The sequence below is a fragment of the Panthera uncia genome, chromosome E1 (assembly GCF_023721935.1).
Source record: "Panthera uncia isolate 11264 chromosome E1, Puncia_PCG_1.0, whole genome shotgun sequence".
In the NCBI taxonomy this organism is placed as follows: Eukaryota; Metazoa; Chordata; class Mammalia; order Carnivora; family Felidae; genus Panthera; species Panthera uncia.
In genome coordinates, this window is record NC_064814.1 from 25899607 (window position 1) to 25971695 (window position 72089).

General features: G+C 42.8%; 1 pseudogene; it reads left to right on the top strand.

Annotated features, from left to right (window-relative positions):
* The first annotated feature begins 1789 nt into the window (after positions 1 to 1789).
* On the top strand, positions 1790 to 1887 carry LOC125927718 (uncharacterized; annotated as a pseudogene).
* The last annotated feature ends 70202 nt before the right edge of the window (positions 1888 to 72089 follow it).

Genomic DNA, 72089 nt, shown 5'->3' on the forward strand with positions numbered 1-72089 from the left:
CTCTCGTTGTAAGAGTTCTTTTTTTAATTTTTTTAAATGTTTACTTATTTTTGAGAGAGAGACAGAGAGTGAGTGGGGGAGGAGCAAAGAGAGAGGGAGACACAGAATCCGAAGCAGGCTCCAGGCTCTGAGCTGTCAGCACAGGGCCCGAGGAGGGTCTCAAACTCACAAACCATGAGATCATGATCTGAGCTGAAGTCGGACGCTTACCGGCTGAGCCACCCATGTGCCCCTGTAAGAGTTCTTTACACATTTTGGATGTTAAGCTCTTATCTGATATATGATTTGCAAATATTTCCTCCCATTTGATACGTTGCTTTTTCGTTTTATTGATAATTTCCTTTGCTATGCAGAAGCTTTGTAGTTTGATGTAGTCCCACTTTTTGATTTTCCTTTTGTTGACTTTGCTTTTGTGAAGTCCAGAAAATCATTGCCAAGACCAATGTCAAGAAGTTTATCACCTATGTTTTCTTCTAGGAATGTTATGGTTTCAGGTCTTACATTCAAATCTTTAACCCTTTTAGAATTAATTTTGTATGTGGTAGGAGACGGTGGTCCAGTTTCATTGTTTTGCATGTGGCTGTCCAGTTCTCCTAGTATCATTTATTGAAGGGACTGTTTATTCTCCATTGTCTATTCTTGGATTCTTTGTTATAGATTAATTGACCATATTTGTGTGGGTTTATTTCTGGGCTCTCAATCCTGTTCTATTGATCTGTGTGTCTAATTTTATGCCAATACCATACTGTTTCGATTACTGCAGCTCTGCAGTGTAGCTTGAACTCAGGAAACGTGATGCCTCCAGTTTTGTTCTTTCTCAAGATTACTTTGACTATTTGGGATATTCTATGGTTCCATACACATTTTTTTAAAATTTTTTTTAACGTTTTACTTATTTTTGAGACAGGGAGAGACAGAGCATGAACAGGGGAGGGTCAGAGAGAGGGAGACACAGAATCTGAAACAGGCTCCAGGCTCTGTGCTGTCAGCACAGAGCCTGACGCGGGGCTCGAACCCACGGTTTGCGAGATCATGACCTGAGCCGAAGTCGGCCACTTAACTGACTGAGCCACCCAGGCGCCCCATGGTTCCATACACATTTTAAGATTATTTATACTATTTCTAGGAAAAATGACATTGGAATTTTGATAGAGACTGCCTTGAATCCATAGATTGCTTTAGGTAGTATGGACATCTGAACAATATCAATTCTTCTATTCCAGAAAACAGAATATATTTCTTTTTATTTGTGTCTTCTCCACATTGCCTTATAGTTTTCAGCACACAGGTCTTTCACCTCCTTAGTTAAATTTACTCTTGTGTATTTTATTCTTTTTGATGCAATTGTAAGTGAGATTGTTTTTTAATTTCTCTTTAAGTCCCCTTCACTAATTGTTTTCTGTGTGATCTTTAGCAAATTTGCTCATATGTTCAGAACCTGAATTTCATTTTTAAAAATGTGATAATAGTACCCACCTTACAGTGCTATTGTGAGAACTCATTAATGATATATGTTCATGCAACAACTTCTGTGCCTGCTACATAGTAGTCATTGAGCAAGGACAATCATGCCTCATAGACGCACCTAGTCAGATCCACAAAATATTGGTATTGTTTGCATGTGAGAGTATGACATCCCCAAAGGGGGAGGCTGTTAAGTCTGTGCTGCCTTCCAGGGGAGTGGGAATAAAACATTTCCACAAATGGTTCTGTACAGTGGTTGTTCTATGGGAAGAGTCTTGTGTGCAGAGTAGTGGATGTGTTTGTGAAAATGAATAAAGGAAACCTTGTTTAAAAGAGAGTAAAATGGCTGCAAACAGCAGCCTCCTTGGTAGTGTATGCGCCTGTTGATTGTACGGACTGCCCTCAGGGACCTTGGAGACAGCTTTTTCTGGTGGACATTGAAGTTTGGCCTCATGCCTTCTCCAATCTAGGCTCCAGACAGGTGTGTGCGGTGCCTTTGGAAAGACCTGGGGCACAGTGGCCAGGGTCCACATTGACCAAGTCATCATGTCCATCTGAACCAAGTTGCAGAACAAGTAGCATGTGATTGAGGTCCTACATATGGCCAAGTTCAAGTTTCCTGGCTGCCAGAAGATCCAAATTTCCAAGAAGGGGGGCTTTAATAAGTTTTTGTTTGTTTGTTTCTTTTGATTTTTTAAATGTTATTTACTTATTTATAAGTAATGTCTACACCCAACGTGGGGCTCAAACTCACGACTCTGTGACCCCAAGATCAAGAGTCACGTGCTGTTCCAACTTTACTTTTTTTAAAATTTAATTTAATTTTTTAAATTTACATCCAAGTTAGTTAGCATATAGTGCAACAATGATTTCAGGAGTAGATTCCTTAATGTCTCCTACCCATCCCCCCTCCCCCAACCCCTCCAATAACCTTCTGTTTGTTCTCCATATTTATGAGTCTCTTCTGTTTTGTCCCCCTCCCTGTTTTTATATTATTTTTCTTCCCTTCCCTTATGTTCACTCATATGAGTGAGGTCATATGATATTTGTCTTTCTATGACTGACTAATTTCGCTTAGCATAATACCTTCTAGTTCCATCCACATAGTTGCAAATGGCAAGATTTCATTCTTTTTGATTGCCAAGTAATTCTCCATTGGATGGATATATATATATATATATATATATATATATCACATCTTCTTTATCCATTAATCCATCGATGGACATTTGGGCTCTTTCCATATTTTGGCTATTGTTGATAGTGCTGCTATAAACATGGGGGTGCATGTGCCCCTTAGAAACAGCATACCTGTATCCCTTGGATAAATACCTAGTAATGCAATTGCTGGGTCGTAGGTAGTTCTATTTTTAATTTTTTGAGTAGCCTCCATACTGTTTTCCAGAGTGGCTGCATCAGCCTGCATTCCCACCAGCAGTGCAAAAGAGATCCTCTTTCTCTGCATCCTCGCCAACATCTGTTGTTGCCTACGTTGTTAATATTAGCCATTCTGACAGGTGTGAGGGGGTATCTCATTGTGGTTTTGATTTGTATTTCCCTGATCATGAGTGATGTTGAACATTTTTTCATGTGTCGGTTGACCATCTGGATGTCTTCTTTGGAGAAGTGTCTATTCATGTCTTCTGCCCATTTCTTTACTGCAATATTTGTTTTTTGGGTGTTGGGTTTGATAAGTTCTTTCTTGATTTTGGATACTAACCCTTTATCTGATATGTCATTTGCAAATATCTTCTCCCATTCTGTTGGTTGCCTTTTAGTTTTGCTGATTGTTTCCTTTGCTGTGCAGAAGTTTTTTATCCTGATGAGGTCCCAATAGTTCATTTTTGCTTTTGTTTCCCTTGCCTCTGGAGATGTGTTGAGTAAGAAGTTGCTGTTGCCAAGGTCAAAGAGGTTTCTGCCTGCTGTCTCCTTGAGGATTTTGATGTTTTCCTGTCTTACATTTAGGTCTTTTATCCATTTAGAGTTTATTTTTGTGTATGGTGTAAGAAAGTGGTCCAGGTTCATTCTTCTGCATGTTGCTGTCCACTTTTCCCAGCACCACTTGCTGAAGAGACTGTCTTTATTCCATTGGATATTCTTTCTTGCTTTGTCAAAGATTAGTTGGCCATATGTTTGTGGGTCCATTTCTGGGTTCTCTATTCTGTTCCATTGATCTGAGTGTCTGTTCTTGTGCCAGGGGCTTTACTAAGTGTAATGTGGACGAATTTGAAGATATGGTGGCTGAAAAGCGACTCATCCCAGATGACTGTGGGGTCAAATACATCCCTAATCATGGCCCCTTGGACAAATGGCGGACTCTGCATTCATGAGAACCTCGTCACTGCCTCTCCCTATTCATGCCCACCAAGAAATCCTGCTTCCTGTCAAAAAAAAACAAAACAAAAAAAACCCACAAAGAACAAAAAAACCAAAAACAAAACCCTCCCAAACAAACAAACAAGCAAACAAACAAACAAAATCAGAGTCGAGAAGTCCTGAAGGGGGAGCTCTCATGCACATCCCACTCATGGCAGCCTGTGTGAGCAGCAGAAGGAAGATAAGATTATTTTGACAAGAGAGGACATTTTTCACATAGAAATTTCAAATCCTGCTTTTAGAAAAAGAAGGAAGACCCTTCCTGCTCCAGCAACAATGCACTGACCACCACTGGCAGCCAATCAGAAAACCTCCTCTACCTCAAACGTTTGTCCTTCTCCAATGGACTTTTATTCAGAACAATCAATTTCCTCCTAAAACCTAATAAAAGCTGGCCTTCCATTGGTCTCTTCAGACTTGCCTGTGGGTTCTCCATAGTTTGCTTGTCCCAAATTGCAATTCCTGTGTTATTCCTGAATAAACTCATTTTGCTAGTAAAAGAACTGGCTAATTTAAGGTTGACATGTTTTACCAGCAATGATATAGCTAATAAAATGAATCCCAATTCACAGCACGGTGGGGACCTCCCACATCAAGATGTTTTTCATTTTTCTCTTAGTTAAATTCCACGACATTAGAGAGAGTGTCTTTTTTTTTTTTTTTTTTTTTTTTTTTTTTTTTTTTTTTTTTTTTTAGTGTTTATTTTTGAGAGAGACAGAGCATGAGTAGGGGAGGGGAAGAGAGAGAGGGAATCACAGAATCCGAAGCAGGCTCCAGGCTCCGAGCTGTCAGCACAGAGCCTGATGTGGGGCTTGAACTCACAAACTTGGAGATCGTGATCTGAGCCAAAGTCAGATGCTTAACCGACTGAGCCACCCAGGCGCCCCATGTGTCTTATTTTTTGATTGCCATTGATCCCTATTATTCTAGCACAGTTCCTGGAACATAGAAAGTGCTCAATCAATAAAATTTGTAGAGTTACATAATGGAATAAAGAGGATGGGGCTGTGAAAAGGGAGAAGTTGACTTGGAGACCTTCTTAGGAGCAAGAGTATACTGTCCAGCTCATATGGATAGGGAAGGAAAATCTCTCTTTTCTTGACCTTTCTCCCATCATTTGGAAGCTCAGGATTGTTGTTGGTGGTGTCATTGGTGGTGGTCAGAGGAGGAAGTGGACTGCTGAGAAGTGTTTTCTCACTTTCATCTCCAGAGTGGAGCCAGATGTCACTGGTGACATCTAAGGGCACAGAAGGTTGTGTAGGGACCTTCTCACTCTAGACATGGTTGCAAGAGGCCCTCGCAATCCACAGGTCCCCAAGCAGTGCATCAGCAGGCTTTAGGTCATCACATGATTTGAGTAATTTCAGTTCCAGTAGAGTAGCTTTAGGATTTCCAGAGGATTGCGTGAACTATTTCTCGAAGAAATGAGTATTTTTATTTTTTGTCTTTCCTTTTCTGCCCTTAGTTAACTAAGCACTTTACTTGTTTCCAAGCAGTTATGGCAAAAGGACTCATATAAGGCTGCAGCTCAGCTATTTGAGAGCCATCTGGGTTTCCAAGTGCCTTTAAAAAAAATGTTGTGTTACTGGAAATTGATGGACCAACTATTGTGTTCTTTCATTTGCTGGACATGTGCACCCAGGTGGAACAGACAGTGTTTTTCTTTGAGATAATTGTCCACCTATTCCTTTGTTTTCCATTTATTCTAAGTTGCCAGCGGTTAGAGTGGAACAAACTTTTCAAGAGACATAATCTGTCAATAGTGTCTTTGAAGGGAAAGAAAACAATATTTTATCATGGGTTTATAATGTCAAGGCATTTTACATGTAACGCAGTCAGCTGACTCTTCCAGCTCTTTTAAGATCTAGATACAATTGATTCAAAATGCTATTCCATGAAGTATGGAACATCCTAAGCCCTCCCCCAAACTTATGAAAATTTCCTGAAGGCTTAAGTTCTCATAGTCTGCTCTGGCTCTGAGCTCATTTTTCTGCTGAAAGTAAGTGTTGGTTGGATCATTCTTGTTGACTGTTAAGCACCATACCAACCTGGATGTGGGACAGTTCCCTCCACAGACTCCTCCCCACCCTCCAGTTACAAAGGGCCTTTCTGGGGCAAGAAAGGCAGAAGACTTTACTGAAAGTTGAGGAGAGGAGTTATATCACATCAATGTCAGTCATTTCAAATTTACTATTAAAATTCCCTATTTTTTATCTCTGTTGGCCACTACTATGAGGTTGCTGGCTAAGCCAGGCCACTCTGCACTTAGATTCCTGCCAGCTCAAGATTCTTATCTCCAGGTAAGACTCCATTTATTTAAATGGTTTTAAACTTGCTGTTCTCCCCCATTTAATTACACACATGTTATCCCATTTAGCACATGACAACTGCATGAAATATGTACCATTAGTTTATTCTTGTAGATGATATCTTGGAACTCAGGTAAATAATTTAACTGAGGTCACATGGCTCATTGTTGAGAAATTGGATTTCAGAATGAGGTTTATCTCACTCCAAAGTCCATGCTTTTCTGTTTTTCTCTCTGTATTTATAAATGTGATTGCTTTTAAAAGCAACCACAAGAATTCTAAGACCCTACAGCATTTTATCATAAGGAACCCCTATCTTTAAAGTCACTGTTTGAACAACACTACTTTTTTTTGTGTGTGTGAGCTCATTTACCCTTTCATGCACTCATTCAACACAGTTCCTGAGTGCCTCTACCGAGTGATAAGTTTTGTGTTGGATGTTAGATGGACCAAACAGTCCAGAAATGGGACTGTGGAGAAAGGGCTCATGAGTTGGAGAAGATAATGTAAAGTTGGCTTCTTTTGGTCAGCAAAAGATCAACTCATCCTGCACCCTGCCTCTACACAAGACAGTGCATAATCAGAACAAGACCAATGGGAGAGGATCTCAGTTCTTTAGGATTTTTAGTCATGCATTATCAGAAGAGGGTATAGTGGGCCAGTGGAGAGGATAATTCAGGGTATAATATGAAAGCTATGGTTGTAAAGGGACCCACCTTTTTTGGTCAACCTAAGAAAGAGGAACCTTAACACTAAGTCCCATCCCCATCCTCTCACTGTGCACCATGACTCTACCTGTTGGACATTGCCGACAGGGTTCTCTGAATAATGTGATGCTTTATGCACCAGTCCATAAGGCCTATAGCACAGTGGAAGTAAAAGCTGGATAAACTGTTGGGTACCTGGGCCTTGGAAGGCTTAAAGAAAGTTGAAAGTAGAGTCCTCCAGACAACTATAGGGTAGGAAAGAGGGAGGCCGATAAGAAGTGAGATTGTTTTGCCCGAGAAAAGTAGTGGTGTAACATGATTGACTGGATTCTAGTCCCTTCTTCATTCATTTCTTCAAGATCTTGGGTCAGCTGCTTTGTCCCTCTAAGCTTCAGTTTTATTTTCAAACCAAGAGTCTCTTGAACCCTTCCAGAGCTGACATTTTCTAATTTTCCCACAAGCTTTGGAGACAGGGTTCCTTGCTCACCATTGACTGGGAGCACTTGGCACTCTATTGTTCTCTGGACACATTTGTCTTGCTCTCTGGTTGGCTCTTACTTATGCTCTCTTTTCCTTGCTGTCACTGGGTTGGATGTCTTATCTCTCTGCTGGAATTGCTTTCCATCTATTCCCCCCTTCGGTTCTTCCTTCTTTGTCCTCTGATTGACAAATGATGGAGAAACAGGCCCATGGTGGGAATTGGAGCAGCCTGTGGCTGAAGGGGGCTCTGCTCAAATCACCGCAAAAAATTTTAAACTGTGTGCCTGTGGCAGTATTGATTCTGATTTTATTTTCTCCTTTTGGTGAGGAATCTTAAATGAACTGTGGGTAGTCACGATTACCACAGGCTCACCCCTATTAAGCCCCCAAACACACTCTCTTGAAATTTCTGCTCAATCAATACCACCTAGTTTCAATGAGAAGAGAAAGGTTACAAATTTTATATATAAAAGTGGGTATTGAAAAATTCCTTTGGTTGGCTCCAGGTCAGCATCCAATTCACAGCACTTTATGAGAGTAATTCTTTCAGAGAGAGATTTTTCAGCCCATGGAAGTGACTCTCATGAGATATGGGGGCCAGCTGGGATGTCAGCATAAAACTCTTCTTTGTATAAAGAGCTGATGGAAGTGGGAAGAATCAGCCAGGCCTGTCTGTGTCTGGCTGGGTTTGGAGACAGGAAGAAGCTGATAGCTGTGTGGTCCCATGGACACTTAGATGGGAACTGCCAGATGCCTGGAGGAAATCTGCTTTTTGTTCCCTCATCTGTTTTCTTTAACAACCAGAAGGAAATAAGCCTTTACTAAGTACCTCCTAGCTTAATGGTCATACAGGCTCCATTTCATTTCATTCATCCAGTAACTATTGAGTATCCACTATAAGTCAGGTGAGGGACGTCTGGTGGTGTTTCATCTGTGACAGGAAGCTTAATCCTAAGGACAACCCTATACCTTAGGTATTATCATCTCAAAGACTCAGACTGCTCTTTTGTTGCAAAGCTTGTAAGAACTTTGCTTCCGGAGTAAGATGTGTTAGTTTGGGTCCTTCAAGAAGCAGATGCCGAGTAAGAGGTTCATTGGGGGAAATGAGAAGGGAGCCAGAGAAGGCTGGGAGAGCCATCTGACTGCTGCCGGTCTGGCCTCTATGAAGGAGAGAGGGAAGGATGGGAGGGAGGGAGGGAGGGGAGGAGGAAGACTGTAACAGTTCTCAAAGCCAGGTTGATGGGGAATCTTGCGAGTCACTCATGAGAGGAATGCCCATCTCCCAGGAATAAGCCTGTCTTTAGTACCCCTGCCATGCTCAGTCATTGACAAAGAGCAGCCCATGACATGCGTCGCCTTGTATGAAAGCACTGATAAATTCTAGAGTACAGCACTGGGGTTGCTGGCCAACCTCACTCCCAGCAACAGGGGATCTAAGAGGTACTGCCATAGTCCAACCCCCTGCTTTGGAACTCACTATCTGGGTGACTGTGGCCAAGTTAAGTAATCTCTCTAAGCCTCATCTTTCCTCTTCTCTAAAATAAGAGAATTCACATCTTATGGGATTATATGTATGGAGGACTAAATGAGATGATGCATATAAAAAAGCATTTTGCACAGTGCTGGGCACAGAGTAAACTCTTGAATGTTAAATAATCATTAGGTTTTATTATAGTAAGCTTTTTTTTTTCTTCTCCAAGTAAGTGTTCTTTAAAAATAAACACACACACAAAAAGTCAGAGTGGAAGATTCTACTTGAAAGGGGATGGGAAGCCAGTCTGCTGGGCCTCCTCCCATATTTGTACTGTAGTCTTTGGGGCATCTGTGAGGAGTCTTGGGATTGAAGAAACATCAGGTGGAATCACATCATATAGATATTTTGTGTGTGTCAATGCATTTTTTATTTTTTATGTTGAGGAATTAAAAAGTGTTTTTATGATTAATATGCAGTTAATATTGACCTTTTAAGGGTGTACAGTCCTATGAGGTTTTATTGGGAGGGGGAAGAGAGAGAGAGCAAGTGAGTGAGAGAGAGAGAGAGAGAGAGAGAGTGGGGGAGGGAGCAGGGGGAGAGAGAGAGAAGCAGGCTCCACACTCAGCACTGAGCCTGATGCAGGGCTTGATCCCATGACCCTGGGATCATGACCTGAACCTGATCAAGAGTTAGATGCTCAACCAACTGAACCACCCAGGTGCCCCAGTCCTGTGAGTTTTAATATGGGTACAGATTTGTAGAACCACTGCTATGATAGTAATATATAGATCAGTTTTATATTTATCAGTATCATCACAACCTCCCCCACTCTGAATCCCTGGCAACCACTGGTTTGTTGTCCATCACTACGCTTTTGTCTTTCTGAGAATGTCAAATAAATAGAATCAAGTAGCATTTGATCTTTTGGGACTGGCTTGTTTCATTCAACAATAATGCCTTTGCACTTCATCCAAGTCATTGTGTGTATCAAAGGTTGCTTCTTGTTGTTGTTGTTGTTTTTTTTTTTTTTTGCTGAGTAATGTTTCGATGTGTGGGTGCACCATAGTCTGTTTATTCATTGTGTTTGGTTGTTTCCAGTTAGAACAATGCCTGGCATGTGGTTGGGGGTCACAAGCAGGACTAAACCGTAACCCTGGCTGTAGCTGAATGCATACCGAGGACTGTAGGGCTGTAGCGTGTAGCACTTAACTTTCTCTCCCAGATGCTTCTAGTTTATATTCTTAAGCCACTCATCAACAGTATGTGCTTTTATCCATCCCAGCTGACATTTTTTTCAAGCATTTTAGTGACTCTGACCTCATTCTTTATTTAGCAACTTCATCACTTCAGTCCCATGCTGTTAAAAATGTACCCTCACTAATATCAACAATCATTAGGTTTATTTGAATAATGAAGACACAAATACTATTTAAAACTGCAACTGGCATCTAAGGAAAGTGGAGCTGTTTAAATTGAAGTCCTTCCATATTTTAAAAAAACGTTTATTTTTGAGAAAGAGACAGAGAGAGAAAGAGAGAGAGTGCAAGCAAGGAGGGACAGAGAGAGAGGGAGACACAGAATCTGAAGCAGGCTCCAGGCTTCAGGCTGTCAGCACAGAGCCCGACATGGGGTTTGAACCCATGAACTGTGAGATCATGACCTGAGCTGAAGCAAGACACTTAACTGACTGAGCTGCCCAGGAGCCCGAGAAAGTCTTCCCTCTTACTGAACTCCCAAGGAGTTTGGTCTGGTTATTCAAAGTCAGTCTGGAGCAGAGGTTGTTGTTAGGAGCTATGGAGAGTCAAAGACTCTACCTAATGGGATGAGAAGAATTTGGGGGTTCCAGTGGCAATTCTAGAGGTTGAGGACCAGAAGGAATAAAGGAAGGCTGAGCAAGAGAGAAGAACCCATGCTGTGCACTAGGCTTGGGACCACATAGGATGAAGTAGCCAGTGAAAAATTCCCAGAGGTGAAATTTCACTACTTCTCCTGTTTACTCTGTGATACAGAACACACTTTACTACAGTGTTGGAGATATAAACAATCAATTAACCACCCCTCCTGCCCTCTGGGCTCTAACTGGTTGAGAACAGATATCAGGAGTCAGATGTAGTAAGCATGCTCTCCTAAGGACAAGGCTGTCTGGAGTCCTATTTGAAATTGTTCATATAGACTCCGTTGCTCCCCCTTCTCTTCTTGGACTTCTTAGTAACATCTAACACACACCCACATGGCTTCTGAGAATAATCTTACCCTGGAAAATAGAAGAGCTGGCTCTCATTTCTATGTCAACAGGAAGTAGGGTGGAAAGAGTAGATGTTGGACGGACACAAGATTAATACGCTGGTTTGATCTGGTAACAGCAGGAGTTTGGAACCAGAGAGGTGCAGTTCCCCTCCTTGCTCCCCACTTATTTTCCACCACCAAGAACCGGTGTCATGTTGAGGAGTGCTTTACATTCCCGTAGGATGTGGAATGAGGGATATAATGGACTGAATTGTACCCTCCCCCCGAATTCCTATGTTGAGGTCCTAACCCCCAGTCCTTTAGAACGTATATTTGGAGACACAGTAATTAGGTTAGATAAACCCATAAGAGTGGTACCCTAATCCAACAGGACTGATGTCCTTATAAGAAGAGGAAGAAATACCAGGGACGATGTACACAGAGAAAAGGCCATGTGCAAGAAGGTGACCATCCACAAGTCAACAAGAGAGGCCTCTGGAGAAAACAACCTGCTGGCACCTTGATCTTGGACTTCCAGGCTCCAGAACTGTAAGGAATCAATTTCTACTGTTTAAGCCACTCAGTCTGTGGAATTTTTTTAATGGCAGCCCTAGCAAACTAATACAAGGAATTAGACCATCTTGCCTAGATCTCAAGAGCCAGGGAGCTCTCAGCTGACACCTGAAATAATTTTGGTAAGCAATGATGTATCCATCCCATTTATATAGTGCATGACAAAGGAGAGGCAGCAGAGGTGAAGGGGGCGAGGCACCAAGATACAGAACCAGGAGGCCCGGCTACTCTCTAGGCTTGGACACTCACCAGTGTTTGACCTCGGATAGCAATTACTCTGAGCCCCATTTCCCTCCAGCAGTGGCATGAGGCTAGTAAACCTTGCCATGACTGCTCTATGGAGCTTTGTGGCTTCAGGGGGAGTACACAAAAGCTTGTTATTCCTTGGGAAGAGTGACAACTTTTACCCAGGCTCTAGTGGAATCACTTGGAGGTTCGACCAGGAGTAGAGAAGCAAATGACTGTCACTGTAAGGATAACCAACTTGAACCTCTGTTATTTCTTATGGAATGAAGACACCCCCTGAATGAAGGATAAAAGCAGAATCCTTTTTGCTGCTAAAGTATGTGAGGACAACCCTCTGAGTTGTCACTAGTAAAGAAGACTCCCGTGCTTTGGCTGTTTCCATAAATTATTATGGCTTCTGTTGGTAAAACCTTTTTCAAACAGCAATATGGAAAAACATATCAAGGCCCTTAAAAATCTTTGTATTCCTTGACATAGGAATCCCATTTCTAATAACTTATTCTTTTTAAAAAAGTTTTTAATGTTTTTTTCAAATTTATTTTTAAGAGAGAGAGTGAGAAAGAGAGAGAGAGAATGAGCAGGGAAGGGGCAGAGAGAGAGAGAAGGAGACACAGAATCCCAAGCAGGCTCTGAGCTGTCAGCACAGAACCCAACATGGGGCTTGAACTCAAAACCCCAAGATCAAGAGTTGCACACTTTACTGAGCGAGTCAGTCAGGTGCCCCATTTTAATTTAAATTTAAATTTAATTTAATTTAATTTAATTTTATATCTTGTTTAAAACATTTTTTATTTTATTTTATATTTTATTAAAAACATTTTTTAATGTTTTATTTATTCTTGAGAGAGGGAGAGAGACAGACTGTGAGTGGAGGAGGGGAGAGAGAGAGGGAGATACAGAATCAGAAGCAGGCTCCAGGCTCTGAGCTGTCAGCACAGAGCCCAACACGGGGCTCAAACCCACGAACGTGAGATCATGACCTGAGCTGAAGTTGACACTTAACCGACTGAACCACTCAGGCGCACCTCTAATAACTTATTCTATGGAAAAAAATGTGAAATGCAGAAAGCTGTATACTTAAGATGAGATGTTACTTGCAACTTTATTTACTCTGGTGTAAATTAGGAAATATTTTAGATACCTAACATTGGGTGAATAGCTCAGAAGTTGTGGTATATTCATATGGTAGAAGATTATGTTGTCATTAAAAGTATGTATACAAAAGTATATATAGTGAAAGGAAAGAGGCAGAATATAAATGAAATTGGAAGGAAATACAACAAAATAATAGCAGTGGCTGGTGCTAGAATTATGTGTTTTTATGTTCTGCTTTCTGCTTTGTTTTTGTTAAATTACCCAGAATTACCACGTATATCTTTTATAATCAGATAAAAAGAAGCAAAGATCAAAGAGGAAGATAAGAATGATAATGTATAAATAATTTCCCTTCCCTGTGACACGGAGACCATTCTGCCTACCTGTATACCTCACAGGAAGTATTGTGAAATTCAAATGAAATAATGGGCAGCAACATTTATTCTCTTCCCACATATCTTCCTCAGCCCATAAGAGGATAAACAGAACACTGTTGCCTAGCTAGCAGGGAAGAGCTGAAAAGAAACCCTCTACTCATTCATTATTCACCTCTTTCCAAGGGGTGAGCAGTGTTAACCTGACTAATGAAGCAGGTGAAGCCACTGACATTCGTTAGCCTAGTTTATCAATTGGGTTAAGTTCACGTTTCCTTCTGCCATCTTGGACTAACTGGGAGATTCTCAGCCCTGGTGGCACATTAAAATCACATGGAGGAGCTTTTAAAAACTATTGACACTAGGCCCCACCTCCAGCGATTCAAACTCCACTGGTCTTGGGTGAGGTTTGGGTAGCAACGTTTCCAAAGCTCCTAGGTGATTCTAACATGCAGTCGTGGCCAAGAACCACTGGATATATGGAATCAGGCTCTTTGACAGTCCAGCCTCTAGAGGGTACACAGACCAGGTAGGACCTGCCTCTTGCTCAGCCTGCAGGTCTTGGCTCTTTTGGTTCCAGCTTCTCAGCCTGTGAATGGTGGAAGAAGATCATGTCAGGTCTTTACCAGAGACCGATTGTCTTCCATTTGTGAGGCAGGGAGAAGAAGGCTTCATGTAGGGCTCCATTCAAGCTATGTTCTCCAGCCTAGTTTTATCATTAATGAGGTTTATTTGACTGTGAACCCCATTTGACTCCTGGTATCTGTTCTCAATCAGTTAGAGCCAAGAGGGGAGGAAAGGGAGGTACTTGACAGTTTATATCTCTAACACCGTAATAAAGTCTGACTACTATATCACCGAGAAAACAGGGAAATTAATGAAAAACTTTGCAAGGGAAACAAAAGAAGCATTCACCAGGCTGGAGCATACAAACCTGCTAGGCCAAGGAGGTAAAAGAGGAAGGATATTTCAGAGAGAAAGCATGAGGGAGATGTGAAAATCCTTTCAGGGTCCTGGATCAGCAGTGAGTCTTGTGATTGGAGCACAGAGTAAACATTTGGGGAATGTCACACAAGAATAGAAATATATTTTTGGAGTCTTGAGTGCCATGCTAATGAATCTAAATCCTGTCAAGAAGAAACTTTATAGCCATTAGAAAATCTTATGCAAGAGTCACGTCTGTATTCACAAAGTCACAGGCAGTGGCGAAGGGGGACATGGATGCCTGGGTTTTATGTGGGTTTAAAACCGGGTTGCTGTGTGTTGCCAGGCAGTCCTGGGGTTGGTATTTTGCATGTATAGTGTCTCACTTTTGCCTACCTGAAAATTCACTTTCATCTCTCACCCTCCGTCTTCCTGTTCTTTCTGCAGAAGTTTGAGAAGTAGATGAGCCATCACAAGCAGGGTGCCTTGCAAGGCTGACTCCAGGCAAATCTTTCAAGTGGGCCATTCTGGTGGCACCTTCAGGCTCCTCCAGGCTTTTCACACCTGGTGGGCTCCTTCTCTCTCTTCAGATGGACAATGTACTATCACTCTCTATCAGCACCTTCTTTTTGTATGCATCCACCTGTATGTAAATTAAATTAACCGAGTTCATACTGATTTCTCTGACTTTGAAGTAGAATTACATGGATCATTCTAGCCACTTCCTTGCTTATCTGTAACCACTCACTCCAACAGTGAGAAACCCAGCCCCCACCATCTGCTATCTGTTCTCTTAATTGTTCAGTTCCAGTATTCATGTATAATGGCTTCAAGTTAGCTCACAGTTACATGGGAAACAACTTTATCAGCTGTCGTATACTGCTAATGTACAATTCCTTTTGTCTTTAGTTCTGCAGACAGTATTCATTTCCAGTGATTTAGTTCAACATCCTGTTCTCCCATCGCTTTCAGTGAGATTAATTCATACGTTTGTACAACAATACAACAGATCCATTCTGGGATCTCCCAACCTCCAAAATGAATTTTTAGAAATTTGATATATTAAGATTTATTCTGTGTTGTAAAGCTCTGTGTGTTTTGACAAATGTATAGTGTCATGTATCCACCATTAGAATACCATGAAATAGTTTCATTGCCCTAAAAAAAAATCCCTTCCTCTTCCTGAACCTGTGATCTGTTTACCAACTTTTGCTTATATGACGTTCTAGGATGTCATAATAATGGAATTGCATAGTATGTAGTATTTTTAGACTGGCTTCTTTCACTTACCATGTGCATAAAGATTCATTCATGACTTTGGATGGCTTGATAGCTCATTATTTTTATTTTTTTTTATCACTGAATAGTACTCCATTGGATAGATGTATCACAGTTTGGGCAGCTCAGTCTGTTAAGTGTCCAACTTCGGCTCAGGTCATGATCTCATGGTTCCTGGGTTCGAGCCCCACATCGGTCTCTGTGCTGACAGCTCAGAGCCTGCAGCCTGCTTCAGATTCTGTGTCTCCTTCTCTCTCTGTTCCTCCCCTGCTCACGCTCTGTCTCTCTCTCTCGCTCTCTCTCAAAAATAAATAAAGATTAAAAAAAAAATAAAAGTAAAAGTAAGGAGAATTGTTATAAAAAAATAAAAAATAAAAAAAGGACTATTGCAACTGGGGAGAGAGGTCGACCTCAATTCCAATAAAACACAAGGAGGGAGGATTTTTACATGCTGGGGTTCATTAGTGGAAAAGGAGGGGTTTGTTGGGGGAGATTTTTGGAGGGAGGCTGCTCAGTGTGACTAAGACTTCTGAATTTGCTGGTTTATTGATGTTAGACCTACCCTCCCACAGAGACTGGGAGATAGGGGACCTATCTGTCTTGATGATTACATCTCAATGGCATGGCTCCCACATCCTTGAGAAAGACATTCCTGGGTTGTAAAACTGGCAAAAGGCTGAGAGAAGATTTACATCTCAAAGGAGCAGAGAAAGAATTTACAATTGCAAGTTTTCTAAAGTAAATGCTCTAAGAAAAGTGGGGTCAGATGCTTGAGATCAGGAAGAAATCTGTCTAAAGCCTAGTTGAACTGAGGGGAATACCAAACTATTCTTGGTCAGTGTTTGTATGGACTTAAGTTTTCAAGTTATTTGAGTGGATACCTATGAGTGCAATTGTTGGGTTGTGTGATAAGGCTCTGGATTGTATAAGGCTCCGTCTAGCTTTGTAAGAAACTGCCAAAGTACCTTCCACAGCAGCTGTGACATTTTGCATTCTCACTAGCAACGATTAAGAGTTCCCATGGCTTCACATCCAGCCATTGGCATTGCCAGTTTTTTGGATTTTAGCCATTTAAATAGGTGTGAGATAGATATTCTTTTAAACAGGACACCAGCCTCCAATGCCTTGTGGATTCCCCTCTACCAGCCTCCCCTCTCCACACAGCCTCCTTTCTTCCAGGTGTCTGGTCTTCCCAGGCTCACTTTGTGAACTGCTTCTCCAACACTCTGCTGCTCTTAACATTGAGCCCCCAGACGCATCCCTACCTACTCCAAGCCTAAGGCTAGATTTCTGAATGTATCATTTATATGCAGGCCAATGCACACCTCCTGCTGAAGTGAAGCAAAAGACCGTGAGCTGGTGCCTCTGTCTTCATGGAATGAGGGGACGTGACTAAGAGGTTTCTGAATGGTCAGATGAGTGAGGTTGAGGATGGCTGAGCCAAATGGCATGAGCTTTGGGGCAAAATGAGAAGGACAAAGTCTAGAAAGTGGCAGGGGATCCAGTGAAAGTCTGACTTCAATTTGATGTGAAGTGGGCTATCTGGGATTCTTAGGTGAGGGTCAGATTCTCATGAAGGTGCAATCGAGAAGGTTCTGCAAAGAGGCTGAGGATACGGGTGTGTTTGTTAACATTTATGATGGAGTGAGCTTTGCAGGGGGCATAGTTATGAGATTAGTTTGTTTGTATTTCATTTTTAGTAAGCAGGCTCAGGCTCTCCTTTTCTTTGGGTGATGGAGGATGAGATGTCTAGTGGCAGTGACTTGCCTCCAACTACCTAATTTTGGCAAAAGCCAAAACATCTCACCAGGAGATTTGGTCCCAGGAAGGTCTGAGGATCCCACAGAGTATCTAGCCTGGTCTTGGGAAAGTAGTGAAGGCTGCCGCAGGGCTTGTGGAGAGAGACAGAAAGAGCCTAGTTCTGGGCCAACGTTGTCTCATAGTTTGAGATGTGATAGCAAAGGCCCAGGCTGGGGAAAGGCTCCTACAGGATGGAGCTGCATGTCTCCAGAAAGCTCGCGGGCAGCTGTGGCTGTGGTAGAGGATGTACCTCAAGAGGGTAAACTACAGGGAGAAGTGTTAACTGACAGCTTCCAGCTATAAGTCCGTGAATGTGGAGGCTGCCCGTCCCCCAGGCTGCTTCCAACCAATGATGAGCACAGCAGGCTTACTATTTTAGCCCAGTGCCGGATTCCTCCAATGGGCGGCTTTTGCTTGAGGATGCGCCATTGGGATGGTCAAGATTGTCCCAGAAATGCACCGCAGTCTGTGGCTCTTCCTATGCAATTCTTCATTCTCTCTTTCCTTTCACAGATGTTGGCTTTGCACGGTGGACTTGTGTGCACTGCGTTGTTTACGGCTGCATTGCCCCTCATCCTGCACAGCCATTCACCTTGCACATTTACTCCTGGGTCGGTGGCTGCTTCTCAGGGGACCTGAACAGGCAAGGTAGGGGAGGGCCAGGAGGACTTTGTTCTAGGCAGAGCCTGCCTCAGAGGGTTCAGAGGGGCTTATTTCTGTTCATCCATTTGACTTTGTCATCCCCTAACCCTTCACATTTGACACTTGGCATTGTTCCTACAGCTACGACCATGACTTCTGTGCCCTGCATAATTTGTCCTGGGCAGCCTTTACTTGTGCAACCTGGCTGTGGAAAAGTCCTCCTACTTTGGCATCTTATTTGTGGGAGGCATTCTTTCCAACTCACAGGAACCCATGAGCAGGAATCAAGTGCTTTTATTGAATGTGTGTAAGTCTTGCAGATCAAGGATTAAAGTGTTCACACCATATCAGCTAGAAGGCAAGCTGGTCCTACCACAGACCTCCAGCAGTCCTACTGCCTAGGCCTTAGGAGGTGGCACACCTTGGAAGGTGATGGGAAACTCTCAGGGGGATGCTGGGACATGTTGTGGTTCTCGAACCCAGTCATCATATTGGCACACAAGTAGGTCCCCAGAATGCTCAGGGGGTCCAGGAGAGACAAAACCCTACAATAGGGGCAGAAAGAGCTTCTCAAAGGACCTCATGGGATGGTTATCCCTCTGTTCTCATCCCCTCCACCCAGGGCCTGTGGTCTGACACCCTCCCAGCAAAAGCAATCGCCGGGGTGACATCTGAGGAATAATAGGGCCACTGATGGGAAATGGGCCACTAATTCAGAAACCACGGTTATTAGGGACAGAGGCAAATGGGCTGGTTCAGGAGCAGTTTCACCAGTTGTGACCCCCATGAAAGCACCAAGTTCTGGTGTACTGGTGTCTGGCTGCAAGCTGTGGGGATGGGTTTGCGGGCTGGAGGACTTGGGGAGGGGCAGAGGAGACAACGTATGCTAAGGCAGCCTGTAAACTGGAAGGGCCGTACAGAGTTAGCATCAAAAGTCCTGGGCCAGGCAGTCACCGGGGGGGGGGGGCACCTCTCATGAGCCATGGCACCTCTCTGCTTTGTTCCCCAGTCTGAAATTCTAGCTGCGACCCCTTCCTTCCTTGGAGCGAGGTTGAGAGGAGTCAGTGAGGTAGCAGGCAGAACAGAACATGGTTTTTCCCCTGCTCTTTTCCACAAACAGAAGCTCTGTGCAGACCAGGCATCCGTTACAGAAATGGTTAAAGGCTCTTGAAACAAATTAGACTCCACAGTGTGGGGCCTTTCTTCCTGCCAAGTGTGCAGGTGCAGTGTTGGCCACGTCTGGCCTCTGTGGTCTCCCAGAGGGAATCCCAGGGTCTGCAGAGAGGCCAGGGCAGTGTGAGCAGATGAGGCCATACCGGGCTTTGGGGAAGAGTGAAGGAAAAGATGCTCATATCTGGTGTTTGTTCCTTTCTACCACTTTCTGCCCCTTCATTCCTCTCTGCCAAGTTACTTTTCTTTTCCCCAAAATTATGTATTCTAAGAGTTGTTATTGAGAAATAATCATAGTTGATATTTATTCAGTGCTTACTCTGTGCCAGAACTGGGCTAAGCACTTTACATGCACAAGGAACATTGGAAGGGAAAATTATTATTATGCCCATTTTACAGATGGGAAAAGTGTAACTTAGAAAACCCAGATAATTTGCTGATGACATAAGCTAGCATTGTAGAGGATGGAAATGACACTTTGCTTCAAAGGCCCTTCTTTTATCAAAATGCCTTAATGCCTTTTCCATGGATAGAAATCTAGGCTGTTATAAAGAGAGAAAGAGGGGCGCCCGGGTGGCTCAGTTGGTTAGGCGTCCCAACTTCAGCTCGGGTCATGATCTCATGGTTTGTGAGTTCGAGCTCCACGACAGGCTCTGTGCTGATGGCTCGGAGCCTGGAGCCTGCTTTGGATTCTGTGTATCCCTCTCTCTCCCCACCCTGCTCGTGCTCTCTCTCTCTCTCAAAAATAAAAAAAAACGTTAAAAAATTTTTTTAATGAAAAAAAAAGAGAAAGAAAAGCATTCACAATTCCATCCATCAAAGGAAACTGTTAACATTTTGGCACATCGCCTTCCAGACATTTTCTATGCTGTTTTACAGTTTTTGAAGTTTTCTTTCATAATACTTTATGGACATGTTTTCATATCAATATATGTCATCTCAAATGAGGATTTTTTTAAAAAACCAACTGCATAGTGTTCCACGATATGAGTGCACCCTATTTTTTTTTTTTTTAGCCAATCCTCACTTCCTGGGTGCTGCCAATATTTTGCTCTTATTAACAATGCTGTGGGGTGCCTGGGTGGCTCAGTGGGTTAAGCGGCCGACTTGTCCGTGAGTTCGAGCCCCGCATCGGGCTCTGTGCTGACAGCTCGGAGCCTGGAGCCTGTTTCAGATTCTGTGTCTCCCTCTCTCTGACCCTCCCCTGTTCATGCTCTGTCTCTGTCTCAAAAGTAAATAAATGTTAAAAAAAAAATTAAAAAAAAAAAAACAATGCTGTGATGTACATTCTTGTTCATGTATCTTTGAACATCTGGGCAGCATTTTCCCAGAGCATATTTTGCTAGAAGTGGAATTGGGAGCAAAGTAGCAGTGCACTTCTTTTTTTTAAGTTCATTTATTTATTTTGAGAGAGAGAGAACCTGCTGTGAGCACGTGGTGGGTGGGGGGAGGGGCAGAGAGTGAGAATCCCAATTGGACTCTGCACTATCAGCTTGGAGCTTGATGCGGGGCTGGGACTCACCAACTGTGAGGTCATGACCTGAGCTGAAATCAAGAGTCGGACGCTCAACCGACTGAGCCACCCAGGCACCCATAGCGGTATACATTTTAAGAGAGACCTGTGGACAGATGACCTTCCGGAGGGGACTTGTGGGTCACATTCCCACCAGCAGAGGGATTCTTTCTGAGAAAAGTTTGAGGAACACCTTTTAGAATGATCTCTCTTCTCTTCCACTTTCGTTGGACTCACTTGTCCTCACTTTGGTATTTTACTTTTCAACTTTGCAATTTTATCTTTGCCCCTTCTGGTTTTGAATCCACCTGAATGTTTTCCTAATGCTGTTTTTGTTTAAAAATGACTTCATTGGGGCTCCTGGGTGGCTCAGTCGGTTGAGTGTCCCACTTCAGCTCAGGTCATGATCTCATGGCTTGTGGGTTCAAGCCCTGCGTGGGGCTCTGTGCTGACAGCTCAGAGCCTGGAGCCTGCCTCAAATTCTTTGTCTCCCTCTATCTCTGCCCCTCCCCTGATCGTGCTCTGTCTCTCTCTCTCTCTCTCAAAAATAAACATTAAAAAATATTTAAAACTGACTTCATTGACGCATATTTTACTTATCACATAATTCATTCTTTTAAAGTACACAGTTCCATCATTTTTTGGTTAAATTTACTAAGTTGTGCCGCCATCACCATAAATCAGAATATTCTCATCACTTCAATAGGATCCCTTATGCATTTTTACTGTTAATTCTCCTTTCCCCTCCTTCTCCGTCCTTGCCCCCAGGCAACCACTAATCTACTTTCTGTCTTTATAATGTTGCCTTTTCTGGACATTTCATATAAATGGAATCATACAATATGTAGTCTCTTGTCTCTGGCTTTTTTTATTGAGCATAATGTTTTAAAGGTCCTTCCATGCTGTAGCATATATCAGCGGCCCATTTGTTTTTATCACTGGATAGTTTGTCATTGTACGTTTACACCGCATTTTGTGTATCCATTTGCCAGTTCCTGGACATTTGAGTTGTTTCCAATTTTTTATTGTTATGAATAGTGCAGCAAAGAACATTCATGTGCAGATCTGTGCGCACATATGTTTTTATTTCTCTCGGGTAGATACTTAAGAGGGGAATTGCTAGATCGTATGGCAAATTTGTGTTTAACTTTTTAAGAAATTACAAACTATTTTCCAAAGTGGTTGTGCCATTTTATATTCCCACCAGTAATGAATTAGGGGTTTCCTGTTTCCCACATCCTTACCAACGTTTGTTATTGCCTGTCTTTTCCATGATAGCCATCAGTAAGTATGAAGTGGTATCTTGCTGTGCCTTTAATTTGCGCTTCCTTAATGACTAATGATATTGAGCATTTTTATGCCCTTTAAATCATTTATTAATTTTTTTTCAACGTTTTTTATTTATTTTTGGGACAGAGAGAGACAGAGCATGAACGGGGGAGGAGCAGAGAGAGAGGGAGACACAGAATCGGAAACAGGCTCCAGGCTCCGAGCCATCAGCCCAGAGCCTGACGCGGGGCTCGAACTCACGGACCGACCCTTTAAATCATTTAAAATGAAAGATACCCATCGCAGAAAATTTAAAAAAAATACAGAAAAATCAAAGAAAAAATACCCCTTTGTATTTCCACAATCTAGATAGAACCATTAACCATTTGATGTTTCTTCAGTCCAAGTACCTGCTGTGCATGTTTTTCGTAAGTTGGTGTCTTACTGTATATACGGTTTTGAAGATTACTTTTTCTCTCCACATTTCTTCACATTGTTAGGTATTCCTCTACAACCTCTCCCTCCTCAATATAATCATTCTTACAAATGAAATCTTTTGTGGAATCTCAATCTACAGGATGGGAAGCAGAGCTTCTCTGGGTAGAAGTTGGGTGCAGTGGCTCCTGCCAGATCACTTGGCCCCCTTGTGTGCTTTTGAAGGCCACGTTTTCAAAGGACTCTTAGAGATTATTAAAAAAAATTTTTTTTTAAACATTTATTTATTTTTGAGGGAGAAAGACAGAGTGTGAGTAGAGGAGGGGCAGAGAGAGACAGGGAGACACAGAATCCAAAGCAGGCTCCAGGCTCTGAGCTGTCAGCGCAGAGCCCGATGTAGGGCTCCATCTCACAAACCATGAGATCATGACCTGAGCCGAAGTTGGACACTTAACTGACTGAGCCACCCCTGGCACCCCTGTTAGAGGTTATTTTTAATGGCTGCAACGAGTTCTCCACTGTTGAACCTTGAGATTACGAAGTGGCTAACAAAGTGGGAGCCAGCCTGCTGGGGTTTGAATCTCAGCTCTGCCACTTATTAGCTATGTATTCAACTGTGCCCCCGGCCTCAGTTTCCTTTTTTGTAAAATGGGAATAATAATAGTATCCACTGCCATAGGAGAGCTCTAGGGACACATATGCATAGGCTACAATGATTTTGCCTATCTCAGTTTTGAATTACTTAATTTCATATGTTTGCATAACAAAATTTAAGAATGATGACTTAAAAACCTGTCATTAAGTGAACATTCTAACAATCATTGCTTCTTTTGTAGGCCACATGAATTGGTCAGTGGGGTAGTACAGACAGAAAATCAGTGTATATTCTAATTTGAATTTTCTGTACACAGATAGGATAGGAGGTCTTGGATAATTTATCTTTAGACCATCATAATTTCTGCAAAGGCATTTTTTTTTTTTTGGTAACTTGTCAAAGAGGAGGGACTACAAGTGAGAAGGCATGATATTTAAATTCAGGAATGGCATTCAAAATGTAACTGTGTACATAATAAGATATTTTGAGGATAATGTGCCCAGAACACTATGATGCCCCACAGCAGTGATTATTCAAAATTTTCTTTTGAAGAGAAGGGTTTCCTATTAAAGAAGAGTTCTAATGCCAACATGTATGGTTTGTTTCGGAAGGAAATATAGTCTACATTTTTTACTCATTGTGTTTTACTATACATATTAATATTTAAACCGTATATATCCTTTAAATTGCTTCCCCTTTATTTTCTGTGAGACCTTGACTTTTCAACCAAGGGTCTGTTGATGAAATGAATAAATAATGTTATCCTTTATTCATATCTGCTTGTATGTCCCATAGTAACCATTTATCACTTATGTCATATGAATCCTGTATGTTCACTGGATTCCTGGATATTTTGCAGTTTTTGGCTAATATTATAAATGGAATATTTCCCCCATATTCCATTACATTTCCAACTGGTTGCTGTTGCTTTTGTTGATATGCAAATACAGCTGAACTGTATTCAGCTGAACTGCCTCGGGGCAGGTTTTAGCAGTGCCACATTGAACAGAACACAAGGGTGATATTCAAAAACACTGAAAAACAATTAAAATCTTCCCTGAAGGCTCACAGAATGGTGCAAGGGGAGCATTACATCGCATGGCGCACAGAAACACATGCTAAATTCCTCTTCATCTATCTCCCATCATGTCAGCTGTACCCCTCTCTTTCTCCATTTTCTTCTTCCAGATCTATTCTGTTCTTTCTTGGGTAGCTCCAGTCCCTTTTTATGTCACCCAAACTAGTTATTTCTAGGTTTATTCCAACTCTATTATTCTGATCAGCACCACCCAAGCCAAGATCCTTGGTGGCTGGAGTGACAAAGAAGCCTGTATTAGTTATCTATTGCTGTGTGACAAATTACTCCAAACATATGCCTTAAAACATTTATTATCTCACAGTGTCTGTGGGTCAGGAATCTGGGAGCAGCTTAGCTTAGTGAATGTGGTCCAGGCTGTCTCATGAGGTTGCAGTCTCGTTGTTGACTGGGACTACGGTCACGGTCATCTCAAGACTCAACTAGGGGGAGGAGCTGGATCCAAGCTTTCTGGTGTGGCTGCTGGTGGGCCGTATTTCTTTGCCATGTGGGCATCTCCACAGGCAGAGAGAGAGAGTAGAGAGAGAGGTAGGGAGGGAAAGAGAGAGAGAGAGAGATCGATCCCAAGTAAGAAGACAAAGAAAGTGGAATTAAGCCCCACCATTTTATTTTATTTTTTATTTATTTTGAGAGAGAGAGAGTGCGAGCATGAGAGGGGGGATGGGCAGAGAGAGGGAGAGAGACTCCCATGTAGGCTCCACACTCAGCATGGAGCCAGACGCGGGTCTCCATCTCATGACCCTGGGATCATGACCTGAGCTGAAATCAGGAATTGAACATTTAACCAGCTGTGCCACCCAGACACCCGTTAAGCCCCACCTCTTGAGAGAAGAGGTATCAAAGCATTGTGGAATATCTTGAAAACTATCATGAATCTTTTCTTATAATGGGTTGGGAAAGAATGAAAACTATTATAGGCTATCTTTCCATACTTCTCATGACTAGGAAAGCTATTGATTTTGCTGTTTGCATTTTTTTTTTATTAAAAATTTTTTTTCAACGTTTTTTATTTATTTTTGGGACAGAGAGAGACAGAGCATGAACGGGGGAGGGGCAGAGAGAGAGGGAGACACAGAATCGGAAACAGGCTCCAGGCTCCGAGCCATCAGCCCAGAGCCTGACGCGGGGCTCGAACTCACGGACCGCGAGATCGTGACCTGGCTGAAGTCGGACGCTTAACCGACTGCGCCACCCAGGCGCCCCGCTGTTTGCATTTTTAATTAGCCCGCTTGCTAAACTCTTATTAAGTCAAAAAGCTTTTAGTTAATTCTTTTGGGGTTCCCAGGTAGATAATCATGTTTTTCTTTTCCTTTACTATTTATATGGGTTTTTTTTCTTCTCATTTTCCCTACCACTGACTAGAATTATCTGAATAATAACCATAAATAATAAAGATAAATAATGGTGGTGGTAGTGGGCATCCTAGTTTCATTCCTCACTATAATGGGAATGTCTTTAATGTTTCAGTGATAAGAACAATGTAGGCTGCTCTTGGTTTATTATGTTAAGGAAGCACCTTTCTTGTGCTAGTGTAAGAAGAATTTTTAACTCTTCCTGGTTTTCAGAGCTTGGTTTTACTGCAAGGCTTCAGGCATTGAACACACTTGGATTTCCTAAAGCTTCAAGTGAAGAGTTCCCGGCTCCCAGAGTCCTGGCACCGGGCTAGGCCAGGGCCCATTTCCACAGGGTAAGGCAGGGAGATTCAGACATTTTGCTTTGAACTTAGTGCTCCCAGGTTCCTTTCTTCCTCTGTTCTGCCACTCTCTTTAAAAGAACTCTTTGTCGGGGCACCTGGGTGGCTTCAGTCGGTTAAGCGCCCGACTCTTGATGTCTGCTCAGGTCATGATCTCATGGTTTGCATGTTCAAGCCCTGCGTCGGGCTCCTCGCTGTCAGGGTGGAGATTCTGTTTGGGATTCTCTCTCTCCCTCTCTCTGCTTGGTACTGAGGAAGAAAAGTGAAGAACTCTATGGACAGAAGACTGATCCTATCTTAGTTGACACAGTTAAGATCGGAGTCACCTATGGCAGTGCTCACCCCCTCTGTCTGTCCCCTGGAAGGAGTTGGGTGATTCTAGCTAATGCTGGAGATCCCCTCATATCATTGGGTAATTTATGGATCCCATGGCTAGCAGCATGGTATTCAGGGGAGCCGTGCAGGTGGCTTTTCCTACAAATCATTTTCCAGGAGACTGAATGGTGGGAATCCTAGCTTCTACAATTTGAAGCCTCCATGGTGGAAACTTTCTGTATCCTATCTACATGAACCATGTTAGCAAGTTTAACCGTTGCTATATGGTGATCCCCTCTTTGCTGACTCAGGGGGGAAACATTTGCTATAACAGTTGGATAAAATGACCCTCATGACTGGCCCAATTCAAAGCTGATCTTCAGCCTTTCTGCTCAAAGTGCTGGCCAGCAGCATCAGCATCCTCCGGGGTCTTGTTGGGAATACAGACTTTCAGGAGCCACCCAGACCCACAGAAATAAGAATCTACATTTTCATGAGATTCTGAGGCACAAGAAGGTTTGAGAAGCTCTAGCCTAAAGCACCTTGGCTGTACATCTAGAGAGCTTTTAAAAAAAACGACAGTGTTCACGTCATACCCCAGACCAGTGGATTTCAACCATGTTGATTTTACCTGTCCCAGCTCCCACACTTGCCAAAGTCTGGGGACAGTTTGGTTGTTATAACTGGTTGCAGGTGCTATTGGTATCCAGTGGGTAGAGGCTAGGCATGCTGATAAACTTCTTCCTGTGCACAGGACAGTCCCTCAAAACAAAATATTATCTAGTCTAAAATGATAATAATACCAAAGTTGAGAATCTCTGCCCTGGGATTTCTGAGGGTAGGGAATAGGGACCACAAGTGTTTTTCAATTTTCCTGATGTTAAGAACCCCCCTGAGATACTTGTTAATTATATAGCTCCTCAGGCCCTTCCATGAATGATTCTCAGCCATTGGGTCTGGGATGGGGTAGGGATTCACAGTTTTAACAAGTTTCCCAGGGGATGCTTATCAGCACGGAAGTTTGGAAACATTAGTCCAGGGCCAGAGAGGGCACAGATGCCAAGTTACAATTAATTTAGAAAACACATCCCTAGATACGTACTAAAATTGAATGTGGGATGGAGATACAACTTGGAACCCAGTCATACATTCTCAGGAACTGGGGTGTAAGGGAAAAACACACTGCTTCTTGTCGAGAAGTTGGACTACATCCTGTATTCCAGCTCCATCTGAGGTGTGTGTGTGTGTGTGTGTGTGCGTGTGAGAGAGAGAGAGAGACAGATTCACCTAGAAATGGATTCAGAGGCATGGAAGACATGACCGAGACAAAAATAGTTCGGTGTCTAAGTATTCATAGCCTTGACCTCTCCAAGGCTTTCTGGGAGGATCCTGTAATCATCCACCTGGCTCCTGGCCTCCTTGAGCTGGTTAGGGTAAAGGATGGGGAGGCTCAGCAGGAGGCTGAAGAGCTGTTATATTGATTTACAAAGAGAGGGTGGTAGTGAGAGACAGGAGTGATAAACAAAGTAAAGACTTAACATTACTTTTCAGTGTGTATATTTTTTTGGTTACAGATTGGAAGTTTTTTGTGAATGTAAAGTTGAAAATGGCCACAAGGTGGCCCTCTTATACTCAAACCCACTCCCATGCAGGTGGATGATGGACTGCACGGACAGATCCAGGAGGGCCCAGTCACTCACAACATGGCCCTGTTTGAAGGATAGTGGTTGGGCTGGTTGGGGATGGGGGCCTTATGAAGGGGAGGGGTATCACAGTGAATGGCTGAGACACCCATATGGACTATATACACTTACTTCCCTTGGACTTGAGCAGTTCCTACTTTGATACCCATGACTTATCCATTTCTGAGAACCCTTTATACATTTGAAGGTTAAGGCTGCCAGTGAGGTTTCATACAGACAGAGGTAACTGTCCATGCTAGGATCCTGAAACCTTGATGTTGTTGCCATCCTAGGGAGTTTTCACTGGTGTTTAGGGGGATTCCCTGGTGTTTAGGGTGAAGTAGAACCTCTAGGGCTTCTATAAGCCCTTAATTAATCTGGATCAGAGAGGGAGATTAATAAAAGATGGCTTTGAAGATGATGTGACCTTCTAATACCCAGGGATGCCATCTGGAACATGTCCATGGTCTTTCAAAAGGTGATCAACAGGAAGCATTGTGATCTCTGGGCACTGGGATCCTACTGCTGATCTTGAGGACATCCTCAAACATGTTTTGGACCTGGACTTGACTGAACCACTGGTCAGGGAAATCATGAACGGATCATGACAACAGAAATCCTGAGAACCTAATTTTCTGAGGTGTCGATGATGCCTGACAGATCCTGACAGATTCCTGACGGATCTGTTGAGGCAGGACATCCGTTTGGCACTCCTCAAGGAGTCAGTTTTCTCGAACTGGAAGTCCTCAATCCCTCCTTCTGCTCACTTGTACTCTCTGAAGTTCATCTCCCAATTTTCCATAGTCTCTGACCCTATAATGGACTCTATAAAAGGAAGGAGGGGTGCCTGGGTGGCTCAGTCGGTTAAGCGTCCGACTTCAGCCCAGGTCATGATCTCGCGGTCTGTGAGTTCGAGCCCCGTGTCGGGCTCTGTGCTGACAGCTCAGAGCCTGGAGCCTGCTTCTGATTCTGTGTCTCCCTCTCTTTCTGCCCCTCCCCTACTCATGCTCTGTCTCTGTCTCAGAAATAAATAAACATTAAAAAAATTTTTTTTAAAAAAGGAAGGGATATTGCAGGAGTTTAAAGCCCTATTTACTTCCATTTGACGCTGAGTCTTACCAAATAACCCACTGACTACTAAGACTGACGTCTCATTCCATGGTGTGGTAGACACAGAGATTCACCACCCAGGTCCCCCCTCAAGGATTTCCTTCTAACCATCAGCAACTTCAGGATCTGTCATTGCCGAAAAGCCACCGTACCTGATATGTCTGGTGACTGAGAGAGGTTGGAATATAAGGGGATATCAAGGCCTGGACATGTTGTCCTGATGTGGACAGGCCAACAGGAAGTACACTGTTTTCTCTGTCTGATCCTGCACACCTCCCCTCTTTTGCTGGTGCTGATCCATAATAAACCACTTTCACCTCAAATTGCATCTCAGCATCTGCTTCTGGAGAAGCCAGCCTGGGACACACAGTGTGGACTGTATTGATGTAAGAGAGTGTGTGCCCCTGTGCTTACTTTTTGAGAAAGCTGATCCTAGCTGATGCCCATTTCCAAGCGCAGAGGTGGTAGTCCTGCCCATCAAGGCTGTTTTGTAAGGGAAGGCATTTTTTTATCATGATGATGTTCAATGGGAATGTTGTCTGATTCTTGCAGCTGGGCCAGCCAAGGCAAACCCAGAGACCCTCTTTGCTATTAGCAGATGAGGTGGGCTTTCTGAAACATTTTCCTAGTGTAAAAATGTTCCAGAATTGAGCTAGGGGTCATCCCTGACCCTTCTTTTTCTTCTTTCCTTCTTTCTTTCTTTTCTTTCTTTCTTTCTTTCTTTCTTTCTTTCTTTCTTTCTTTCTTCATCCATCTTTTTTTCTGCCCTTTGTAATTTTCCTGGCCTGTATCCTGGCCTGTATCCTGTTTCTTCTTCCTTCTGTGAGGTGTGTGTATCGTTCCCATTTGCAATTTCAACATGGGATAAGGACTTTTCAAGTAAATCTGGGCTTAGTGAGACAAATTAAAATCCAATTAAAGAAATAAAATAGAGAACGGTGAAGTACCCATGAGAGGTTGTTGGGGGTAGGGGTGGGAGTTTGTTGGAGTTCACAGAAGAGCTGAAAATTACCCGCAGTGGCTGGACTCCACACTGCAGGCTTTTGAAGGCAAAGCTGGGGATGGGGTGATTGAAGGCAAGAGTTGGTGACCCATGCTGTGGAGAAGACAAGAGGAACAGGCAGTGAGGGAAATTCATTTGATTAAAAAGCAACTTAGCCTCTCCAAGAATGCTGATTTGGGGAAGAAAGAAAGAAAGAAAGAAAGAAAAGAAGAAAGAAAGAAAAGAGAGAGAGAGGGAAGGAGGAAGGAAGGAAGGAAGGGAAAAAGAAAAGAGAGAGAAAGAGAAAGGAAGAAAGAAAGAGAGACAGAGAGAGGGAGGGAGGGAGGGAGGGAGGGAGGAAGGAAGGAAGGAAGGAAGGAAACTATAAAGCTGCCATGAAACTCACCATGAGTTTGGGGAGAGGGGAATGAGAGAGGAACCGTGCAAGCAAATGTACTTGGTTGTATGTTCCCCCAGGAGCTCTCAGAGGCATGGAATTGGGTTTGACCACACTGCTTGAGATCCTGCCCTGTTCTAGGTGCTGTGCTAGGTGCTAGGGATATAGATGCTAACAAAGAAACACAGATCCCGTCCTCAAGAGCTTACAGGCTGATGGGAGAGATGCCCTCACTCTCTGTTCTCAGAGGGGTGAGGGGTGAGTCTGGACTGGCTCAGGCCACACTCTCTCTGCCGAGCAGATGGACCCCTGAGTATCTGTTGGCAGGAGATGATGCAGGTCTGAGAGGAGGAGGCTTTGTGTGCAGGCTGCTGGGGAAGACACAGTGACACAGAGAAGCAGGATTTGATTAAGGTGCCTTGAAGGAGCTTGGGTGGCAAAAACTCAGGGATTGAGATAAGTAAGAATCTGATGCAACATTTTAAAACATAAAAATCAATGCCAAAAAGTCACGATGAACAAAATATCAGCATTTTAAATGAACATAGAATCAGCATTCCTGATCTGTGTTTTGCCTCAGGCTTTAAGGTGGCCTTGGCAAGGCAGTTATTGACTTTGTTTAAAATTTTGGTGTTTTGTACCTCTTGCCATTTTTTGCATCAAATTTGATTTTTTAAAAAAAATACAGCATCAAAATATTATTTGTCTTGAGTCCTGAGGTTTTTGGCACCCCCTTAAAATTTGTGCTCAAGGCCAGTCCCAGCCCCTTGTGGTAGATAAATGGTGTTTGACCCCAAGACAGCTCCATTCTGAGCCTTCTGGAGTAAGAAGAGGTATCAGTTTCAGGTGAAAGGACTGTTTTTACTAAGATGTCATGGGATTTGGAAAACAGAGAGGCTTTAGGCCCAGTGACAAAGTGTGACAGAGCTTTTGGCCAGGGGCATTCCCCCCTCTCTTGTAGGAGCCAGGGGGACTCGGCCTGCTAGGAACTGAGAGATACACAACATGTGGCCCCTGGAGGGGTTGGCAGTATTGGGAGCCTGGCCTCCCTGGAGTGAACCCACGATGTGTGGTTAATCTTTGCTGTTGAAGTTCTTAACATGTGGTTGCCACTCCGTGTCCATGCAGTAAAAGTATGAACATAATTCACAACACGTACCATGGTATGATTAGACTTCCTGGGTCCCCAAGAGGAGATTTTCAAAAGATCTGGCTATCTGCAAAAAATGTTATCTCTCCCAGTCCCCGAACTATAAGGAATACTCTTCCACTTTTCAAATTTTAGATCTATAATATAAAATTCACCATTACCATTTTTATTGTAATTTTTAAAATGTTTTTATTTATTTTTGAGAGAGAGAGAGAGCACGAGCAGAGGAGGGGCAGAGAGAGAGGGAGACACAGGATCTGAAGCAGGCTCCAGGCTCTGAGCTGTCAGCACAGACAGAACCTGATATGAGCCACCCAGGCACCCCGGCCTTCTGGACACTTTAGACCCTTTGAGGACCCACTGTGTCGTGGGTATTTCATTTGTTGCTGCAGATACAAAATCTACCAAGACATGCCGCTCCTCTCCAAGAACTTGGTTTAATGCAGGTTCAATTCATCAACAAATGACTCTGCTTGGATGTTGTTTTGCTAAGAGAAGCAATTGCTTCCGTTTATTCTTTTGGTTCTTGAATGAGCAGGTAACTCCCATAAGAGAAGGTTTAGCTAAAGTATGTATTATAAGAAGTGTGGAGTCCTGATCAATATCCTCTTTTGACTTCTGAGATACAGAACTGGTGCCTCTAGTACTGTGGATAGAATGTTCTAATGAGCCACTTTTGGCTCTCCCTGCCCGGGGGAGGGGGGGCTCGCAAGTTGGGGAGACGAGGGGGCTGCCTAGGAGGGAACTTGGCCCATGCACCATGCCCCAGTTCTCGCTCGTAAACACACACACCTGTACCCTGAAGGGAGACGAGCTTCAGAAAGTCCTTGAAACCAGGAGTCTGTTGGCTGATTTCACGGGAATGCTTCATGGCTGAGGGAAAACCATCCAGCCTATTAAAAGTCATATACCCTCTTTAATGTGGATGATAAAACTTTAATTAAAGTGGTGATTAGAAACAGAGTAATAATGACCACTAATAAAGTAGTTTATAGGGATCGATAGCTTTACAAAGAGCAGTCCACCCGGGTGCTAGTGGGCGGCTGCTGGACGCCCCAGAGCATGAGCTCTGGGCAGGGTAAAAGGATTAGGGAAAGGGTTTACTGGAATAGAGAGATAACATAAAAGGCAATTTATAATGTGTGACTCCAAGCAATGAGCTAGGGAAAATGGAAAGCTGTGATGTGGATGGAATTCATTGTACCTTTGCATTATGAATGAGCTTTACAAGATAGCAGGCTATAGCAAGGATTTGGTTACTTGTGTACAAATGAGCATTATCTGCATTGTTTTTCTTTTTTGTTGTGGTCCAAGTATCTTAGAGTGAAGGGAGGCAGAAAACCATGTCTGAGAAAGCCTTTAGCAATCAATGCCGTGCTAATAACGCTAACAGTAATAAAGGCCAGAGTAATAATAATAACAATAACAATAATAACAATACAGTGATAATGAGCATCTCAGTGCCAAGCACTTTCATATTTCATTCTTAATTCCGGTGTCTCTTCTGCCAAGTAAGGAATATCATCCTCCCTTTACCAAATGATGCAGAAGTCATATGTTGAGAAACTGGGTTGGAAAGGGAATCCAGGGAAGATTTTCTGGAGGGTGAATTTTTTTTAAGTTTATTTATTTATTTAAAGAGAGAGAGGGGTGGGAGGAGGGATAGAGAGAGAGAGAGTCCCAGGCAGTCTCTGCACTGTCAACGTGGGGCGCGATGCAGGGCTCAAACTCACAAACCGTGAGATCATGACATGAGCCCGAGTCAGATACTTAACTGATTGAGCCACCCAGGTGACCCAGGAAGGTGAAATTTTAATTTAGGATCTGAAAGTCAGGAGTGGGAACATGGGGAGGGCATTCTATGCTAGGAAGAATTTCAGGAAGTGCCCGCTTACCATCTCCTGTGCCTCCCCACCTAATTCCTCCTACTATAAATGCAGTGTGGGACATTGGAGTGTCTGATATCTGAAATCAGGCAGATCTGAGGTCAGATACCAGCTCTGACGCTTCCTGGCTGCTAGACCCTGGGAAAGGCAGTAGACTCTTTAAGCCTCTGTATTGCCATCTATAAAATGGGGCAAATATTTGTCCCATGGGGTTCTTGTAAGGATCAAAGTAGAACTTCATAAGAGATACTGATAAGGCATTTAGCAGATAAAAGGTGCTTGAGGGTTATTGGTTTCCCAAACTAGTTTCCACTTCAGCTGGAGCAGAGGGCCTATGTCACAGAGCACCATGAATGCATCAGGGGCCCCTGTGGTATGGTGACTGAGGTCTTTATGGCTTGAGGTAGCCATGCTTTACTATCTCGCTGCCCTTTGTCACTTTGTCATTGTTTTATTTCTCATTAAAACTCACTATTCTTAGAGATTTTCCTGTTTACATACCTGTGTCTTTATTGTCTGTACCCTCGCATTTGCAAATAAGCTTTCAGAACAGCCTTGTCAGTTTTGCCAGGGAAGTGTCCTTGACCTTGTTCAAGGCTAATACATCTACCTGAACCCTGGATCCTGTCCTCTCTTGCCTCCTCAGGGACTCTGTTCCAGGATGATCTCTTTTTTTCTCTAGGTAATCGATTTCTCCCTCACTGTGGGGTTATATCCACCAGTACATAAACATACCATAATGTCACTCATCTTTAAAACAAAAGTCCGTACCCTCCATTGACCCCACATCTCCCTCCAGCTATCATCCCATTTCTCTGCTTCTATTTGTAAGTAAGTGGTGCTGTCTTTCTTCACTGTCTCCAGTTTGTCACTGCCTGCTTTCTTCTCATTTCCCCTTGGTTGGGTGGTCACCCCCACCTCCTCTCCATGGACTCTTCCTTTAACAAGGTCATTAGCAACCACATCCAGCAAAAACCAGTGGTTGCTTCATAGAGACAACTTTATTGGGCCTCTCAGCAGCATCTGACGGGGCTAACCACTCTCTCCAGGCCTCTATGGGACCCCTTTCCCCACTTCACTCTCAGTGCCCTGGATTCTGACCTCAGTGGGCTTCCACCCTCTTTCTTGTGATTCCCTCCGTCCATGCTCCACGTGCTGAGGCATTATTGCAGGGCTCTCCCATGAGCACAGTCTTGTCTAAGTGCCTCCTCCTTGACATCTCCTCTTGGATAGCCAATTGTCATGTCAGAGGAAATGTGGCCAAATGCAGCTCTTGGACTTTCCTCCAACTCCACCCCCACCCAGGTCTCTCCACCTCCAGAAAGAGTTCTGCATCCATTTCATTGCTTAGGTCCCAAACCTGAGCTTTTCTATTCCTTCTCTTTTCATGCACTCACAAATGAAATCCATTAATACATTCCATGGACTCTGTGCCCGTGTTTTTCCATCTCCACGGGTCTTACGCAGTAGAAGTCATTATTATTTCTTGCTGGACTCTTGCAACAACTTCTTAATGGGTCTCTTTGGCTGTTTTTGCCTCTGTCCCCTCTACACCTCAAACTACCTTCCATATAACAGCCAGAATAATCTTCCCAAGGTGGGCATTGGCCGTGAACTTTCCTGCTTAAAACCCTTGAATGGTGTCCATTTGGGAATCTCTCTCCCTTTCTCTCTCTCTCTCTCTCTCTCACACACGCACGCACGCACACACACACACACATTCTGTTCTATGACCTTCAAGGCCCTATAGGACCTGGCTCCTGCCTACTTCTCTAGTCTTATCTGTCTTTTGTCCTTATTCATCCACAGTGACTTTCTTTCTGGCCCTTGAACATGCCGAGTTCTTTCCTGCCTTTGTCTATACATACCTGCTGTGCCTCATCTAGAATACCCTTCCCTTGGACATTTTCACAGATCCCTTTCCCATCCTTCAGCTTTTAACCCAAATGTTCCATCAACCCTAACTGACCCTTTGTTCTCCCAATTTACTTTTTACCTTATTACTCCATTTTGTTTTCTTGATTGCACTTAGCACCTGAAAGTATTTCATTTACTCATTTTCACTTGTTTGATGTTTGCTTCCTTCTGTTAAAATATGCCTTTTGGGGAGGCTGTATCCCCAAGTTTTGAAATAATTAACACCCTGCACGTAGTAGGAGCTCAGTAAATGTTTGTAGAATGAATGTACAAAGGCTCTTGGAAGAACCTATTTACCCTGTGATGCAATATAAGATTCCTATTCACCTCTAACTATTCCCCTTGACTCTCCATGTTTTTCCTGCCCCCTCCATATTCATTGAATACAAATTTCATAAGGATTTGGACCACAACACAGAAAGGCTTGGGAGGAAACACTCCATAATCCAGTGATTTTAAGAGTCCCTAAGTTCTAATTAGCATGGTGCATGGCAGTGATGCTAAATGAACTGTAATAGTCTTATCAGGTCAAAACCCAGCTTTGTAGGGCAGCCCAAAATAGAGGCTGTGATCCTTTTGTCTGTAGCAGGGCAGTCCATGGAGTCTTTAAAGATGTATCAAGGTTTAATAGGCAAATAATGTACTTGGTAGAATTGTGCGGTGAGAGAGATGCTTGCAAACCCTCTGGGGCGTGGCTTCCGGATATTGAAGTTTCTTTCAGGTGCACTTGGGGCCTGGCTGGATGGTTTCAATTAGAATTCAATTAGCATCAATCAAGGTGAACTCCAGGGGCAGCCAATTCATTGCAAGTGCCCCAGCCCCACTCCCTCTCCTCTCTCAGGGCAGCTTTTTTTTTTTGTTTTTTTTTCCTCAGGGCAGCTTTGAAAGAAGGCCCAGTGTAAGCATGGGCAAGAAGAGGAAGTACCTCTCAGTTCAGATCAGTGTGAAGCTATGAGACCTTGACCATCATAATTCATTGCCCTTGGGGGACCCACGGGCCTGTCCCTCTCTGACCACAGTAACTCTCTTCTAGCCCTTTGCTTGGTTGGGCCTGCTCGGGTTACACAGTCTGTAGCATGTAAAACTGTGCTCCCTGCACCTTCTCCCCATTCACAGCCAGACTTGTGAACCATTTATGGAAGGCATCCCATAACAACTTGCTGCTGGTCTCCCTGGCTTCTGACTTCAATATTGCCTCATTCCTAGATTTGACTCAGAAATCGCCTCTCACAGCTTTTGGGGTCCAGTGTTCCTGGACTTTGTGTCATCCTTAATAAATAACTATATATATGTGTGTGTGTGTCTAACTCTACCAGTGCCGTGTGATTTTGAGAGAGAAGCCTAATCCGTCTGCTCCTGTGGGGACTTTGGCTCCATGGAGCATGTTGCCAGGCATCCTATCTGGGGACTTTAGAGACCTCAGGGATATTAGAGAAGGGCACTTCGAAACTGATGGTTGAATCTTGGGAAGCCAAAACTGATGGTTGAATCTTTGTTGGTCTCACCAATAAAGAGAGGGGGTCAACCCATGGTACCCATCACTGCGGGAAGTTTCTGGCATAGGTTAGAAGTTCCCCTTGAAGGTAAGTCTCCTCTTGTCTTGTCTTGAGACACAGATTACTAACAAGGAGAGAGGCTTTGGGCACGGCAGACAGTGATGCTCAACTATCTTGCAACCCAGCTTCAGATGGAAACTTGTCTTGGGTTTCTTAGTGAAGAACAGACACAATGAGGCCTGTTTCTTGGAAATAGAGTGAAATTGTCTTAATGTTGGCAGAGAGAGGGCTTTCCCTCCCCCATCTCCATGGTAATACAGAAGTGATGGGTCAACAAATGAGGCATTCAAAGGATTTCCTGAAGTATTAGCAGCAGTTGATTATAATACCTTTCAGCACAACAGAGAGGGGCACCCTTAGCACAAGGCAGAAGATTTTAGTGGCCAGGAGGGGATGCTATCTTCCTAGAACCTGCTGGATGAAAGGATCCCATAGATTGTACAAGGTGAGGGTTTAAGGCTCTACTGGATTGCTCTCCCCCTCACCTTCACTATAGCTTATGGAGATTTCTTAAGCAAGTTTGGCATCATAATGATATACATTTCTGCCTTTGCTGTGGTTGGAGGACTCTGGGTCCACTATCGTGCCTGCACAGTTGCTTGTGAACAGAAAGACATCAAGCAATAAATGTATGTTAAATGCATGTTAAAGGCTTTATACCCAAGCTTTTCCCAATGCTCTCAGCATGTGTGAAAATGCCAGCTACATAGCTTGAAACGATGAGTCAGCTCCTGAAAGAGAGGTAGAAAGCAAGGGTTAGCAATTGAAGAGGAAATGTCAAGCCAGGCAGGGCGGGCCTGAAGGATCCGTGTTCTCAGTGGTGTAACTGTCCAGATTGAAGCCCTTGGCTGCCAGCCTGGCCCTGCCATCAGGTGACGAGGAACAGCACTCTTGACCTTTCAGTCCTGCAGCAGAGCCCTCTGCCTGAAGAACTGGCAAACCTAATGTGCTCCATGAGCTGAAGCCGCGGAGGGCACCTGTGGGGACTGGAATTTCTCTCTGGCTTCCTCAGGGACATGTGTTTTCTCTCAGAAGCCAATCAGACCTCCAGTCCCAGAGTGGAAAAGGGTTGACCTTACCCCAGCCCAGGGCCCAGGGTGGTCTTTATTGAGCACCAATAGTTTCATTTATTTTTCTTCACCTCTCATTGGATAAAAGTCCTGTGTGCGTGAGGAGAACCAGCCCGAGATCAGAGGGACTTGGATTTGAATCCTAACCCTGCCGTGTAATAGCGGGATGACTTGGGCACATATCACTCTCAGCTAACATTTTCCCACCTGTAGAATGAGGAGAAAAGTAGAGAAGGGAAAGTGCATTGGTCATAGTGGGGGGTGGGGTGGGGAGGAAGTGCTGCTCCCTTTCCCCTCTTATGTGTTTTTCTTACTGTTATCAGAGCTGGCTCTTGATCCAATAAATGGTGAAGTCACCAGCTTGGCAGGCCTCTGCCTTCTTGCTAACAGGTTCTATACTCCATGTTGTTTTCTGCCTATTCAGGCACCTTCTCTGGCTTTTGGCTTCTTCTGTGGAGCTTTCCTGCCCACTGCCCCTCATCAAAGCTGACCCATCCTATCTTGCGTTGTCTCAGATCCTTGGTCAAGAATGGAAATTATGTATCTTATTACATTTCCTGTAAGGGAGTGAAAGCTTCAATCTTTAGGCTAATAGGTAAGAGCCATCCATTTAAGACTTTGTTGGCAGGTAGGTGGCTCTGAGCCCACTGACAATCAGGCAGGATATGCCGAGGAGCTGGAGCCTGTGGCATTCAGAGGCACGGCCTTCCCCTAAGCTTAGCATCATTGCTCATTCTTCTTAGCTATTTCTGCATTGGTTTCCTGATCAGGTCTATTGTTATACTCTGGGGCTAGAGTCTGGTTCTGAATTCCAGTTTTGAAACACGGGCTTTGATCCCCTTCCAGGTCTTGCCAACCCTTCCCCTGGAAGTCGGGTCCTCATCCCAGTAATTTCTCACCATTAGATGGGTTCTGTTCCTACGAGGCTCATTGCTGGGCTCTGCGTATTGCTGTTGTCTCGTTCCTCCTGCTGCTTCATCCACACTCTGGGTTTGGCTCCCTTGCATTGCAGCTACAACCCAGCCAAGCCTGAGGCCACGGGGTTCTGCTGGATCATGGCTTTGGACTGATGGCTTCCCCTTCAGCAGCCAGCCCTACTGCTGAGCCACTTTCAGTTCAAGACCCTTTTCATCTTGGCCCCTCCTTTTGCCCATACATCCATAGGGCCAAGTGCCCAGAACGCCTCATGCTTGTGCCTCATGGCTAAGCTCATAAGCAATTCCTACCAATAGCATTGATTTATGATTTATAGCCACTCTCTTCTGCATACACTTTCAAAAGCACTTCAGGCAGCTTTCAGTAAACAGTAGTTAAAATTGGTCTATACAAGACTGAACCACAAAGTGGAAGACGGGGTTGGAGCTGTGCTAGAAGCCTAGATTAAGGATATTTTTATCTTTGAGAACAACATTTTCAATTGAATTTTCTAGCAGCCAAAGCCAAAAAGAAAATGCAATGAATTGTATGGTTCCCTCTTCTGGTTAATGGTGGTTCTCTAAGATCTTGCTGAATATCACTTAATTTTATATCTTTAAGGTTTAATACAGTGCACTGTTTCAGTTAGAATTTCCTGGACATTCTTAAGGAATTATTCGAATGGCAAAGTCTTAAGCATCATGATAGATCAATTTAATTCAACCAACATTGATTTATTCTTTTAATTAAACAAGCTTCCTGAGTGCCTCATCTGTCAGCATGAAACATTATGGCATATGCTCTGGGAAAGAGGATACAGAACCTTTCCTTGAGAGGCTCACAGTGTAGAAAGGGAGATGATAGACACATCTATATGTCACAAAACAAGGTAGGAAGTGATAAGAACTCTAAGAGTGACAGGAACGTGATGCTGGAAAAGTCCAGAAAGGGGACAAGGGGCCCCAAGTTTCATGGAGAAATGTGCTTGAGGTCATTAGGGTCCGTGCAGTGGTGAGAGGGACAAGTAAAAGGAAAGGGCATTTCAAGTTGAAGGGATAGTGTGATGTGGGACACTGCTATAAAAATCATAGCCACCTGGGTGGCTCAGCTGGTTGAGCGTCCGACTTCGGCTCAGGTCATGGTCTCCTGGTTTGTGGTTTTGAGCCCTGCATTGGGCTTGCTGCTGTCAGTGCAAAGCCTGCTTCAGATCCTCTGTCCTCCTCTCTCTGCCCTTCCCCCTGCTCACACTGTCTCTCAAAAATGACTAAACGTTAAAAAAGAAAATCAGACATTCAGAGAAAAGTGTTCAGAGAAAAGTCAGTGTCAGGAATGCATGGGTGGTTGACTGGATGCTAGAACATCTGCCTGAAATCTGTAAAGGGAGATCAAGGACCATGAAGGCAGCTTGATAGGATGGAATGTGGAGGGTCTGCAATGCCATGCTTGGAAGTCAGTGAGCTGGTTGGGTAAGATAGGTAGTCTAGGACCCATGTTTCCTGAACTTGGGGTTTTATTCTGCAGGTGAGAGGAGCCAGTGGAGGGTTTTAAGCCAGAAAGGAATGCATCCAGAGTTGGGCTTTAAGCAAATTATTTTGTCAGTTGAACACTGGACAAACTGAAGCCAAGGAGACAAGGGTGGGGTGGGGGGTGGGCAGGGAGAGCAGGGTTGAGGCTGTTGCTCTAGTTCAGGTGGGAGGTGAAGAGAGAATGAGCTGGAGCCAAGCAGTGAGGACCGAGGGGAGTGAGTGGATTCAAGAGACATCACGGCTCAGCGTCTTTCCCTGAATTCTGATCATGTATTTACGCGCCGTCCCTGCCTTCACTGTGCAGGACATAGTGTAATGAAGAGGCTGAGGAGATGTGACAGCCAGACAGGCAGAGGTTCAAATCCCACCTCTACCACTCACCAGTGGTATGATTTTGAGCAAAACAGCTCATTTTTCCCCCCCTGAGTCTCATTTCCAACGTGAGGGTGAGAGCACTGGCCTCACAGGGCTGTCTTCATGATTAAATGAGAGAGTGAGCGTGAAGCACTTCTTCCTATGATGCCTGGCCCAGAAGGTCCTAAATAAGGGGTTGTACCAAAATTTCTCTCTGCCACCCAGATGTTCTCCTGGATTGTGGTCTGCTCTGGCACTTTCCCAGATGCCTATAACTTGCCTGCGTCCCTCACCTTGGACCTGGCCTTTCTGTGTGACGCAGCCTGCCTCTTCCTGGTCTCCCTGGATCTGCTCTGAAGCCTGACTCTGATCTTTGACACCTGGACTCATCTTTGCTCGAGATCTGTGCTGTCTTATATATAGCCACTAGCTGCACGCGGCTCTTGAGCACTGGAAATGTGACATAAGCATAAGATACACACTGAATCCCAAAGATTTAGTTTGAAAAACCATATGTAAAAGACCTTTTTTTTCCCCCAGATGTGAAATATCTGATAAATTATGTGCTGATATTGATTACCTATTGAAATGATACTTTGAACGTACTGAATTAAATAAAATATATAAAATTAACTTTACCTGTTTCCTTTGTTTGAAATGGTGCCAATAAAGCTAAGTTTACTGGGGACTCAAGATGTGCTAGGCGCTGTTCCAAGCACATCACATGGCTTGAGTGATTAAATCTTCCCCCAAGTCCCATAAGTTACTGTTATTAGCCTGATTTTACAGTTAAGAAAACTGGGGTTTAAAGAGTTTAAGATAAATCCTTAAACACCTGTTTTATTTATTTATTTTATGTTTTAAAATCTGGCTGCTAGAAAAAAAATTTTTTTTAAATGTTTATTTATTTTTTGAGAGAGAGACAGAGCATGAACAGGGGAGGGAGGCACAGAATCTGAAGCAGGTTCCAGGTTCTGAGCTGTCAGCACAGAGCCTGATGCGGGGCTCGAACTCATGAACTGTGAGATCATGACCTGAGCTGAAGTCGGATACTCAACCGATTGAGCCACCCAGGCACTCCTGGCTGCTAGAAAATTTTAAATTATGTGTGTGTCTCCTGCTTATGGATTATATTTATATTTAAATTATATTTCTGGTGGAGGGTGCTAAACTGCTCGTGTGTCAAATCTGGTTCTCTGCCTGCTTTGATGTGGTCTATAAGACAACAGTGGATTTTACATTTTATTTATTTATTTATTTATTTATTTAATGTTTATTTACTTATTTTGAGAGAGAGAGAGAGAGAGAGAGAGCGAGAGTGTGTAAGTGGGGGAAGGGGCAGAGAGAGAGGAGAGTGAGAATCCCATGAACCATGAGATCATGACCTGAGCTGAAATCAAGAGTCAGATGTTCAACTCACTGAGCCACTCAGGTGCCCCAGGTTTTACATTTTTAAGTGGCTGAAAAAAAAAAAATGAAAAGAAGACTATATTCAAGTTTCAGTGTTCCTAAATAAAGTTTTACTGGGACACAGACACACATATTCATTTATACTGTGTATGGCTGCTTTTGTTTTACAACCACAGATTTCGATGGTGGCTATAATGACCATGCAGCCCGCAAAGCCCACAAATATATACCATCTGGCTCTTTACAGAAAAAGTTTGCCAATCCCTGCTCTAGATCATTCTTCCAATTTTGGGACCTTCCTCTGTCCTGACCACTGGCCCCTGGATCCTATCCTGAATTAGTATCACTTCTCTATACCTTATCCTGGATTCTAGACTTCCCCAAGTGCCTGCCACATTGCTTTTTGGCTCTGAACCCCAATCTGTTTCTAGAGGTAATCCCAGCCTGGACCAAATGTCACTCCCTCTCAGTCACTTGTAGCTGCCACATGAGGCTCACACTAAGGTGACTTGTATGTGATTATTAAGTGAGCCATTCTGCTTTGGGCTTGTGTCCTTAATGGTGCCATCTTGGTGTTTTGCCTCGTGTGGGTGGTGATTTGCCATAAAACAAGCACATGCACTGAAAACACCAGCTTCCAAGGCTCACAAATTGCTGCAGAAGACAGACAGACGGCAATGCTGCCATCGTGATGGGAGCAGCCATCTGCTGTCACCAGTGTGGAGGATGTCGCTCAGGAAGCAGAATGTGGAGAGTGGAATGAAAACATCTGTTTCCAGGCTTGAATGTGGTGCCTCTGAAGAGAGCACAAGACAGTAACAGTGGACAAGAGGAGAGGTTCTGGGTCCCAGGAAAACTTCACAAAGGATACCTCCTTCAACCTTTGTAGATTACTAACAACATAAACTCCCTCCCTCCCTCTCTCCCTCCCTCCCTCCCTCCCTCTCCCTTCCTCCCTCTCCCTTCCTCCCTTCTTTCCTTCCTTTTTTCCTTCCTTCTTTCCTTCCTTCCTTCCTTCCTTCCTCCCTCCCTTCCTCCCTCCCTCTCTCTCTTCCTCCCTCCTTCCCTCCCTCCCTCCCTCCTTTTCTTCCTCCCTTCCTCCCTCTCTCCCTTCCTCTCTTCCTTATGTAAATTTCAGTTAGTTAACAAACAGTGCAATATTAGTTTCAGGAGTAGAATTCAGTGATTCATCACTTACATACAACACCCAGTGCTCATCACAACAAGTGCCCTCCTTAATGCCCATCCCCCATCTAGCCCATCCCCCACCCACCTCCCTCTGTCAACCCTCAGTTTGTTCTCTATCCTTAAGAGTCTCTGTGGTTTGTTTCCCTCTCTCCTCTTTTCGCCCCGCTCACCCCTGGCTTCCCATTTTTCATATGTTCATCTGTTTTGTTTCTTAAATTCCACATATGCATAAACTCTCTTTTTTTAAGAGAACTTTATTATTATTGTTGTTGTTATTATTACTATTACTATTACTATAATAGAAATACATGGTCATTGTTTTAAAAAAAAAAAAGAAGTGGGGTGCCCGGGTGGCTCAGTCGGTTAAGCATCTGACTCTTGATTTTGGCTTAGGTCACGATCTCAAGGCTCATGAGTTCAAGCCCTGCATCAGGCTCTGCACTGATGGCACAGAGTCAGCTTGGGATTTTCTCTCTCTGCCTCTCTCTCTGCCCTTTCCCAGCTTGTGCTGTCTCTCTCACTCTCTTTATCTTTCTTAAAATAAATCAATAAACTTTTGAGAAAAATAAAAAGAAACAAACACCCTATAAGACTTGGATGTCATTTGAGCAGGGAGTGTGTGAGGACCTGAGTTGTATTTTCAAATAGATTATGCTGACTTTTAAATTATCGCCCTTTTTCAATAATCCAAAGATCCCTTACTAGTCCTGGCTTTTTTCCCTGGCTCTATTTCTGTAGGATGAATTCTTTCTCAGGGAATTTTTACAATCCAGTTCACTTAACTTCTCTGGGTTCCTCCAAATCCCAGGGATAGGCACAAATTAGGTTCGAGATTCTGACAAGCTTGGCTGTGAGGCCATTGAGGTCAGGAATTTCACTGTTCTAACTCGGTACAGTGATGCTGTGCCAAACAGAGTGCCGGTCCTTATAGAAACACTCATATGTATGTGGGACTCTTACCCCCTCTAGATCTGGTGACCCAACCAGTAACCTGCAATTGTCCACATCCAGCTTCGTTGTATCTTCCAACTATACATTCTTTCTCCCTTTATCCATTCTTTCCACTCTAATCTGTCCATAGCCTCCATCACCCTACTCATTCTTTCAGGGCACCCCAATCAAGTGCTCCTCTGGTCCTCAGGACCTGTCTCTTTAACTCTTACCTCCCCTTTGTCACACTTGCTCAGGGCCAAGGTCTTGATGAAGGAGTTGGAAAAATGACCAGAAGCTAAATTGCTAGTAAGCCAAATAAATGAAGATGCAACCACAGAGCTCCCGAGACATGGAGAGAATGGCTGTGGTTCCCGCCTCTGTGAAGCCTTACGTTTCTAGTTGCCTGTTGTTTGTACATTTTGAATAAACTCCTCTTTGCAGGGGCCACTTGAAATGGGTTTGTTCCTTGACACTCAATGCGCCTTTAGCAAAGCAATCCACATTCTCCCAAATAACAATAATTTCGGAGGCTCTTCTGTGCTTTTAGGTTTGACTGGAGTCCATTTTCTTTGGTAGTGAGAGCTGATGGTCTTGTTTAGTAGTATTATCCGGGTCAAAGGGAAGTTATCTTGTGTTTTTGTGATGCATCCTCTCTATAGCTCGAGGCAAGCACTTGAAGCTTCTGTTTTCTTCCTTGGAGAGAATGGGATTATCTCAGCATTTTTATCTGCATGGCTTTCTGACCATCTCAATTATTCATTCATTCAATCCTTTATTCGTTCAATGAATATCTATTGATACTGTCTATAAGTCAAAGACTATGCTGGGATGAAGGATACCCTGTAGAGAAGTTTCCAGTTCACGTGGGCATTCTGGTGGAAGATGACAAATATTAAACCACAAGAAAAATATCAGGTAGAAATGAGGCAATGCAGAGAATGAAAACAGGGTGGTGGTGTAGTAGGTGGCTCTTTTTAATTGGGTAGCCAGGGAAGGCCCTTCTAAGAAGCCAGTGTCTGAAGGTCAAGGAGGGTTTGGCTATGTGGAGGGCAGGGGAGTTCAAACCTTAAGATGAGATCAACAATGGTATGTTCAAAGGACAGAAAGCAGGGCACTGGTGCTTGGGGTGTGGTGAATAGGGGAAGAGTGGAAAGTGAGAACAGAAATGTGGGTAGGGTCACATCATGTAGGGCTTTGTAAGTCAGGGGAAGACTGACTAAGTACTATGGATACCCTTGGAGGCCCCTTCTTTGTAAAAAACAGTTTTACTCAGGTATAATTTACATACTATAAAATTCACCTTCAGTGTATAATTAAATGCTTTGTAGTAAATTTGCAGAGGTATGCGGCCATCAGCACTATTCCGTTTTAGAAGGTTTTCATTATCCCAAAGAGATCCCTCTTGCTCCTTTGCAGCTTCCTGTCCCCAGCACTTGGCAACTACTCATCTACTTTCTGTCTCTATAGATTTGCTTTTACTGGATCTTTCATGTAAAGGGAATCATATAATATGTAGTGTTTGTGTTTGGTTTCCTTTCATGAGCTTTTGAGATTCATCCATGCTGTAACCTGTATCAGTACGTCATTACTTACCCCTCCACCTTTTTTTTTGACCAAGTAGCTCATTTTATGAATAGCCCAAGTTTTTTTTTTTTTTTTTTGAAATACATTCACCAGTTGATGGATTTAGGCCTGTTTCTAGTTTTTGGGTATTATAAATAATAACAAGTAAAAAAAAAAACCCTGGAAGGTTATATATATATATATATATATAATGTTTATTTATTTTTGAGAGAGAGAGAGAGAGAGGCAGGGGAGGGGCAGAGAGAGAGGGAGACACAGAATCTGAAGCAGGCTCCAGGCTCTGAGCTGTCAGCACAGAGCCTGATGTGGGGCTTGAACTTACTAACCACAAGATCATGACCTGAGCCAAAGTCAGACGCTTAATCGACCCAGCCACCCAGGCACCCCTGTCTTTTTATTTTTTTTTTGTTTGTTTGTTTATTTATTTACTTATTTTTTACAGAGCCAGATGCAGGGCTTGAACCTACCGACCATGAGATCACGACCTGAGCCAAAGTCCGGCGCTTAACCAACTGAGCTACCCAGGCAACTCCATTTATTTATTTTTGAGAGAGAGAGAGCACAAGCAAAGGAGAGGCAGAGAGAAAGAGAGACATGAATCCCAAGCAGGTTCCAGGCTCTGAGCTGTCAGTGCAGAGCCCAAAGGTGGGCTTGAACGAATGAACCAAGGTTTCATTAGGGACTGAATAACGTGATGTGATTTACATGTGGGAAGATCAGCATGGCTATTGTGTTGAGGACAGAGCAAAGAGAGGCAGCAATGGAAAGAGGTAGGGCAGTTAAGAAACTATTGCAGTTGATGGGACACCTGGGTGGTTCAGTCAGTTAAGCATCTGACTTTCGCTCAGGCCATGATCTCATGCTTTGTGAGTTTGAGCCCCACAGAGCCCACTTCAGGTCCTCTGTCTTCTTCTCTCTCTGCCCCTCCTCCCCTACTCTTTCTCTCAAAAATAAATAAATAAAACATTAAAAAAAAGAGAGAGAGAGAGAAATGATTACAGTGGCCTGGACAGGCAAGCATGATAGATTTGTCACAGAGGGATAACATCGTAGATGCAGAGAAAAGTGTATGGACTTGTGGTACACGAAGAATAGCGATTTCGTTTCAGTGCATTCTTTTTCCTACTCATTGTTTCTTAAGTTACCAAAATTAAAAAACAAGGGAAATTTGTGATTAAGTTGATGACGCAAAGTCATTTTTTATCCCAGTTCCTTTTCCCCCCACGCTTGGAAAAACAACAAAAATTAAACAAAAATTGTAAATTTCCACCTTTGGTGAAATGGAGCCATGGCTGCAGCCCTGAATTATGAATATCAAGCACGCATGCCTTAAATGGAGCAATCTGGACCAAAATGAGAGGAGATGCTACAATCTAACGCTTTCCCTCAGAGCTCAAGTAGGAAACAAATTGACAGACACTTTTTTAACATTTATTTTGAGAAAGGGAAGTGGGGGAAGAGGGGCAGAGAGAGAGAGAGAGAGAGAGAGAATCTTAAGCAGGCTCCACACTCACCACAAGACCTTGATGCAGGGCTCGATTGCACGACCCTGGGATCACGACCTGAGCTGAAATCAAGAGCCGGGAGCTCAACAACAGGCACCCCGACAGACTCTTCTCTAATCATCTGACTGGAGCCCTGAGGTTTAGAATTCTCTACAGCTACACCAATGCCAGGGAAGTGTCTACTGAGATCTACAAGGAAAGCATGGGGACCCTCAAATTTCATACTCAGCCAAGATTTCTTTCACATATAAAGGCCATAGAGGGAAGGCAGCATACAAACATTTTAAGCCTGCATGAATTCAGTTTGTATAATCTCTCTTTATTCCTTTTTTTAAAAAGTTTGTTTTAACTAAAAATAACATGCATAACACAGCCTCATCTTGTTTATCTATGTGCCTATTTATCTATTCTGTCTGTCTGTCCATCTATCCTTTCATCCATATATATGCATGGTCATTACTAGAAATGATAGTCACCAAATAGCCACAGTGATGAGATGTGGCATCATTTTTAAGCTTCCTTGTTTATAATTCTCTGTACTCTTAATTTAAAAAAACAACTCGGGGTACCTGGGTGGCTTAGTTGGTTAAGCGGCCTACTTAGGCTCAGGTCGTGGTCTCACAGTTCGTGATTTCGAGCCCCATGTCGGGCTCTGTGCTGACAGCTCAGAGCCCGGAACCTGCTTCTGATTCTGTGTATTCCTCTCTCTCTACACCTCCCCTGCTCATGCTCTGGCTCTCTCTGTCTCTCAAAAAATGAAAAAACGTTAAAAAAATTAAAAAAAGCAACTAAATTGCTTGTTTATTTTTATGAAAGAAAAGTAAAATGTAAAATTGGGATGAGCTGAGTAGGTTATAACCACAAGGGCGCTACATATCAAACGCAGTGGAACTAGAAGCTAGAAGGATCTAGGACCTTGTTGATTTCCTTCACTTAGCTGCACCAGCCCTGGACCATCCTCTTCTGGACTTCCTGTTATGTGAAAACAATCAGCTCTCTTAAGTTAAACCACGAACACCAGGTTTCTCTGAAATGCAGCACGTTAAGCATTGTCCCACCCTGCAGCCCACATCCTGAGCAGCATGGCTAATGCACTACAGATTGATCACAGGGTACCCTAGGCTAGTGGTGAGAACCAGCTCAGACAAATAGGAGGTCACTTACATTCAGTTCCCTTAAACCATATTAATTCATACCGAGCTCTTGGGCCATGTGAACGTGTGACATCCCTCTCCTAAAGACAATAAAAATTCTTACTTGACCCAGCATTGTCACTTGCTTTCTTCTCTGTTCCTTATCTACCTGACCCTAACCTTATGGCCTTGTCTCTCTTTTTCCACCCTGTGCTCACAGCTTGGGCCAGGGCTTCTCAATGGGGGATGATTTTGTTTTCCCCTTCCACCCGCAGGGACATCTGGCAATGCCTGGAGATATTTTTGGTTGTTGCAACTTGGAGGGAAGTGCTACTGGCATCTAATGGGCAGAGCACAGAGTTGCTGATAAACACCCTGCAGGGCACAAAACATTCCCCACAATGGTAATTATCCAACCCAATATGTCACCAGCATTGGCTTGAGAAGCCCTGCCTTCGACCTAGCAACTGCATCATTTTGGCTTAAATCCTTAAGCCAAATCTGTCTCTTGAAGCTTACACTCAACTCTGTCCCCAGTAACTCCTGGCTCTGAGGGATTCTACTAAATATAGCCCAGACCTGAGAATGCTACACTATTGGGTCATTGTTCCCACTAACTTGATCCTCGAAAAAGGGACTCAGATAGGGACGAGGTATGCCAGAGTGATTTATCTTGTTTTCCAGGCAAGCCCAGGGAGAAAGAAGCTGAGACAGAAATCATTAAGGTGAAGTGTAAGGGAGCCCTGTTTAAGTAGTAGAGGTGAAATAGGATCTTGACTGTGTCAGGTGGAAGGAACTAGGAGGCTCAGTTACAGGAAAGGATTGGAAGTGGGTAAATGGCTATAAAAACCAAACCATAAAGGGTAATTGATACACAGTAGCATGCAAAGGAATCAGTTAGGGTGGCTTGATAGGAGATAAATGGAAGGGCAACACTGCTCAAGCTATCACGTTGCACAGAAAGTGGAAGACGATGCAGGGAGGAGAGCCCGGGAGATCTAGAGACAGAGGTGGACATGGGCCGGTGGAGGTCAGAGAGCTTGGAAATGGAGACAAAACTTGTCCTGCAAAGCCTCTAGCACTCTTCCAGGGTAGCAGAGAATAATCACTGGCTGTCCAGGGCCTTATTCACCCATGGTCTGGAGGCAAAGTCCCCTGGAGGGTAGCACCTGTCTACACCTGCCAAGACCAGCAGTTCTCAACAAGGTCAAAAGGAATCTCCTCTCATCTACTCAGATCTGCTCTATCACCTTAAGTAAAAAGGCTGAACAATCAAATTTTTTTGTTATTAATTGGACATTTTTGTTTATAAAGAATTAACATGAGGCTGCAGAATGGTGACAGAAGTTCTGGACTTAGAGTCCAAAGACATAGTTCTATTGTTTCTAGTGAGTCACAGCGATTTGCCGAGCTTCACGTTTTGAATTTGCTAAATGGGTGTCATACACCCGTCCTGTCTTGTCGGTGATGATTCAGTGATCAAGTGAGGTGACATGTGGAAGAGAGCTTTGCAAATGTAGGCACATGTATATGTAAGATGCTGTTTGTAGTCTTACCACATACACCAGCCATGAACTGCCAGTTCGAAAGCATTAGAATAGGATGAAGTACACATAAAGTTCAAACTGTGCAGAAGAGATTTTATTTCCTCATGATACAGAACATTTTTTGGTATCATGGAGAGAAGGCAATGGTGGAGAGAAAGTAAACGTGGGAATTCAAAGCCACTGTGCAGGGTTTGGGCTCTAAAGTGAAAAATCAGGAGTTGACCTCCTATTTAGTGAGACACTGAAGATGTTTTAGATCATGCAGAAGTACAGGTCATAGAGGTAAGCTCTTTGCCTAATAAAATGAGAGGGTTTGTGTGTCAGAAGGACCCCAAGAGGGAAGGGGGTGCGGACACTAAGATGCAGGGAATCTTTGGGGACAAGAAGGAACTGAACAACCTGGTGATAAGAAGCTCCTCACTGTGTCAGGTCCTCAAACATGTTTATTACTTCCTCAAATGACTTTAGAGGCTTGTTGTCACGTTGGGGCAGATGGCAGGTGTCACCACAGAAAAGGGGCCGAGTTCCAGATCTGCATCAGTGAGGGGCAGAAGAAAAAGAGCTGCTGTAGATAATAGGAATGAAACTAGATTTTCATCTGGAGCCAGAACGCTGTATCATGATGGAGAGTGACTGCTGGGGACTGTCTTGGTCCACATTCCAGAAAATCCTTCAATTCCCGACAGATCAGGATGATTGGGCACCCTTTTTTTTTTTTTTTAAATCTATGTATCTATGTATCTGTCTATCTATCTATCTATCTATCTTGAGCGGGGGCGGGGCAGAGAAAGAGGGAGAGAGAGAGAATCCGAAACAGGCTCCACTGTGTCAGCGCAGAGCACAACACTAGGGTTGAACTCATGAACCATGAGATCATGACCTGAGCTGAAATCAAGAGTTGGACTCTGAAAAGACTGAGCCACCCAGGTGCCTCTGGGCATGTTGTAAGTGATACTGGAATGAGGAAATTCAGGATATTCAGGTTACTTGGGGGACAGCCATTGGACTCTTTTGCCAGGCAAGGATAGAGGAATGAGCCGATTAAAAAAGTCTCCAAGGACAGGGTGACATCCTGTTTTATACGTGTGCCTGAATGGTTGGGTTAATAAAGACATTTGGTTGACAATGGAGGCAGAAGAGAGCATGGTGCTTGCTGTTTTCTCTAATGTTTATTAAATTCCACTAATGCCTGAATTTCCTGGGCTGTTGTTGCCTTGGTTCATCTTAAAAGAAGAACATCTCCAAGGCTCTTGCTTGTGAAATTCAGGGTAAATCAAGTAACAAGACTCCATAGGAACTCAGGAAAACAAGCCCCAAACCAAAATATACCCTTCATTTTATTTGGAAGTAGACTTACAGAAAAGCTGCAAGAAAATAGACTCATACAAAGACCACCAATATATCCTTTTATCTGGATTGCCTATTGTTAACATCTTACCTCATTTGTTTTATAACCTGGGCATTCTCATTTTCTCTCTCTCTCTCTATTTCTCACACACACGCAAGCATGCACACGCATAATTTTTTCTGAGTCATTTGATACTAGGTTGCGTACATCATGCCTTTTTACCCTTAAATGCCTTATCTCCTTAGAATAGAAATAGTCTCTTATATGTCACCTTTAGTAATTTAACATCAGTACAAGCCTTTCTTCCAATATTCCATTTTTGTCAATTGACTCAGTAATGTCCTGTAGAGCATCGCTTTTTTCCTCCAGCACAGGAACAAACGTAGGATCAAGTATTTCATTTATTTGTCATATCTGTCTCCTTGAATCTGGAAGAGTTTGCAGCGGTTTCACTTTTTTGGTCACTTGTGGCATTTTTGAAGGTATACTCCTGTTTCTGTGGCTAATAGAGAGTTTCTCATTTGAGGGTCCATCTGATGTTTCTTCATGGCTAGAATCGTGCATCCTGGATGGACGCTGTGTCTCTCTCAAGGTATCACATCTGGAGGCACCCAGTGTCCGTCTGCCCCTCATTGATGATGTTAATTTTGACTACCCAGTCAAGAGGTTGTCTGATCTCTATGCTGTAGCGTTCTATTATTTTCCGCATATGTATTTAATCCATCCTACACAGAGATGTTAGCATCTCGCGTGATTTTCACACCTGCAATTCCTTAGCGACCATGGGCAGGTAGAAGGTGTTGTGCCATGCTTTGGTTTCTATTTGCACCAAAGGAGGAGGTTTTTATATTTTTATTTTCATGTTACAATTAATTTCTGAAGATTGCTTCTTACTTGAGCAAAGAGGTGAGAAATAAAACCGAAGCAAACCCAAGAGCCCATAAAGCAATTCCATCTTAGTTGCTCTGTTCTTCCCACCACAGGAGGTGACTGAATTTCACAGAGTCAACTATCCTGAAAACAGAATTTTGTTTACTGCCTCTCGAAGAGAATTTGACCAAAGATCCTTGGAAGAATGAGAGGGAACTGGGGTAACATCCCAGTGGCTGAACAGCAGAGAAAATATTACATTTCTCCTCGTTATAAGCTGGCACCACTTGTATCATGCTGACATGTGATAGGCAGAACAGCTTTAGAAAAGGTGAATGCAGAGGGCCAGTCTTTTAGTGGAAATGTTTGAGTCCAAGCAAGGATAGTATTGATCCAATATTCTTCCAAGGGTTAATTTGGACCTAGAAAATGCTTATAGATGTTCAATGTCATAGAATAAAACATAAAACTGCTACAGGTGCACCTTTCTTTAGTTTGTGCCCTTCATGGTATCTACCTTTTCTATTGTCAGGCTTTTCTTTTATCTAAAATCTTCACCTTGTAGTGTCCTGTGTCTACCCTGGCTTTGTTCCCTGGTGTCTTTTTAAGATTTCTTCCCCTTTCTGTGCAGGTTTCATGGGAATTATCTCTAGGAGTAAGCCCCCTGTTTGGCATACATCGAGCTCATTTGATGCTTGTGTATTTCCCCTTGTAGACAGCACAGCCCAACCCCATGGATGGACACCAGATGGGGAGAGGCAAGAAGTGCATTAGCTTTTAACCCCTGAGCAGTGGACCATGTATAATTTTTCTCTCCCAAGGTGAAGATGGACAGGAAGTAGGCATACTACTTGGCTCCTGAATGGAATTACATAACAAGGAACCAACATTGCGCCCCCAAACAGTGCAGAGATCCAGCAAGACCTTAGGTGTGTAGTTAATGAAAGGTCACCAAATGTGGGCCCAAGATTTAGAATCAAATGGGAGGTCAGAAAATGACAGGAGATGAAAATGTGGAGGAATAGGTTGGAATTAGTGAGCAAGGTGCTGCTTGGACTAATTCTGGAGTGGGGAATCTTAGTCTTGCGGAGTTTCTTTCTTCATGGCCCCTTGATGCCAAGCCACGGAAACAAAGACAGGGTCAATGTGAAGAATGACCAGGAGAAAGAGGATTTTAAGAGGTGTTAAGAAGTACTTCTCTGGATTATACACTGGATCTTTATTTATTTCTATTTTTTATTAATTCTTTAAGTGTTTGGTAAAATTCACCAGTGAAACCATCTGGCCCTGGGATTTTCTGTGTTTAGAGATTTTTTGGTTACTGATTTCAATTTTCTTCTTCTTCTTCTTCTTCTTCTTCTTCTTCTTCTGTTTATTTAGTTTTGAGAGAGAGAGAGTGCACGAGTCGGGGAGAAGCAGAGAGAAAGGGGGACAGAGGATATGAAGTGGGCTCTGCATTGACAGCAGTGAGCCCAATGCAGGGCTTGAAATCACGAACCATGAGATCATGACCCGAGCCAAAGTCAGACGTTCAACCGACTGAGCCACCCAGGGATCCCTGATTTCAATCTTCTTAGTAGTAAATGATTTATGCAGGTTTTCTATTTCTTCTTGACTCAGTCTTTGTAGATACTATGTTTCTAAGACTTATCCCATTTTCTTCTAAGTTGTGCAGTTTGTTGGTGTATAGTTGTTTATAGTAGCTTCTTTTTTTTTTTAATGTTTATTTATTTTCGAGAGAGAGAGTGAGACAGAGTGTGAGTGGAGGAAGGCCAGAGAGAGGGAGACACAGCATCAGAAGCAGGCTCCAGGCTCTGAGCTGTCAGCACAGAGCCTGACGCGGGGCTCGAACTCACGGACCGTGAGATCATGACCTGAGCTGAAGTCGGACGCCCAACCGACTGAGCCACCCAGGCGCCCCATATAGTAGCTTCTTATAATCCTTTGTATTTCTGTAGTATCACTTGAAATGTCACCTCTTTCATTTAAAATTTTTTGATTTGGGTCCTCTTTTGTTCTTGGTTACTATAGTTAAATATGTGTCCCTTTTGCTTGTCTTTTCTAAGAATTAACTCTCACTTTTATCGATATTTTCTATTGTTTCCTATTCTCTATTTCATTTATTACTGCTAATCTTTATTATTTCCTTTATTATGCTAAATTTTAGCTCAGTATATTCTTTTTTTAGTCCCTGTGACATTGAGTTAGGTTCTTCGAGATTTTTCTTGTTTTGTTAATGTAGATGATTCTCGCTATGAATTTACCCCTTATAACTGCTTTTGCTGCATCCCATAATTTTGGTATGTCATGTTCCCATTTTCATTTGTCTCAAGATATTTTCATATTTTTGTCTTTATTTTTTCCTTTGATCTATTCGTTGTTAAGGTGAGTGTTGTTCAATTTCCATGTATTTATGCATTTTCTAGTTCTTTTTAAGTCTGTTTGAGAGAGAGAGAGAGAGAAAAAGCAGGAGAGGGGCAGAGAGAGAGAGAGAGGGAGAGAGAGAGGGGACACCAATCAGGCTCTGTGCCGTCAGGGAAGAGTCCAACATGGAGCTCAAAGTCATAAACCATGAGATCATGATCTGAGCTGAAATCAAGAGTAGGACGCTTAACTGACTGAGCCACCCAGGAGCCCTTATGCATTTTATAGTTTTACTCCTATTTTTGATTTACAGTTATCATATAGAATGTTCTGTAGATGTGTGTTAGGTCCAAGGTCTTTAATTTTTTTCCCCAAGAGATGTATGTAGAGATTAAAATTGCTTTTGGTTGATGATCCATATTTTCTCTAAGACAACATCATACCATGGTGAGAATTTCCTTCTTTTGGCTTTAACAGTCCTTTTTACAGAATTTAAATTGGTGTTGGGGAACCACAGAGCTCTCTATGTATCACATCCTCTCTCACCCTCTAATACCCCCCATATATGAGCTCCTTGCATGATCCCTTCAAATGACACGATTTACAAGAAGAAGGATATAACAAGACCTGATTAGCCATTTCCCTGTAAGCCAGTGTTTTGCATATTATAGGGTCATGAAATCAATTTAATGGCTTGTGATCGCATATTGTGTTTTTAATGCAAAAGAATAGACCAGAAAATAAACAGAATATGTGGCACACAGTGAGGGCAGACATTTGTTAAAGCCTTTGTGTCACTATGTGTATATGAGTGTAGTGCTATTGATATTATATTCTCGTATTTCTTATATTAGTATTTCTTATATGAGATGTTTCTTATTGTGAGTTTCAGTAAGAAACAATTGAAAGTCACTGCTCTAAGTGACCACAAAGCCAATCGTACCCTACGTTTACCTGTGTTTACTCTCCATAATTGGTAAGACTTTCAAGCTTCTCAGCTGACCCTTTGTCATCTGGACTCTCATACCCATGTGGATCTGTACATTTCCCAATCTGACCCAATACATCACCCATCCTGACTTCTCAGACCTTTCCACTCTGCCCTTGGGAACTCATGGTTTGGTCATTAGCAAAATTTCCAGTATTCTCTAACCCTCTTGGGACATGTCCTTCTTCTTCTTGCTGTATCTGAAAACTGACCCTTCCCTGAGGCCACTGATTCCCCTATAGCCTCTCATGTGGTGGTTGTTTTTTCCCCTCACTTCCCACCCCCCATTGGAGGTGGGCCTAGGTGTCCTTTCTGTTCCTTTTCACCACTTCCAGATCACTCTTTCTTCCTCATTCCTAAATAAGCCAGCCCTTCAGACTGTACTACCCAGTACCCTTTCTTGTTGCAGTCATCTTCAGTTCTTATGGTTAAACTCATTCACTGAAAATCAAAGAACCTGGTTTTGTGACTTTTTTTTCCATTGCTAGTCCTGCCATCATTCTTGGTATTTTCAAAATCCACATGGATGATTCATCCATCTTCCTGGTCCCCCTGTTCCTTGACCTTCTCACCTCTATTAATTTTTTTCTTCACCACACTCAGCCACAATCCCCATGGTCATATGTTAGACCCGCATTGTCCAACACTGTAGCTGCTAGCCACAGGTTATTATTTAATTTGAATTCAATGAAATAACATTTAAAAATTAGCCCCTCAGTAGAACTAGCCACATTTCAAGTGTCCAGTAGCCATTTGTGGCAAGTGGCTACCATATTGGACTATGCAGATACAGAATATTTCCATCATTGCAAAAAGTCTATGGAATAGCACTACACTAAAAACTTGGCATGATAATAACCAGTTTCAAGAATTATGTTTCCAGACCACCATCTTATGTAGCTCACTCCCTCAAGTACCCGACTCTGATAATTCTTTGACTCTGCCAGGACCTTCAATCTACTGACCTCAGCACTTTTCACTGTCCATTAATTTCCTTGACATATCCTCAGTTTCTACCTTACCCAACTTCAGTTTCATGGTCCATCATTTCAACCCTTGGGATAAGTCCTCAACTTTCTTGCTCCCATTTCCCTCTGTCCTACTCAACCAGAAAAACACCACCCCAAGTGAAATCTCTCTTCAAACACCATATCTACACCCAAGGAGTGGAATGCAGCCTAACAGACATTGGAACTGTACTGATTCTTACTTAAATTTCGGGGCCATGAGTCTCACATTGGCTCTCAGTGAACCCTACTATATGTCACAAGTCAATTCACAAATTTTAGGGTAATTAGAGGTCTGAATCTCAGCCTTGGTGGGAGGGCACGTTTTCTTAGCACTAGGGGCAGTAGCTACTCTTTACATTTTATATTTCTATCTTCTTTAGAGTTGTCTTTGAACTCTTCTAGCAATTAACCACTTTTTACTAGTTAATAATGATTAATATTAATTTTTCTCGATCCTAATTATGGTGTCATTTCTGTCTCCTGACTGTATCTTGACTGATACAGTGGTGTTGACACCAGGTAAGGTCAATAGACCAATAGAAGAGAATAGAGGGTGCCCATGTGGACCCAGGCCATTTGTGGACACTTAGTTTATGAGAAATTTGACCCTGCAGAGCAGTGGTGAGAAAATGGTCTTTTCTATAAATGGAGCTGCTCTCTGACCACACCTCCTACTACGCATCTGGCCTCTTTGTTGCTTGTTGGGCACAGAGCTTCTGTGTTGCTATCCCTTTCCTTAGAATGTTCTTCCCTGGATATCTGCATGCTTCACCCTAGGCTCAAATCTCAGTCCCTCAGAAGGACTTTTCCTCTGAAAATTGGGAAATCCAAAATATCATTTCTAGCTACTCTTTAGTTTCTCACTTCATTCTATATTTCTTAACAGTTCTTGGCTAACTTTAAATATTTGTTTGTTTATTGGTGGTCTTGCTCTTAAAAGGTAAGATCCATCAGGAAATAACATTTTTTTCTTTCCTTCCTGTTTTTTTACTGCTGTATGCCTAGAATTTTGAACAGAGTTTGCAATAAATATTGGTCGAATGAACAAACAAATGAATGAATGAATCATACTGACACTGGGCCATGTGGGCCCTGGGGTTTATTTGAGTTACATGCACATATTCTCTAAACTGATGTTTTAGCCTCACTTGGGAAAACTCTGCTGCTTCCTGGCATCAGGCTCCTTCTCTAAGACTACCTGTCTTAAAGATTGACTGCCATTCTACTGAAGATTTTAAAACTGATGTTGAGAATGCAAATCAGATCATTTCACTTCCATGCTTAAACCCTCAAATGACTTCCTCTTGCATGTGGAGTAAAATTCAAACTCCCTTTCCTGGCCTACTGGTCTGGACACTATCTGTTCTCTTTGTACTTTTCTGGCCTCCTCTTTTACATTCGTTTCAGCTCTTTCTCCTACAGCCATACTTGGTTTCCTTCCATTCTTTGAACAACATCCTGGCCCATTCCTTAGGACTTTTAAACTTGGATTTCCCTCTGTTTAGAACACTGTCTTCAGATTTTCATTTGGGAATCTATTGTTGTTCAGTGCAGATTTCACCTTGCCAGAGAGGTCTTTTTTTTTCTTTTCTTTATTTTTCCCCAAATTTTTATTTAAATTCTAGTTAATCAACATTACAGTATATTGGTTTCAGGGGTTGAATTCAGTGGTTCATCACTTATATACAACACCCAGTGCTCATCCTAACAAGTGCCCTTCTTTTTTTTTTTTTTTTTTTTTTAAATTTTTTTTTCAACGTTTTTATTTATTTTTGGGACAGAGAGAGAGCATGAACAGGGGAGGGGCAGAGAGAGAGGGAGACACAGAATCGGAAACAGGCTCCAGGCTCCAAGCCATCAGCCCAGAGCCTGACGCGGGGCTCGAACTCACGGACCGCGAGATCGTGACCTGGCTGAAGTCGGACGCTTAACCGACTGCGCCACCCAGGCGCCCCACAAGTGCCCTTCTTAATACCCAACACTCATCTAGCCCATCCCCTGCCCACCTCTCTTCATCAATTTGTTTTCTGTCTTTGAGTCTCTTATGGTTTGTTTCCCTCTCAGAAAGGTCTTTCTTTATCTTCTCCTCACCAGCCTGTTTTATTTTCCATGCAGCACTTGTCACATCCTAAAAATTGCCATTTGTGTGTTTAATTGTTTACTCTATCTCCCTTCTTCGTCAGAATCTTGCTTTATTTTATTTACTAGTATATTCCTGGTGTCTAGACAAACAGGACTGATACTTAATAGGTGCTCAATAAATATTTGCCAAATAAATGAATGTTTCATCAGTAATGTCATCTAACGGGTGAAATGCTAGCCTGAGGCAGGGACATTGATCCTCTTAGAAATAATGTGAGCACTTTGGGGAACTTGCTGTTTGTACTAACTTATAGTAAATGGACTTTCACATTCACCCATGCTTTTCTACAAAAGCCTTTCCTTATTAAGAAAGAGGACACTTTAATTTCTAGCTTTTGCTTATAAGTAAGGCACATACTCTTTCTTTGAAGGCTGTTTTACTATGATCTGTCCTTATTAAAACATTGCCTCTCTTTTATGATTGAAGGTGGGTTGATATCTGCAGCTCATCTCCCAGGTCTTTTTACTTGGCTTCTGGTTTATCAGCTTCAGGCAGTGTTTGTTGCTGTTTAAGAAGAAAAATATTAATCTTCTTTGTTTATTTTATGTATTATTTATGCCCCACCTGCTCTCAAGCCGATTTGAGGCAGCTAACTTCTCTTAATTACTTTCTACCCTGCCCTTTGAAGCTTTCAGACCTGGTGAGGTTTCCCAGTGGTGCCACTGGGTCTTTGATTCCTTTTTGAAGAATACGACGTTGGGTGGTTGGATTGGATGATCTCTAGGCTCTTTTATAGTTGTGACAGTTTGAACCACTCTTCACAAAGTAGAGGCAGTTAATGACCACTCATCTGGGGACCACTCCATACACACACACCCACTTCTTCCTGGGTAAATGTCTTCAACACTTTTAGCTGCACTTCTGAAGAAGACTAAGTTTAAAACATGCTATGTATAGATTTCCTTTTTTTTTTCATTAAAATGTGAGCTTTTAAGTTGTTACATATAAAACATCTAATACCACTTGCTGAGTACCTACTATGTACCAGGCACTGTTAGTTACTTTATATAAGCTACTTCAATTAATGTCTATAAAATTTCTATATGGTAGATATTAATACCCCTATTTTCCAGAAGAGAAAAACTGAGGATCAGAATAATAACTTACACAAGATGAAACAACTAATAAGGGGCAGTCCTGGATTGGAACTCTGGTCTCTCTAGTCCCTCAATCAGGTAGATACTCTGAGGCTGGCCTCTCTAGAAGTATATATTCCTATGAGGAATCATAAAGGGAGAGAAATTCAACCCAGATGTTGGGTTAGGGATGACTATAGGAAACTGAAACAGCTGTGGAGAGAAAAACTGCCTTCTCTGCCCTGAGTCACACCTGAAGATGTATATCGGACACAACCATATGGCAACAGCAGGCAACCAAATGGACAGTTGGAGGAGGTCACATCTGGCCAGGGTCTGAAAGGCTTCATAAGACTTAGCTCAGTCAACAGGGTGGAAGTTGAGGTGAAGAATTGGCTTTCCAGGCAGAAGAAACAGCATAGATGAATGCCTGAAGACATGATGCACTTGAAAACTGTGTAGTTGGGTGAGACCAGAGCATAGGGTCTGTCTGCAGGTTGGAGAAAGGCCTGGAAATGAGGCTGGGAAGGTCAAGAGAGGCCAGAGCATGAAGAGCCTTTGTGTTTCGCTAAGTAGTTTGGAATGAGTCCTGTAGGTGATGAAGGATCACTGAAGAATTAAAGGGGAGTGACATGATCTGGCTTTATTTCAGAAAGCTTTCTCTCCCTGTATATTGTCTCTAACTCTTCTGACATGACTAGTATCACTGGCCAGATATGCGGGGAGTGCCCTTTGGGAGAACACCTTGTCTCTTTGGCGGGCCAGGATTCTCACTGTGCTTAGCCAGAGCCTGTGTATGAAAGGTGATACATCAAGGACAGATAATGTCAGAGCCTGAATGGGGTTCTGTGGGTGGAGGGCCCCACCACTCAGTCTTGAAAGGTACTTTTCTACTGCACTTGAGATTAGAGGGAAAGCTGCCTTTGCCTCAAATGTCAAGACATTCTGTGGGTGAATTTTCTGCTGGAGGTAAATCGATGCCAATTTTGATTCATGCAATAAACTCTGGAAAACAAAATTAAATTATTGGCTCTCTTTCCCCTTGAAGCTGAAGTGAACTGAATACTTTGCCTCGTGTTCAGAAACCTGGAGGGGAGGACCAACAGCTTTAGGGGTGAAAGAGAAGTGAGTGGAGGGATGGGGAGAAGACCTGGAGGTGAAGGCTTTGTCTGTAGCTCCATGCTGGAGAGGATTCTAACACCAAACACTTTGGGGGTAGTGTTTTTCCAATGCGAGTGTAACTCACACTTGCGAACTGCCTGTCGTTGGGACAATGTTATACAAACACGTGGCCTAAGGTACTTTGTATGGTGGTCTTCGGTGATTAGATGCTAGAAGGAATATAGTCAAAAATGCTTCAAATGAAACCTTTCGAGTTGGGAATGTTTAAAAATTATTTTAGGGGTGCCTGGGTGGCTCAGTTGGTTAAGTGTCTGACTTCGGCTCAGGTCATGATCTCACGGTTTGTGAGTTTGAGCCCCACGTCAGGCTCTGTGCTGACAGCTCAGAGCCTGGAGCCTGCTTTGGATTCTGTGTCTCCCTCTCTCTCTGCCCCTCCCCTGCTCATGCTCTCTCTCACTTTCCCAAAAATAAATAGAACATTAAAAAAATTATTTTAGATTTATTTTTTTAAGTTTATTCATTTTGAGAGAGAGAGAGCATGCACGCAAACAGGGGAGATGCAGAGAGTGGGGAGAGAGAGAAAGCATGTGCGCATACATGATCCGGGGAGGGGCAGGAAGAGAGAATCCCAAACAGGCTCCGTGTGGTCAGCATGGAGCCCTATGTGGGGAGGTGAAATCAAGAGGGTGACTTGGCTGGTTAAGCGTCAGACTCTTGATTTTGGCTCAGGTCATGATCTCATGGTTCATGCGTTTGAACCCCATGTTGGGCTCTCCGCTGTCAGTACAGAGAAGGCTCCGGATTTTCTCTCTCCCTCTCTCTCTGCCCCTCCTGCTCTCTCATGTGCTCTCTCTCAAAAATACATAAACCTTAAAAAAAAAAAAGAATCCTAGCTCGAAAACTTGTGTGTTCTTGGCCAAGTCACATCCTTTCTCTAAGCTTTAGTCTCTCATCTTTGAAATGGGATCAACACTACTTATCTCATAGGGTTGTTCTAAGGATAGAATCAGAGCGATTGTGAAGTGCTCAATATTATATTTGGCATGTAATAAGCACCCAATAAAAGCCAGTTGTGATCATTGTTGGGGTTCTTGAGACAGGTTTCCCAGCCCCAGTCCTGCTTCATCCTGATCTGCTATCCACACCTCTCCTGACTCTGGCCATCTCCTTACTGCTGACCCTAGTCCTTCTCTCCATCCTCACCTCTAATAAATACTTCCAGCCCTGTAGCCAACTTGCTCGAGCAGAGTGCTCAACTCTTGAGCCTTTAATTTTGATACTTTAATTTTAGTTCAGCCTTCTACTCTGATATTAGCACTTGCAGGTGTCCTGGTAATGACCCTCCCTACCTCCATTATTTCCCACCTACCTCCTGCTCTGGCAGGTCCTGAGACCTCCTTCCATGTAGAGTGCCTGTGGTGGGCAGAATAATGTCCTCCTGTTCTGTTCTGATTTCCACAACCTGTGAATATGTTATGGTGTACGGTGAGGGGGAGTTACATTTGCAGATGGAATTAGGGATGCCAATCAGCTGCTCCTGGATGGGGAGATGGTCCTGGATTCTCTGGGTGAGCCAATGTAATCACAAGTGTCCATATATGGGAAAGAGGCAGGCAGGAGAGTCAGATCAGAGGAAGGTGTGTGAGAGAGATTCAAATGGCCATTGTTGTTGGTGATGAAGGTGGAAGGGACTGTGATCCAAGGAATAGGGGCAGTCTCTAGAAGCCAGAAAGACAAAAGAACAGATCTTCCCCTAGAGCCTCCAGAAGAAAACACAGTGCTGTCTCGATTTTAGAAGAACAAGACCATCTTCAGACTTCTGACCTCCAGAACTGTGAGGTTAATAAATCTGCATTGTGTCAAGCCACTAATCTGGTGGTAGTTTTTCACAGAAGCAATAGGAAATGAATGCTCTCTCTTTTCAGGTGAGCTGTGTGCTTTCCAGTGGCTTGGTCCAGTCATTTTTTTTCTCTCTCTTTTTCTACAGGATGCATGGTTTATTATTTTTCATATGTAATTTATTTATTTATTTATTTATTTTTTAATATACATCCAAGTTAGTTAGCATATATTCGTTAGTTGGCAATGATTTCAGGAGTAGAATCCAGTGATTCACCCCCTACATATTACACCCAGTACTCATCCCAACAAGTGTCTTCCTTAATGCCCCTTGCCCATTTAGCCCATCCCCTCCACTGACAACCCCTCTAGAAACCCTCATTTTGTTCTCTGTATTTAAGAGTCTCTTATGTTTTGTCCCCCTCTCTGTTTTTATATTATTTTTGCTTCCTTTCTCTTATGCTCATCTGTTTTGTATCTTAAATTTGACATATGAATGAAGTCATATGATATTTGTCTTTCTCTGACTAATTTCACTCAGCATAATACATTCTAGTTCCATCCATGCTGTTGCAAATGGTGAGATCTCATTCTTTTTGATTGCTGAGTAATACTCCATTGTGTGTGTGTGTGTGTGTGTGTGTGTGTGTGTGTTTGTACCACATATTCTTTATCCATTCATCTGTTGATGGACATTTGGCTATTGTTGATAGTGCTGCTATAAACATTGGGGTGCATGTGCCCCTTTGAAACAGCACACCTGTATACTTGGGATAAATACCTAGTAGTGCAATTGTGGGGTTGTAGGGTAGTTCTATTTTTAACTTTTTGAGGAACCTCCATACTGTTTTCCAGAGTGGTTGCACCAGTTTGCATTCTTACCAAAAATTCAAAAGGGTTCCTCTTCCTCCACATCCTTGCCAGCATCTGTCATTGCCTGAGATATTAATTTTAGCTATTCTGACTAGTGTGGAATGGTATCTCATTGTGGTTTTGATTTGTATTTCCCTGATGATGACTGATGTTGAGCGCTTTTTCATGTGTCGGTTTGCCATCTGGATGTCTTCTTTGGAGAAGTGTCTATACATGTCTTTTGCCCATTTCTTCACTGAATTATTTGTTTTTTGGGTGTTGAGTTTGATAAGTTCTTTATAGATTTTGGATACTAGCCCAAATCTGATCTGTCATTATCTGATATGTCATTTGCAAGTATCTTCTTCCATTTCATTGGTTGCCTTTTAGTTTTGCTGATTGTTTCCTTTGCTGTGCAGAAGCTTTTTTATCTTGATAAGGTCTCAATAGTTCATTTTTGTTTTTGTTTCCCTTGCCTCTGGAGAGGTGTTGAGTAAGAAGTTGCTGTGGCCGAAGTCAAAGAGGTTTTTGCCTGCTTTCTCCTCGAGGATTTTGATTGTTTTTTGTCTTACATTCAGGTCTTTCATCCATTTGAGTTTATTTTTGTGTATGGTCTAAGAAAGTGGTTCAGGTTCATTCTTCCGCGTGTCGCTGTCCAGTTTTCCCAACACCATTTGCTGAAGGGACTGTCTTTATTCCATTGGGTATTCTTTCCTGCTTTGTCAAAGATTAGTTGGCAGTACATTTGTGGGTCCATTTCTGGGTTCTCTATTCTGTTCTGTTGATCTGAGTGTCTGTTCTTGTGTCAGTACAATAGATTACAACTTTGTAGTACATCTTGAAGTCTGGAATTATGATGCCTCCAACTTTGGTTTTCTTCTTCAGAATTGCTTTGGCTCTTTCAGGGTCTATTCTGGTTCCATACAAATTTTAGGATTGTTTGTTCTAGCTCTGTGAAGAATGCTGGTGTTATTTTTATAGGTATTTCATTGAATATGTAGATTGTTTTGGGTAGTATGGACATTTTAACAATATTTTTTCTTCCATGGCTTGGTCCAATCTTAAAGACAGGAAGATGAGGTAATATGGATTTCCAAGAAGACATGGTACACAGGCAATTTATTGCAAATAATATCAGTCCAGTGATCACCCCAGTTATCCACCACCATTTTGATGTGGAGAGAAAGAAAACCTTTTATTCTTATGATTTGTCACTAAATACCACATTTCAGTATTTAGTATTAAGTACCATACCATAATCTTCCATATATTCTCTTCTGCCTTTCGATTTTAACGTCAAATATTACATTTTTGTGTGACAATTTTTTTCAAATGATTAAAAAAATTCTCATGGTATAGAAGCATACAATATATTTTAAAAGTGTTATTTATTTACGTAATCTCTACACCCAATGTGGGGCTCAAACTTATGATCAAGAGTCACATGCCCTTCCAACTGAGCCAGCCGGGCACTCTGGAAACATAGAATATCAATAGGGGTTTTACAACTTTTTATCTCTTTAAAGAATGGGTGTCTTTTATCAGATGAAATGTTAGGTGACCGGATAATTATAAAACAGATTATGGCAAATTGTTCAAGTAGAGATGCATTCCCAATGGGGAGAAGATGGCATCCCTAATATCCAGCCTCATCCTCTGTGGCTCCTGAAGCTTCTCACTGGAGCCTCAGAGAAAACATAGTTCTAGATTGGAGCTTTCCATTTGACAGATGGGAAAACTACGGCCCAGAAGGGGACCATAGTCAGCTCAAGGACACATACATGGCCAGTTACCACCAGAAGGACACTCACACCTGGGCTTCTGGACTTGGCTTTCAGATGGAGTTTTTTTCCACTTTGGTACATTAGCCTAAATCCAAATTTTTGTTTTGTTTAATTCCCCCTGCCCCCCCCCCCCCCCTCACTGATAAGGTGAGAGTTACAGGTGTTCTCTGCTGGGTGGGTGGAAGAATGTTTTCAACCAGAAAGTTCAGGTTCAAATGTGTATCTCATGTTGTCATCCTGTCTCAAACATGTGCCAGCTGCTAAAATAATTCCTTCATTCGGCTCCAATCATTCTTAGGTGAGGATACTGGGACTCAGAAGGATTAAGTGATACACCTTCTCTCCATTTTCAGCTCAGCTTTCAATCAGCAAATGTCTCTTCCTATTCGAAGACATGAAAGCCCTTTTATTGTCTCAGTGTGGGGACACCTGAAAGAGAGAGAAAATATGGAGATTTCTCACGGATAGAAACGCGGCCAACCACATTTTGTGCATGTTGGCTTACGTTAGAAGAAAGGCATGCCTTTCCTAGAAATCGATTAAAAATGACTGAATCCTTCAAGACTTCTCTTGGATCGGGTGGGGTTAGTGATTAGGGCGTACAGTAAGAAGCCAACTTGGAAAAGATGGGGAAGATCTCCAAAACCCGAAGGAAGGAGGATCTACCCCAGGGCAGCACTGAGAATTATCACCAGCCCTTCCTGAGAAGGAAGCACGAGCTGGTAACAAGTTCACAGCTTCTTCCTGGTCACTCACTACATGCCTACTGAGGAAGTAGTTCTCCCTTCAGAGGGATGCTCCGGTCATTCTTCACAAATCCACCCCGGCTGCTGCTGTGTGTGAGTACTTATCTGGTACACCCTTGTTGCGATTGGCATACCTGTCACTGGCTATTTTGAATAGTCACCCTGATAGAAATAACCAGGATCAGTCAGGATTCTGGTCCCTATGGCGAGCCAAGCGAGGTAAGCAAGATCGCTTGTAGAATCTTTCACTAAGTGATTGGGAACCGGGTGCTGTAGCAAGCGTTGGAGCCAGAATCCAAAACCCTTCCTGTGTGGCTCCTGCGGCCCCACGCTCTTCAGCACAGTGTGCCGTGTTTCAAGTGATGAAAAGCATTTTTCAATTTGATGGGTTTCATCTGCATTTTATTAGTGTATTTCTGGAAAAAAATACCATTTGTACATCATTTTGCTTGCAGACTTGTCTTTATTATTCCTCTCCCCGCCTCACGTGGTGGGCCGAGGATTTGATTTTCTCTCGGCTTTTGTCACATTTCTCATCCTCTCTCAGAGCAATTTACCCTCCGTGACAGTCCATCCGTTTCCCCTGCCCCCACTTACGAATACTTTGCCTTTTCCAATTTTCCTTATTTCCTTTCAGTATCACCCACGTAGCGTGCCCTGACCTTTTCTGACTCTTCGGCTGTGCCGTTGTTCCTTCCGCACGTGGTGTGATTGGTTGGAATCCCACAGATGCCCTGACGGTATTTCTTTCATAACTTGCCCTCTCCCTCTCTCTTAACTGTCTCAGTGACCTTTAGTTGTATTTTAGAGGTTTGTGTTTTTCTCTTATTAAAAAAAAAAGAAAGAAAACTACAAACATTAAATGCACAGTCATTGTCTGCGTGTTAGCATTTGAGAAGGGATCTGGCTGTGTGTGTGTATCTCCCTTCTTGCACCTGCTGGAGCTGGAGGCAGCCACCACGTGGGCCTGTGACCTTCAGGAACCACCTCTGAAGCTCGTGGGGGTTTTTAGATGGGCAGATGGTCATTGTTGATGAGTGTCACCAAGGGGGGGGAAGTATGCTTATTCTTGTATATCAGGGGTCAGCAAACTTTTTCTGTAAAGAACTGCATAGTAAAATGTTCCTCTTCTCAAGTCATTTGGTTTTTGTGGCAACTACCCAACTCTGCTGTTGTGCAAAAGGGACCAAAGATGACACCTAAAGGAATAAGCAGGGCTGTGTTCCAATTATTAACAGAAACAGGCAGTGGGCCAGGTTTGGCTCAGGAACCTTAGTTTGTTGACGCTTGTTTTAGAGTAATTTTACCTTCTAGCTTCTTACCTTTCCTTGTATATTTGTGCATTTGTTGTTTGCTGGACTATGTCTTTTCAGACATAGGTTAGCAGTCTATCCTGGGATACTCTCAGAGGTCACCTTGTGAGGGAGAGAGGCAGGGGGAGAGGGAGTCTGGTGCAAGGAGATATCATGTGCTGTGTTTGGGCACTGACAGAGAGGGACCCTCATCCATGCTGGAGGAAGCTGGCCTCCTTTTTGTATTGGAGGTAACCTGAGTTGGGAGATGGAAAATTTAGTTTTGACTCAGGATATTTTCTTCAGGAGCTGGATATTTTAGATAAGTCACTTCATGTCTTTGGATTTCAATGTTCTTATCTGCAAAATGGGATTATTATTATTGCCATGATCCTTATTGTTATTAAATTTATTAAGATTTTATTTTATATCTCTGATAATCAGTTGCTGACTGGCACAAGAATTTTTAACTTAAGGGAGTTTTTGTCTTCTCATATCTTGAGGATGATGTAGTATATAAATTATAATGAAGTCTTCATGTAAGAGAAAATCCAAAAGTAGGGATTATGATACAGGTGTTTATTTTTCTCTCAACCAGTTATCTAGGGCTAATATGGTAGCTTGAGGATGTGAATTGGGACTTGGATCCTGCTATCTTTCTGTCCCACTACTCTCAGTATATGGATTTCATCCTCAAGTTTGCTTCATGGTGTCATTAAGGCCACTGTAGTTCCAGCCATCACACTCACATCCCAAGCATCAGATCAGAGGAAGGGGCAAAAGCAAAAAGGAAGTCTTTCAGGTAACTTCCCTGGAAACTCCACAAAATTAATTCTGTTTATGTGCCAGCAGCCACTCTCATCCTCCAGGAAATGCAGTGTTTTAGCTTGGCACATTGCTTCTCTGTAATATGTAGGACAAAAGGGAAGAATGGATATTAGGAAGGCAGTTTCTGCCACATGTAGATTTAGATAATGGCCCACGGTGAGTAGATAGATGCCCCAAACCACATCTGTGACACAGCATTTCTATCTCATCTTTGACATTTTTTCCAACAAGAAAATACGTGAGTTTATATAATGGGCAGTGCAATCATATTATGATACAGTTCATTAGGGAGGAATTTTATAAGTCAACATGTTCCCCTTAGTGTTTCTTATTATAGACATCAGAATCTTAACTGATCCTGGTATGCATATCAGGCCTGCTATTAAAAAACTAACCATGGGTCTGTCGTAGCCCTGACCATTTAAAACAGATGCCAGCCAGCAAGACACGTAGGTCTATACCTGTTGCTCTAAAGTAACACATGGGAAAGATTTGTGAAAGATGATTGAAACCTCATTCTGGAATAAAAATTATTTACCATGCACACTCTATAGAAATGAACCCGAAAGATACGTAAATGATGCTACCAGTCTAGAGCCCCTCCTTAGGAGAGGGTTAGTAGTAACTCTCAGTGCTGGCGTAGGATGGTTCTTCTTCCCTTAGGTTTTAGGGATCATCCGTGTTTCCCAGATTGACTTCTTGCAAGAGGCTCTAATAATTAATCCCACCTGCTCAGAGAAATCTTTAAGGAGTTGGTCATTTTTCACTGACTTGCAAGGAAAGCAACGCTTTTCTGTAATATAATCCAACAAGTGCAAAATGTGGACTGTCTGTGTCCCTATCAATGGGAAATCTTCCTATTTTTCTGACTCTTTTTCTCCAGAGTGCTCAGGTCGGTGACAATGGTCCCTAAACTGTGCCAAAGGAAGAGGGTCTTCATCGCCTGGAATGGGAGGGGACACGTGCTGCTGGAGTTCTGAACTAGAAGTGGATTCCCCCATTGTGCTGCACGCATAGGATGAGAATAAATAGACACATAAAATAAATCGAGTGCGGCACTTCCTGTGCACTTCCACTAGACAGTCCCACTCTCCACCTGCTCCCAGCAGGGGCAGGTGTGGAACAGCTGTCTAAGTGCACACAGAATTGGGTGGGGGGCTTCCCTGAGTTGGACAGGACAGCCCCCCAATAATGTATCTACAGGAGCAGTGCTTTCAGCCTTCCCTAGACCACCAAAGTAAATCCTGTACTTTCGTGCTCAATTCTCGATTTATTTATTTATTTTTCCTGATTAGAGAGTCAGGAAAGCAGAGTTTGGGGCTGGGGAAGAAGGGAGAGAGAGAGAGAGAGAGAGAGAGAGAGAGAGAGAGAAAATCAGTGCCGGGCCAAGCATGGCTAAGAGGGGAAAGAGTTTTTGTTTTTGTTTTTGTTTTTTAAAGTCAACCAGGGCTACATTTGGATTCCATTCATGCTTTTTGAGAAATGCAGGTTTTTGGGCTTTTTTTAAATTACATTTAGTTGTTGGATTGTCCTTTTGGGTCATGATACTCTCCATACATAAACTATGAAGAGCCCGTACAATAAAGGTTATATCTTAATAAAAAAGTAAACCTATTTCTTATTAAAAAAGCAATACATATCTTTTATAGAAATTGATGGAATTGGGGGGTGGGGTGACTGCCAGATCTTTAAGAAGTTGCTATTTGCAATTGTAGTTTCCTTGTTTTGGTGGACAAGCAAGTGGATTTGAAGCAGATCTTTTTTCAAGGAAGAGTTACTCAGGTGGCTTTGAAGAGTATACAAATGGAAGTCTTAGTGGCTACTTTTCATCCTTGGGAAAGGGTATGAGATTACTTTTGTTTCCTAAGGGGCAGCTCCCTGCGGATACCCTTTGATATGCTTGGTTGGTGCTTTAGAAAAGGTGGATCCATTTGCAAAGGGGCGAAGGAGCCTTTGGGAAGAAAGGGGTCAAAGCTCTAGAGATTTCCTTTTTTAAAAAATTGAAATATATTTGACATATAGCCATGTGTAAGGTTCAGGTGTACAACATGTTGATTTGATACATTTATTATTTTTTAAAAATGTTTATTTTTGAGAGAGAGAGAGAGAGAGAGAATCTCAAGCAGGCTCTGCACACTCAGTGCAGAGCCTGATGCAGGGATTGAACTCAGGAACCATAAGATCATGACCTGAGCCCAAACTGAGAGTCACTTAACGGACTGAGTCACTGAGCCCCGCTGATTTGACACATTTATATACTGCAATGTGATTGCCATTATGGGCTTAGCTAACGCCCCTCTCATGTCACATAACTATCATTTCTTTTTTTTTGTTGTAGGAATAATTAAAATCTAGAGTCATAGCATGTTTGATGTTTGTAATACAGTATTATTGTCTATAATCATTATAGATAATAATATTTTACATTTAATCTACAGGATTTATTTATCTACTAGTTGCAAATTTGTATCTTTAAACAATATCTCTCCTATTTACCTACCCCCAAGTCCCTGGCAAGCACCATTCTACTCTCTGTTTTTATGAATTCAGTTTTTTCTTAGTGATATCATACAGGATTTGTGTTTCCCTAAATTGCCTCACTTAGCATAATCTCCTTAAGGCCCATCCATATTCTCTCAAATGGTAGGAGACATTTTTTCTCATGGCTAATATTCCATCCCACATCTTCTTTATCCACTCATCTGTTGACAGACACTTGGGTTGTTTCTGTATCTTGGCTATTGTGATCAATGCTGCAGTGAACGCGGGAATGCAGATTATTTCTTTGAGATCCTGCTTTCAATTCCTTTGGATAAATGCCCAGAAGTGGGATTGCTGGATCACATGGTAGACAGATTTTTAATTTTTTGAGGCGCCTCCATATTGTTTTCCATAGAGGCTGCACCAATTTGCATTCCCACCAACAGTGCATAAGGGTTCCCTTTTCTCCACATCCTCACCAGCACTTATTAGAAGGTAACAATAGCCATTCTAACAGGTGAGATGTGAAACTAGATACTTCCTTTTGAGGTTCAAAGTTAGTGGACGCTTTCAGATGTGTTGCAGTGGTCCCCAGGGAGATGCAGTGATTGGAAAGAAGAGCCAGGTTTCCAAGAGGCGCTCAAGAGAGATGGGAGTCTGGATAGCGATGGAGACCAGAACAAAGAATCTGTGAATGTGAGCTACAGATCTGGATCCCTGGGCACTCACATGTGGAGTACCTTAGCTGAGATACTATGGAGGGAGGGAATGGTCCTTCCTCAAAGGATACCCTTGGCTTGAGCAAAGGTGTGAGTCAGGGAGAGGTTCAATGGGGAAGCATCAAGACGAGCAAGCCCCGATTTTAGCAGCAACAGAAGACCAGTGTTTGTCAGAGATTTCTCTCTCTCCTCACGTAGTGGCAGGGAACAGAACTATGTAAGTCTGACCATTCCTGGACCATTCAGGAAGAGGGTCAAGCCCAGGATTGAGAAAACGGGCATTCTGCTAATGTGGGAATGTGCGAGTGATTAACTGACTTCTAAAAAAGCTCAAATAGAACTTACGTGTACCCTAACCTGGCAGGGTGGTTCATACCCAGCTACATCAGAAAATAAATTTGAGAAGAAAATTCACAAGACCTATGATAATTATTATAATACCTCAGCATATATCATCTTCTAGATTTTTCTGTCATAATTATGCACATATGATGGGGTCTATTGTTTTTTAAATACCTGGTTTTCACTTAATAATATTTTATAAATAAGTCTCTTATCAATGAATATCCTAGCATCAGTTGTAAAAGCTTTTAGGCAAGGTATGTTTTATATACTGAAGGTGTACTCATGCTTTTTTTTCTCTATAAAGATAATTACATTACATTACATTACATTGCATTACATTATATTACCCTGTTTAACTGTGGACCTGAGTTCAGGAAGAAGTA